This window comes from Diadema antillarum, unplaced genomic scaffold (genome assembly GCF_040938485.1).
Source record: "Diadema antillarum isolate AM-2024a unplaced genomic scaffold, OU_Dant_1.0 scf00000028, whole genome shotgun sequence".
NCBI classification, from domain to species: Eukaryota; Metazoa; Echinodermata; class Echinoidea; order Diadematoida; family Diadematidae; genus Diadema; species Diadema antillarum.
This window is the reverse complement of record NW_027270917.1, coordinates 3,263,520-3,330,000: the sequence shown is the minus strand read 5'-3', so window position 1 is coordinate 3,330,000 and position 66,481 is coordinate 3,263,520. Positions and strand designations below refer to the sequence as shown.

At 39.6% G+C, this 66,481-nt stretch overlaps 1 protein-coding gene across 1 annotated transcript; it reads left to right on the top strand.

Moving 5' to 3' along the window:
• The first annotated feature begins 6,019 nt into the window (after positions 1–6,019).
• LOC139736744 (GPI ethanolamine phosphate transferase 1-like) lies at positions 6,020–60,465 on the top strand. The gene is made up of 18 exons (XM_071647459.1): positions 6,020–6,243; positions 7,356–7,477; positions 8,328–8,426; positions 9,442–9,548; positions 10,447–10,702; positions 11,605–11,721; positions 12,608–12,801; positions 13,929–14,063; positions 16,270–16,349; positions 16,885–17,136; positions 23,469–23,664; positions 48,451–48,542; positions 51,674–51,991; positions 53,049–53,139; positions 54,520–54,668; positions 55,513–55,588; positions 58,278–58,447; positions 60,219–60,465. Exons 1-18 carry the CDS (start codon positions 6,020–6,022, stop codon positions 60,334–60,336), a joined length of 2,796 nt encoding a protein of 931 aa, XP_071503560.1. The 3' UTR covers positions 60,337–60,465.
• Positions 60,466–66,481: the final 6,016 nt, after the last annotated feature.

The following is a 66,481-nucleotide window of genomic DNA, read 5'->3' as shown; positions in this document are numbered from 1 at the left end:
CTGTGTATTGGTGTGGTGTAGATCTAGATTCTAGCTGTACCGTAGTTATGCCCGCCTAAGTTAAGGCAATGAATGGGTAAACTCGGCCTAGAGGGTAAAAGTCGGCACCCAGCGCGTACAGTACAACTACTTAATGACCGCTTAATGCGGTTAGTGCTAGGCCGAGTTCACCCATAACTACGATAAGTTCAGTTCGGGAAACCCACTCACAAGGGGGGCCCCTCCTTATAAGTAACCCGTCCCCCTTATAAGTAACCCCGTCCCCCTTATAAGTAACCCCCGGGGCACCCCTTATAAGGAGTCTCCACGCTTTTTTGCAATGCAACGTGAAAATGAAAGGACTGCGGCAATTCGCTTGATTATGTCCATAAAGCTTCACAAGTTTCCTAGTTACTCACGAAATTTGAGCAAAATCGGTTTGAGGCATCATATCTAAAATCATGGATTTAAATGCGATGTCAAACGACCCATGCGAATGCTGAAATGCGAGCGATTACTGGCGTGAGTGTCGCCAGGGGCGCCGGCGCGGCAATGCTTGGAGTGCAGACGTGGCGACTGAGTACATGTACTCAGTCGCCACGTCTGCACTCAAGCATTGCCGCCCCGCCGCGCCTGGCGACACTCACGCCAGTAATCGCTCGCATTTCAGCATTCGCATGGGTCGTTTGACATCGCATTTAAATCCATGATTTTAGATATGATGCCTCAAACCGATTTTGCTCAAATTTCGTGAGTAACTAGGAACTTGTGAAGCTTTATGGACATAATCAAGCGAATTGCCGCAGTCCTTTCATTTTCGCGTTGCATTGCAAAAAAGCGTGGAGACTCCTTATAAGGGGTGCCCCGGGGGTTACTTATAAGGGGGACGGGGTTACTTATAAGGGGGACGGGTTACTTATAAGGAGGGGCCCCCCTTGTGAGTGGGTTTCCCGAACTGAGTTAAATTAGAGTAACTGCGTCAGTAAGCGGCCGTGCAGCCGTTCGCGGCAGGTACAACATACACGGTAATATACAGCTAAACACAGCATTGCACTGTTACATGCACACTACACATATACTAACACACTAGCAATCAACAAAAACCAACCGATAAAATGGGCACGATCTCTGACGAAAGTGAAATTTTCTCACCTAAATGACAACATATCGCATCCAAAATAAAATTTTCGGTACTTCTTAACATAACAATTAAGAAATAATGGTCCAAGAAACTTGATTTTTTGTCGTTTTCCCGATGCTCATGGATTTTGAAAACATATCCTCACATAAAATAGAACTTTCGCGAGCCGATGTGGGCCGCCATTTTTGTTCGGAAAGTGGATGTTACCATCGAAAAAATTCAGAAAAACACGAGAAAGACATCAACAACACCGCCAGAATTGCGATCTTGTTTGCGGCCAATGCATGTGCACCCGCTATTTTCACGTGCTTTCGCTATGGGAATTGGCGCTTACGCAATGTTCGCGAGACATGTGAAGGCGTTCAGCTGAAGATCGCGGAGCACGCGCGCATTGCATAGGGATTGTACATCGTGCCGCAAGCAGAAATACTGCGTCGCATATCGCCCTTATCGGCGAAAATTGTGCCGGGTTTTGCCCTGGTAAATCATGAAAACTGCGTCGGTCAATGGTAAATTTCTTTCATGAAAACAATTGCGTTAAATGAATAATCTTGTCTATGATATATGAAATGGTTGAAAATACACGTAATTTGCCTGATTTGTTTACAAGTTGGAAAAACCCTTAACAATGCTTAAACTGCTGCAAACGGGATATTTTACTCTAGATCTAACAATATCATTAGTCTAGTAGTACACTAGTAGTAGTAACATTCCATATCAAAACCGGTTTAGTAATAATGGCATTGACCGAAAGATCGTTCTGTATCTGGTCGATCATCGCGGATATGTTCCGTGGAGACTGCATCTGGCTTCACTGATCCCTCCCATACAGACCGAAGGCTATCATACTGGCTCCTGTGTGGTGCTGTAGGGATGCTCTGCCAGCGGTCATGCACAGACCAAACGTTATGACGAACCCAATTTAATACAGCTTTTTTACATTCAAACAAGTTTGATATGACATGACACATTATGCATCAATATTTGGGGTAACTTTCTCACATTGTGCAATCGAAATACCCACAATAACTAGGTTACATCGCAGAAATTTGTATCCATATCACAACATTGCCGTTCGCTAGCTGTAAGTCGCCATTTTGAATCCGTTAGCCAATCACATGCGAGGAACGTGTTTTAATAAAACACATAGAAATCTACCTTGCATGTGATTGGCTAACGGATTCATATGTTGAAGAGCTGTTTCGGCCGTACCAATGGGCTGGTAGTTGCATCTTTTTTCATGAAAATTCTACCAAAATGTTGGATAATTCATTAATCTGGTGAGTGCAATGCATTCTTGAAATGTTGATATTGCTATATGAGTTTAAATTTGCTGATCTAGGTCTGTGAATTAGAAGCAATCGAGAAGGGTGAGGTACGTTGTACCTCACCCAATTCTCCATTGAGACAGTGCGTGGTTAAGAGCTTCCCTACAGCGAGGTACAGGACAACCTTTTGTCTGCCTACAGAGGAGAGCGATAACTTCAAAGAAATAAAAGACTCCTTCAGACAGAAGATCTTTCTGTCTAATAATGGTATTGCCCACAATGGCCTAATTCCGCTTCAGAACTCGCATTTCTGCATGCATGCTAGCTCCAAACTGTACACTGGAGGTAGTTTTGACTTGCACCATGTGAATATTTGCATAGCTGTGAGCCATCCACCAGCTTCACATAGACCCCTATGCAAGTTTCACCCTTGATCCTTGTCATCATACAGTGAAACCCCGTTATAACGAGGTCTGTGGGACCGGCTATATTACCTCGTTATAACCGTACGCCTCAAAAACAAAGAAAAACATAAGCACGACATCATATACCCATAAATGAAACTTAAGGACATCCTTTGCGTTGTTATTAAACAATTATGGATCATTATTATTGAGAGAATAAAGGGAAATTATTTGTGAATTAGATGAAAAAGTAGGGGCTGAAATGAGTTAAATCTTTATTGTAATAATTCTTGTTTGTGAAGTTTTTCTAAACACCAGCACAAATAGAGTAACTTACAGGCCTTGTTTACCGTAACTTGCAAGGTATTTTTACGCTGTTTGTGCCCAGCGGGAATGCGACGATTTAATGAATCATTTTGGCTGTAATCTTGTACAATGTATGATCGTTGCGCCCGAAGGGATTAAAAATGCGTTCTTTATTTTCTTCCCAAAAATCTCTTCGCGTTTTGTACATCCGTTCTTGAAAAATATGCAACAGGATTGAATGTGGAAGGTTGTGATCCTTTTTACGCAAATCTGTACCTGGTTGACCATTCTGAAAGAAAGAAAAATCTTCATTGTGAAATGCAGTGCTAAATTGTAATAATGAACAAACCCAGATCTATTCAAACTAATAAATGTGTTGGTTTCTTTTTCTGATTTAGGTTAACATGCATCATTCAACTTTTTTACGCTACTGTCACCTGGCGAGATCGCGATGATTTCAGGGTAACATACATGCGTTGTTTACCGTTAACTTGCGAGGTATTTTGCGCTGTTAGTGCCCAGCGGGAATACGATAATTTCATGAATCATTTCGGCTGTAATCTTATACAATGCATGATCGTTGCGCCCGAAGGGATTAAAAATGCGTTCTTTATTTTCTTCCGAAAATCTCTTCGCGTTTTGTACATCGATTCCGTCTTGAACTGTTAAATGCATTTGTTTGTATTTCCGAACACTGATTAAGTAGGTTAACATGCGTTATTCAACTATCTTTTATGCTACGGTTACCCTGCGAGATCGCGATGATTTCATTAATCATTTCGGCTTCAATCATACACACTCATATTTAAATTATCATTTGTTAAATGATAATGAACAAATCCAGATCTATTCAAACTAATAAATGCGTTTGTTTCTTTTTCTAAACACCGATTCGAAGGTTAACATGCGTTATTCAACTATTTTTATGCTACCGTCACCCGGCGGGATCGCGATGATTTCATTAATTATTTCGGCTTTAATCATATTCACTCATATTCAAATTATCATTTGTTAAATGATAATGAACAAATCCATATCTATTCAAACTAAATAAATGCGTTTGTTTCTTTTTCTGAACAGCGATTAAATAGGTTAACATGCGTTATTCAACAACTTTTACGCTTCTGTCACTCGGTGGGAGCGCGATGATTTAATCATCCACACTCATATTTGCTAACCAGCAAAAGAACTGGAATTCGGAACTAAAAATGGAAAGGATATTAAATGATAATTGACACGCATTCCAATTGTCCATTTTTGGCCACAAATGTCGCTACATGAAAGTTTTTGAATGCGTTATCCTTTTTTTTTCCTCGTTGCGCTGTGGTCTGACCTATCACGCACGCGTATCTCGCGAAAAAGAAAATCGAATGATTATGTTTAATAATTCAGTAGGAACATCGGAAGGCATTCCTGTGTCTTATTGCGTGGTTTAGAACAAAAAATGGAAGGAACGGCTCTCTGCAAAACGGGAAAAAGACGTGGATAGCGTCATTTCAGTTTTCAATGTTTCGTTTGTCGCGTGTTTGAAAGTGACAATTTGGTCCAGAAATGGAACCTCGTTATATCCGATCAAATTGCTTATGTTTTTCTTTATAATGATGCACCGAAATTGTCCTCGTTATAACCGGAATCTCGTTATAACTGAACTCGTTATAACCGATTCGTTCTGCCATAGGTTTACATGCAAAGGAAAACGGGACCGACGCGATCACCTCGTTATAAGCGGTTCCTCGTTATAACCGAACTCGTTATAACGGGGTTTCACTGTATCAAGAATTGCACTTTGCTGAGTACTGACGTAGATGCTCTTCCTTGTGGAATTTTTTAACCTGGCTTGCCAACCCCTGAACAAATATTCATATAAATTATAAGCTTCAGAACTTCTTTAGCTCATTTTTATGTATGAAATATATAAACAACAAAGAATCACAAATGTATACTGTATGAGTACAGAAATAAGTTGGCACATGTCTCTTAATCCAGTAAAATTTTTGCTGTGCAACACAGGAACATACTGCATTTAGTAGTGATGAGTCCAGCAATTGTGGATCATGTAACCTGTTGGTTAAGGGTATCGTATGACCATTGACTGGCAAAAATTGGGAATATACTATGATCTTAGTAATGACAGTTCACAAAGCCAAATAAAGGTATTAAGACAGCAAACCCTATCTGATTCTGATGATTTTCTGTTTGGACAACTGCAAGGTTCCACATTTCGAACTTTGTGTGCAGCTGAAAATGCCACAGAATAAACATACATTGTATGAAAAGTTAGATAGTGTTCTACCCTGTGATAGACTGACAATTGTGGATGACCCAACTAGCAATCTGAAGATTAATGTTTCTAAACATGGTATATGAAAGTTTAGGTATGTGTATCAACATTCACCTGAATTTTAGATATTCAAGAAGAACAGGAAGGGGGCGGGTGGTTCGCATGGTTGAATAGATCATGAAACTTTTTCTCTTTCTGTAAACTGCTTCAGTTCGAATTTTTTTGGTCAAATATTAACAGTGTTGATTTAGTGTTATATGCCACTCTTTTTGTATGTGTGTCATATGAATATCTGTTTTCTTGTTGGGCTACAAAGTATGCCTCTAGCAAAGAGCTATATCCTAGTACAGTATAGTGCCTTCTGCAAATCAAGAGTTTCATCTCAAAACAAGTTAAATCCTTTCTTGTCAATTTGAGATATTTGCAATTAAACCTGCAAAAAAAAAAGAGAAAAACACTAAGAAAATATGGGATATTTTTAATCATCACTTTCAGAATATTCCTTGTTATGCAACTAGTGAAATATCATTGGAAAGGTTCTATTTTGCTCTACCCCATGGTGGACTTAACTTAAAATATTTAAAAATGCTACCCATTTTGCGATCATACTCTTCATATGTTTCTGGCAGAATGTACCACCATGAATCTGGTGCTCGTGGTTGTCGGTTTCATTGTCCATCTCATCCTGTTCGCCTCCATCTTCGACATCTACTTCACGTCCCCTCTGGTCCACGGCATGACCCCGTATGCCACGCCCCACGAGCCGCCAGCCAAGAGACTCGTCCTGTTCGTGGCTGATGGCCTTCGAGCCGATAAGCTGTTTGAACTCAATGAAGAGGGGAGGACAAGGGCTCCCTATTTGAGGTATGGTACGACTAATTTGTACACTGTAAAAGTGGAAATGTTTGTGTGAGTAATTTTTGTGTTTAGCTGGGTAAAAGATGCGATTCATGATTCAGCAGAATAGAGACATTAAATAGTGTTACGTATAACAAGCAAAAGTACATGCATGCTTTTATTTTTACGTTAGCTTCTGGTCACACAAAATGCGCAAAAATGTCACTTCATTTGGGAATGGCCTTTCAACTAAAAATCCATGTCTGGCAACTTTATGATGATTTTGTGATGCAGAGTCACATATTGTTTTGACCAGCTTGAGATTCTGCCCCCATTGCTAGGGTGTACACAGGTCTGTATGTGTCATTATATGAATGATGCACAGGTCTGAGTGTGTCAGAAGGAATTGTACCCCTGTGATAACTATAGAATTGATAACCTGCGAGGTGCAGCCTTGAGGGTTAGACTAGATTCTATAGTTCCTGCATACACACTATTCGTAATGATGCAAGGAAAGCATCATCCGTTTTATAGAATAGCGAACAAATTTTTGCCACATAACATGCATAATCACTGTATACGCTGTTATTTTCGCGTACAGATATTTTCACGAATGAGGGGATCACAGACATTTCCGCGAGATGTTGTTTTCGCGAAGTGATGCAGAGATCTTCATAAGTGCACTATTACCTTAGCACACAGTGACATTTTTGCGTGTTGTTAAATTTGCGGCCCATGTGTGATTCACGAAATTTGCAAAAATTAAACCCTCGTGAAAATAACAGCTTATACAGAAGCTATCTCTTGCTAAGTGTGCAAACTCTTGCTCAAGTACATGATGGCATGTTTACAGTGGCCATCCTGCATGATCACAATCATTATGAGACAGTTGTCTAAGATAAAAACAGGTTAGGATCTTGAACAGGGCGCATGAACATTGAGACAGTTTTTCTCATTTTTTTAAAGCTGTTTTTAATATCCGACACTGGGCCATATCATACATCATCTTAAAGCCACTTTAAGCCTCTTAAAATCCATTTCTTGACAAATCAAAATCAGAGGATGCGATGAAATACTTCATCAACACCTCAACTACCTCTAGAATTATTTGCATTCTCTTTGCTGGGTATTCTCTTTAGGAACATCATGGAGAAACAGGGATCTTGGGGCGTTTCCCACACAAGGGTCCCGACCGAATCCAGGCCTGGCCATGTTGCTGTTATCGCAGGATTCTATGAAGATGTCAGTGCTGTAGCCAAAGGTAAGCCAGGAGGAGCATATGTACTTCCAAAAGGGAGATTTGCTTTCAAGTGTGTTTTGCAAATTTCTGCTTTAATACAAAAGCTGCAGATAGCTGAAAAAAAAAACCCAGAAGACATTGAAATGGAACACATGAGATAGATATTCATCAAACTTACTTCTCTTGTATGTGATATACAGCCAAATATGACTTCTTAACGGAAAGTTGATATCTGAATCAGAATTCACTCAGCACCTTGGTCAAGTGAAGTGACCACGGTTGCTTTTGGACTGAACTCTGCATGTTTGTTTGTTTTTTTCATTTGACAGCAAAAATGAATATTTTGAAATGCCCTATTAAACTGAACTTTTGATTGTGTGTGGCATCATCGCATGACTTTGTCTGAAAGTCTTTGTAGAATACAGCTCTACACATTGGACAAGAGAAGAGAAAATTCTCAAATGTACATTGTACGTTTCCCTTCTGAGATTTCTAAATTAACACTTTCTCCTTGGCTTTATGAGAGGACGTTTGTCTATTTGCAATGATGCACGTCTTACTGTTTGACAAATACAGTGTAAATGCGTGTAGTCATGGCAACATTTTGGTGTTGCCAATTTGACAGCTTTCAATAAATTTGTGTGGACCATCTTCAAAATAAGTTAGCATTTCATTTGTCAATTTGATTCCTGTAAAGTAAGTTGCTGCAGAATTGTTTCTTCTGCTGTCATACATCCAGACACAAGGTGTTTACTATCAGACCTGAGCACAGAGCAAAAAAAAAAAAAAATTGATTCTAAAGGCTACATTCTAAAGGTTTTACTCCCTGTGAAACTGACATTCTGACCATATGCAAATCATCTTTCTGCAGGTTGGAAGGAGAACCCAGTGGAATTTGACTCTGTTTTCAACGAAAGCAGGTACACATGGTCGTGGGGAAGCCCCGACATCCTTCCCATGTTTGCAAAGGGTACGTTTTCATATTGTGGTAAATAGTAAGTAATCTCTCCTCTTCTCTTCTTTCGAGTAAGTGTAGTCCACCATCTGGTGTATTTTCACTTCTGTATAGGAAGTGCTGTGATAAAGTACTTGACCAATTTTCTTCATGGCAGGCTAATCTCGAAGTTCTACCAGCTAGATTCATAAATGGTGTTTGGATGAATAATCGGAGCTCCCTTTTTAGCTCACCTGAGCCGAAAGCTCAAGTGAGCTATTGCGATCGCCCTTCGTCCGGCGTCCGTCGTGCGTTGTGCGTCGTGCGTCGTGCGTCGTGCGTAAACTTTTTACATTTTCATCTTCTTCTCAAAAACCGCGAGACCGATTTTCACCAAACTTGGCAGGTAGCATCCCTAGGGGGTTAGGAACTCAATTTTTTAAAATGGGCATCATGCCCCACCCAGGGGGCCCCCCAAAATGAAGGAATCTTTAAAAATCTTCTTCTCTAGAACCAGAAGTGATAGAGCTAAATTAATACTATGAGCTAGTACATTGATGACTGTAGTTTCAAGTTTGTTCATGGGGGTTGGCGGAATCAGGGATGCCCCCCCGGGACCCAGGAGAAGGGATGGGGAGAAGTCCTAGTTGTAATGGAGCCTGAATTGTACATGTTCATCTTCTTCTTGAAAACCTCATGATGAATTTTGGCCAAACTTAGCAGGTAGCATCCCTAGGGGGATAGAATCTCAATTCCTTCAAATGGGCACCATGTCCCTCTTGGGGGCCCCTAGGGCCCCCCCACATGAAGGAATATTTAAAATCTTCTACTCTAGAACCAGAAATGATAAAGCAAAGTTAATACCATGAGTTTGTACATTGCGATACTCAGGTGAGCGCGTGACCCATGGGTCTCTTGTCTTTTTGTTGCATGGGAGACTGCCCTCTTTCACACGGAATGGGAAATAAGTCTGGAAACTATGACAAAAATTTACAGAAAATTGCGTTACCTGCGTCTATGTCATTGGGATGTTATGTAATGTGCATTCCAGGTGCATCTGGGGATCACGTCTTCATTCATATGTATCCGGCGGAGAGTGAGGACTTTGCAGGCGCCGATTCATCTGCGCTGGACACTTGGGTCTTTGACAGGGTCAAGGTATACAAGATGTTTGAAATTCCACTGATTTAGTTGTCTCTGTGTCATTCAGACAGAGAAATAAATTGCTTTCCCATCACACTGCTTTGATGAAAGCATGAGCAAATTCTGTATAAGCAATTGGGACTTGTGAGGCAAGTTTGTAAGTGGTTGAATTTTTGATTAATTTGTGATTCATGAGAATGAAATATTGTCACTTCTCGAGAGAAAAAAATTGCAATTTCCCACCTTGGAATCGATACATACAACATTTATGCAACATGTTGCAATATACAAATAAGTGCATGCTGCACAACATTGTGAATCACCGAGACTGCATCTCCACTAACGACCCAAACTTAAAAATGTGCATTATTTGCCTTAGGAATGGTAGTATGAACTATTTTTTCATTTACCTTCGCAGATGAATACCAGTCAGCTACATGTAGAACTTGCTTTAAATTTGAAAAAGCCAAGATGTCCGAAGAAATGCCCAAAACATACCGGTACTGAATGCAAACTTGTTGACGGTAAATAGGTGATTGAGTGCGCGCTGGTAACTAATTAAGTGCGCATTGCTAAAGTATGCAATTATGATATCATTGAGCGTGATTACAGCAAGTCGCAGTCATGTGCTTATCTCTGAGCAGTAATTAGTACTGGTCATTAGTACACGGTCAGTGGTAAAAACTTATGCCTGCTGGGCATGTTGGGCAAAATAAAAAACTGGTCATGTGATTGCTCTCAGCCAATCATTTGATTAGGATACATATTAACCAAATTCACAAAATGTCATGAATGTTGGTTTATTCAAGAAATCTGTGAAAATAAAAACACCTTGAAATATACCACGTTTACCGCATATAGAGCAACTGGAGCTCCTCCAACGTTTTCAATGTGCAAAAATTTTAAATGACAGGAGTTCCTAGACAGAGCCAGAGATGATGCGACGCTGAACGCCAAACTTCGGAGAGATCGCATCGTCCTCTTCCTGCACCTCCTTGGTCTGGACACCAACGGTCACTCGCACAAGCCATACTCTCGGGAGTATCTGGACAACATCCGCCTGGTGGACAGAGGGGTACAGGACGTGGTGAAGACCCTGGAGGACACCTTCGGGCACGACGGGAAGACTGCCTATGTGCTGACCGCTGACCACGGCATGACAGATTGGGGTGAAACAAACAATGTCTCTTCTTCAAATTCATGAAATTCTTCTGTCGAGATGTTTTCATTGCAACTTACTGACAAATTGCCCTACATCGACGTAAATAAGCACTGAATTGATCAGTGTTTTTAGTAGTGGCCATGATAAAAGAAATTATGGGCGTATGTACATTTGTACTCAAGCAGGATTCGAACCTATGACCTCCTGATCTCCAGACAGGCGTCATCTCCACTAGACCCCCGAGCTTCCGCCCGATGAGAACCACCACTTGCTGTCAGGTGAAAGCTCGGTGGTCTAGTGGAGGTGACGCCTGTCCAGAGAACAGGAGGTCGTAAGTTCGAATCCTGCTTGAGTACATATGCCCATGATTTCTTTTATTATGACTACTACTAAAAACACTGATCAATTCAATGCTTATTTTTGTCGATGTAGGGCAATTTGTCAATCAGTTGCAATGTCTCTTCTGCCACACTCACGCTCGTAGTCTATTCAAGGAGTCTATGATATTTTTGTCTTTTGCTCAATTGACTGATTGACACTGCACATGTTGAACTAGCAGTACAGATAAAAAGCTGAGGATATACACTGAAATATTCCTGTAAACAATGATGGAGTAAAGAAAGAGAAGGAATTATTTCAAATTTTCCTTGTTTCTGCCTGCTGCGCATTAATGGTGCTCACAAAAGTGTTCAGGAGGTTGGGTTGCAGCACAAAGGCAATGAGTTTAAAAACTTATCATGATGTGTTCACCATTTTTTTTTGGAAACAAACGATTTGATCATATACCAGTATCTGAATGGTGTGATGAAATAAAAGTATATAGTAATATGACAATTGTGTAAGTATTCATTTGTGCCTATGAATCAAATTTTGTGATATTTTCCATCCCCCCTGTGTCTCTGCCTGCAGGATCCCATGGGGCTAGCCATCCCTCAGAGACTCTGACCCCCCTGGTAGCCTGGGGGGCTGGCATCAGAGCAGCCAGGGCAGGAGGGGATCAGAGGTTCAGTGACAACTTCTTGAAAGGTAAGACCTCTATTATTAAAGGGGAATGATACCCAAATCTATATATCTGATATGGGGATTGAGTGAATGCTGCAATATTAGTAGACAACATCAGTGTAATTTAAGGAAAATTTGATAATCTGTTTTGTTTTGTTTTGTTTTTTTGTTTTTTTCAGCTCACCTGAACCAAAAGCTCAGAATAGCCATTGTGATCATTCAACATCTGTGTCACAAGTCATGCATAAACTTTCTACATTTTAAGCTTCTTGAAAACCCCTTGACTATTTTCACCAAATCTGCCATGTAGCATCCCTAGGGTGGTAGGATCTCAATTTATTCAAATAGACACCATGCCCCCAAAGCCCAGTTGCATAGTGAAAGAGCACTTGACTTACCTCTTTTCAGAAAGCCGTGGGAATAATATTACCCATATCATAGATGTATATCAGTAACAAACTGAGGGAATGTGTACTTTTTTTGCAGAAAATAACATTTTGTAAAATTCTCTTTGTATTTTCATTGTCCTGCGCTGACCTCACAATCAGTCGTAGTCTTCTTGTCCAGCGATGAGTTTACCAAAACTTGAATACTTTATAACTTGTGAACAGATTGTCTGATTTTCCTCAAGTGTCACTGATGCGTTCTACTAATATTGCTGCACTTACTCAATCCGCATATATATTCGGATATCATTCCCCTCTAAAGTCCCTTTATTGAGAATTTTTTGAAAGCTCAACTGACATTGTGTTGAAAACACACACTGCCCTTTTTTTTTGGGGGGGGGGGGGGATGGGGAGAGGGATGTTTGATTGGGGGGGGGGGGGGGAGGGATTTATCACCAGATCCAGATGGGTAGATGGTTCAAATTCTGAACTGAACGTTCTTTCTCTCGTTCACTCTTGAACAGAGTGGCATCTGGACCACGTGGAGCGCATCGACGTGAACCAGGCGGACATCGCCCCACTGATGGCCTCTCTGATAGGCGTGCCTTACCCCCTCAACTCGGTGGGCGTCCTCCCTGTCGAATACCTGGACGGCGGTGAGGAATACAAGGCACGCTGCTTGCTGACCAATGCCAAGCAGATTTTGGCCCAGTTCGATGTGAGTCCAATGTGTCTGTTCTCAATATTTGGTGTTCCTCAGAGTCATCAGTATGTACATTTTGTTGTCGAACTTGCACCAACTCTTGCTGTTGTACCTCTCATCATCTCTACAGTGGTGTCGGTCCATTCAGAAAGAGATGAAAAGAAATGCCAGGCAGAGTTTTGCCTAGTTGGACATGAAATGGCAAAACAACATATATGTCTAAAATTCATGAAAATTGGCTTAGTCACATATCTCAACTTATTTTAGTATAATCTAACTCTTGACCTAATCTTGAAATCAGAACCCATTCCGTTACTGAGATATGATGACCCCTCCCAGTATGAATTGTTCAAATTTTGTTGGCAAAACAATGTAAGCGATGATACGCTTGCTCCTGCTCAACACACGTCGGGCATGGACTTGGAAAAACAACGTATCTGCATGCAATATGTTGTTTTGCCATCTACATGTTTACGCAGGAGTAGGCTGCGTGCGGCTGCAGAAGCGCGTGCATATTGACGTTGTTGGACATTATAGGCGCGCCAGGGATGGAGACTTACATTGTTTTGCCGTAGCAATGGCAATAGAATGGTTATGTTGAGATGGCAAAACAACGTATGTTTTGATTGAATTCAAATTATTCTAAAAATAAAGGGTCTAGTGAAATCAATTTGCATTCACTGTATTACTGATACTGTTGGTCCTTCTAGGGTAAGATATGAAGTGTTTCACAAAAACAGAAAAAAGGGCTGTAGGTTTGCGAAACTTCAAACTCGATTTCCTGGCAATGATGTTGGATATAGATGCATTGTTTTGCCATCTCACGGCCGTAGTTTCATGTGAGTTCAATTGTTGTTTCAATATTTGTGATTTCTTTCGATGTAATCTAAAGACACATTCAAGCAACCTTCAAGCAAGACACAAAGACACATTTTGTCTGCTGAACTAAGAATCATTTTTTTTTTCAATGATATTGATTAGTTCAGACAAAGAAAAAAGAGAAAATGAAATGGAAAAGGAAAAGGAGAAGGAATAAGGAGAGAGGAGAGAGGAGAAGTGGGAGGAACATTTCATGCTCCGAGACACTCATGTTGAGAGGTATCTAGCTCACAATTTTGCTCTGTGTAAATTCATGGCCATAGGTGAAAGAGACGCAGAAGGAAGCCACAACACTGAGGGCGCTCTTCGTTCCCTTCAGGAGACTGAGTGGAGGTGAGAAGGAGGCGCTTCTCAAGCGAATCAACACCCACATGATGAACCGAGTCTTTGCTGACGCAGTGAGTGCAGGAAATTACTTTAAATACAGAAACTTTTGCAAATTGGAGCCGATTGCCTTTTTTGTGCCATGAAACTTTCACAAAATGCCACTGGCATTCAATGCATTGAAGACAAAACTTTCGCATGCATTTTACTTATAGAAAATGTGAATCTTTGCTCTTCAAGAAATTCGTTTAAATTTTTATGCACATGATGGTTTCTGGTTTTTCAGTATATGATTTGCTTGCAGTGCTTGGAATGAAGCTATAACTTTCATACCGGGAAATTATCGTGACCTCCAGTTTTGTCCCAGCGTCCTATGAGAGCCACAAATTCTGTGCACACTCTCTCACATTTTATCCAGTTTGTTTAAACCACGCTTTCAAAGCATTTGCATAATGAGATTGGTTTGAAAGGACATTCTGAAAATCATTGGAATCTTTCACTCATTGGAGCAGTTTCCTGTATTAACAATATTATACAGTAGAGAATGTGCCAAGATGACAAATGCAGAAGACAAAAAAATCCCACAGAAAACAAGAAAGAAAAATGTTTCACTCCAAAATATGCCATGATCATTTGTGTTTTAAATGGTTTCCAGAATAGTGCAGGAACAAATAGCTAAGTAGTGTTTGATGTAAGAAATATAAGTGAGGTGAAACCCCCTTGATTCTTGGATTGTGATAGCAGTCACTTTTCATTTTTTTCATCATTCTCATCTTTGTATTTCATTGTTGTTAGCCACTAATCTTTCTCTTGATTACAAGTCTCAATCCAGATGAAAGTTCAAGATAGAATGTTTCAGAAGTTTGAACTCCATATTGTCCCTGGGGTAACAAGACCGTGCATCTCAAAACAGTGAATTTTCATGAGAGCTAAAGAAGGATTTTTATATTCACAACATGAAAAAAAAAGACATCAATGTTGATGCCAATAATGTAGGAACATTGTTTTGCTTTTTTTAATACATGTTAATTTGAAATAATATGTCTTGTCATCCCAGGGACATATGCGTGTCTTTGTGAATCTATTTAGAAAAAAAAAAAATAACCAACGGAAAAATAGAATAAGTTACTCAATGAATGAATATCTTGAAGAATGTGTGGATGACTTAATGAAGAAATACGTGAAAGAATTCGGAAAGGATTAGATAAGTGAGAACAAAGTTAATGAGAGCACCTGGATTTTGATTTCAAGCGCATGTGTGACATCTACACTACACTTTTTGTTTTGTAGTCCTCATTCCCAGACCAATTATTGCACTTGAGCCTTGACAGAATCGATAACTGTAAAGTTTGTGTTTTGCAAAGAAAGTCAATGACTGCTTTCATTGAAACATATGATTTGAATTGATATGTTGAATAGTTTTAGATATAGATGGTAGAAGGCTTAACGGTGCACCACATGTTCTTTCTAGGGTATGTGTTTGGCCCTGAAAAGGGCCTACCCAGTCCCGATGTTTTGGCAAGCATGTTCTCGCCATTCTCGGCGAGAACATGCTTGAACGGCAGAACATGCTTGCCGAAACATTGGACTAGGTAGGCCCTTTTCAGGGCCAAACACATACCCTAGAAAGAATACGTGGTGCACGGTTAAGCCTTCTACCACCCAACGTTCTACCGCCGCGGAAGCTTTCAAAGATTTCAGTATTAGATATAGTCATAAGGCATTCATAGATTTCATTGTTATCATAATCATAAAACTTTTCTGTATGTATCCTTTCCTATCATCAACCTATGCCGTAACACGGGACTTAAACCTACGGCATAATTCAAGGGGTGTCATGTTATACAGATATGGACTGCTTTTCAGGGTATTGTTGATATCATTGCACCAAGTGATCTGTTGATGTCATGCTATACTTGGCTGATTGCGCTAGCTAGTTCACACATTAAGTGCTGCCATCATATGTTCACTTTGTGATCAAATCGGACAAGGGTAACCTTATATGCAATGGAGGCCTAGTGTTTATAGTAAATGTACATACATACTACATATGTACAAAAAAAAAAAAAAAAAAAAAAATTGGCAGTTTAGTAATATGGGGCAGTTTAGTGCTGTGGAGCAGTCTGGGAACTATGAGGGTTTTAGAGTTTTAGTTTCATCTATTGCCACATTTTTAAGGTACTGTAAACACTCTCTTGGCCCTTTCAGTATGTGTGTTAAATGCTAACACAAGCAGCATTTGTTCACAGTGTACTACCATGTCTAATATCTTTTCAACAGATCATTGAAACAAAGAAGCTAATAGATGTGGCCTTGGATGGGCTAAATTATTATCAGACTTATGACCGCTTTTTTCTTGGGTAAGTACAAGACAGATGGAGCTTTGTTTGTTGTTTCATTGAGTATGAAGCCTCGAGTAATTGAGGCATAGATTGGTATCACATGAACTTTAGGGCAAGAAGTTATTATGTCACAATTTTATGCAAATTTATTCATCAGCTGAGAGCGCCAGAAGAACAGCATGTGAATTGACAGAAAATTAGAAATTTTAGATTTTTGCACACTCCACAAGAGCACCTGAAACATCAGCTCAAGGAGTACTTTTTCCAACAATCCCCATTAGTACGTATGACATGTTAATAGATAAAGACTGTATCAAATTAATGTGCATTTGACTGTTTTTAATGTGATTTCTTCCTCAAAACTTCATACCAATATTTTATATGTTTGCCCCTGTGAGTGTGTTGATACCTGGAGTGTTCTTCCACATGCTTGCTTTAAAAAATCAGTCACTCTCCAGTAGGGTTGCACCACCTTGTGCGGCAAAATTTTGACCTGCATGGTGGAAAGTGATATCAGTGATGTAGCGGATGTGCTTTTTGTTGTGGCATACAGCTCCAGCGTCACAATGAGCTACCTTGGTTGGATGGGCTACATACTTTACCTTCTCCTGAAGCACCACACCAACCTGGCCACACCATCCACCGCATCCGTTGCCAGGGGCGACAGAGAACCGCGTTGGCTGCTACCGGGGTTCTCTGCCCTGGCCGGTCTGATCAGCATTCTCCTGGCAGTTCAGTCTTCTCCTGTGAAGCACTACATCTACACTCTCCTCCCGATTCCACTGTGGTATGCCGTGGCTAGGAGGTAACTTATCTGAGAGACAACCGAAATATTAACTCCTCAGACGTTGCTGAGATATCAAGTCTTTTTGTATTAGAGCTAAAATGGCAGTGTCAAGAGGATTTTCTTTTTTTTTTTCATTTTGCTGATATTGGTCGCATTCATCCAATCTTGTAAACCTTTTTCACTTGTGAGAGATATCTCATGCTCAATTCAGCTATTTTTCTTATTTCATGCATCAGCCATTTATCATATCACTTCAGTGCTGATGACTTTTGTATGGAAGAGAGGTTTTTGGGTAACATCATGTTTATGTAGTCCTTGAAAGGACCGCTGGCTGCCGAAAGAAGAAGAATCGAGAGAGAGGAGAGTAGAGGAGGGAAGCGGCATGGAGGGAGTCAAATGGTGGCAGTCGAAGGGCAGCAGTGAACTGAAGTTGAGGTTGCACTAATTTAGATGGGAGGATAAGAGACAGGGATAGGTATATGTGAGAGTGAAAATCAGCTGAAGGGTTCGGAAGTCAGTGGGATGAGAAGGATGAAGCAGAAAGGAGGCAGGAGAGGGGAAAGGAGAAGGTTGGAAAATCATGAAGATAGGTGAGAGAAATGAAAAAAAAGGTGAAATTAGAAACTTTGCATCACAAAGTGAAGTGAGAAAAGACAAAGTCAGTGAGCGATTGAGAATGCATACTGTATATGCCAAATATTTCGCAAGGTTTTTATTTTTGCAGATTTCTCGAGTCATATGCTATAAGGGAATTTAAAGACACAAAAATATTGACTCTGATCCCCGACTTGAATGCCACGTGCACACCTACATTTCTCCATTCAGCCCTGTACTCCACGATCGCAAATTTAACCACTTGCGAAATCGTCGAGAAGTCCCAGTTCGCGACAATTTAGACTTGCTAAATATATGGTGTATTCAGTACTTGAATGGATCCTGGGATGGACTCCTGTGGTAGAGAAAGAAGAATGATTAATAGTATAGTCCTGAAAAAAGGACTTCATTAAAAGGATGAATGTGGAAGAGAAGACAAAGTGAAAATGTAATCCCAAAAGGGGGCCAAAGAACTGAGATATTGGTCCCTGTAAATAACTGTAAAGTGGTGAAGTGGTCCTGAAAAGAACCACTGGGTCATTAGGAAAGTAGGAAATAGAAAGAGGAAAGAAAAAGATGAAATTGAGGAGAAGTTAAACTACAGACTGTATATGATAGGAGAAAGAAGTGGAGAATTGTAAAAATAAATGAGCAAGAGCTCTAGAGATCTAGTATGAGAATAAGTAAGATACTCTAAGTGCGTGACATTTTGGTCAAATCGGCTGTCCCTCATCAAAGGTGAGGTGTAACCTAAGTGGAGGCGACCTATGTGTGGAGAGTGCGGACCTACAAGGAGATTGTCGGCCACATCAGGCTGGGTGGCGGGTGTTGGTGTGGGTGGCGGCGCAATGTGGTCGTCGATGAGATCAAGGCGTTCCATTGTTGTTGGGGTGCATCAATTTTAGAATAGATCCAGGAGGATTAACTTGGGCGTTGGTAGGTGATGGGTGGAGTAAGGTACGAGGTGGAATGGATGGGATGGATGTTGGTACAGCAGATGATTGGCATTGATGGGGGTGTTTTGGTGCATGCGTGCACTTCTTGCATTGAAGTCTGTGAGTCGACTCTCCAGATACCTGGTAAGGAGTTACAGTGAGAATGGTCAGAGGATTGTGTCAAGGGAGCAGAAAAAAAAAAAAAAAACGAGCCAGTAATCCCCTAGTTTTCAACAAGTATGTCATTGATTGGCCATTTATGGGCTGTGTATAAATGGAGAGGTGTGTGACTGATGTATGTTTGAAGAAGAACATTCACAAAATTGACATAAAGGCATTCTTTTTTTTTTTAATGGAAACCAGATGTGTCACATCTTAGCCCTATGGGGAATTACGTCATATTGGAGGCACCTTTAAAAGGGAATTTGTGACCAGTTAAAGGTTATCTGTAGAGAAAGAGTCCAATTTTATAACAACAGTGAAAATTTGGTCATATCCAGATCAGAATTGGGGAAGTAATCATGAAATTGTGAAGTTTCACTAATTTTTGCAAAACAGTTCTGGACAGTGAAATGAATGTGCAAATTATTACGTGAGCTGGTGATGTCATCATCTCGCAATTTTCCATTGATCATAAAAAAGAAATATATGAAAATTCCATTCTTCTGCTGTAAAATTGTTCAAAATAATGTTATTCCTGGCTTAATAACTTCAAAATAATGATCAGTCAGATATATTAAGATTTGAGACTAGGGCATAATTGCATTTGAACAAAACAGAGGAAATTTCAAGATTTTGTGTACAAGCAATATGGCAGGTTTTGAAGCGATGATGTCAGTTCACTCATATGCACATTCATATTGACTGTTCAAGATGTGTTTGCCGAAAATTAGCGAAACTTTACATTTTCATCGCTTCCTCAAGTTTTATCCAATTTCGATCAGATTTTCACTGTTGTGCTTGTAAAATCTAAATAAAATCTTTCTAATGAGACTAACTTTGAACTGTTCTGGAATTCTCCTTCAAAGAGCCACAGTCTGCAACAGGCTGTCCATAAAGCAGCCATGAAGCACTCCCTCTATAGTTTTCACTCGCTGAGGCAAGACATGTTGATTAAATACCCACATGTCTCATCAAAGGAAAAATGGATCCATGGCATTTTTGGCAGAAAGACGAGATTAGAAAGGAAATCAGAAAGGTGTTATAAAGTCTCGAAAATGACATCCGATGAGCATCATTCGGTCTGCTTTTCCTGATTTTGCAGAGTTTCCCCACTTCCTTTGCCTCTTGTGTGTCTGTGAGTATATGTGTGTATGTTAGTTTGGCATGTCCAAAAGTGTACAAGTCTTGAGGGTGCACTTTTGGACACTATCAGTGATCAGTGCTGTGAAAAAAAATATGCCAGCATACAGGATGTGAATTCTGTCAAGCTTTTCTGCGTTACTTCACATCTGTTCACTACCTGAAAAACAAACATTGACTGGTTAACAAACACTTCTCTCTTTTTGTTGTTTTTGGGGAAGAGGATAGGCCCCATGTGCAGGAAGTGCATATCTTGTACAGAGAAACTATACACAGTCTTTTCACACATGCCATGTCTGACTCACCTATGGTAGTGTGTGCCAAAAAAAAAGTTTTGGTATTGGTTTTTTTTCTTCTTATTATTATTATTATTTCTGTGGGTTTGTTTACAAGCTCATACAGCCATTTTCTGACAGGTGTGGTAGACTATCATGATTCGTGGGTGTGAAACAGCCTCAATCAAGTCAGGCGCATTCAAGAGTAGACAATTCCCCTCCCCCCCCCCCCCCTTTTTTTAGTTGCACAACTAACCAGTGGTGATCAGACATTTCTTATTGATGTGTAATTACGCGAAATGTGGTCAGTAGAATGCTAGTGGATTTTGGAAGGTTTTCAAGTGTGAATTACCATCTGTTTATTATTCAGTGAGGAGAAATCTTTTTACAAAACATATTGACTCTGCATGAGACAGATAATGAATAGATGATGAATAGGTTGTTGGAGCTCAATGGGGTGTTTCTCTAAAAGGAAGCACCCTTACAGCATCTAAGTTATGGTCATGTGTTTACATGAATCACAAAGTTAGATCTCGTGGGTGTTGGAAGATTTTTCTTTCTTTTTCATGTAATTTCAGAGTTGATTTTTAATAAGATAGACATGCACAAGAAAAGAACTGTTATAGAATGTGATATGGTAAAACAACAAATTGCTCAAATGCTCAGCAGCGTCATACCTGTCTTAATCACAACACTCTAAAAACTCCATTTGCTCTGTAACTCAGTGTTTCTCAAGTTTTCCACACCTAAACATTGATAAATAAACAAAAGGAAAATAATAGTTGTATCAAATAAATTGCAATATCCTTAATACCTTTGTTTTAGAGACAGAGTTATGTGAAACACAGCGATGTCATTTCCAAAATGACCGTGGGGCAAATCGCACCATGGCGTACTTTCAGCGGGTTAAAGTAGTTAGCTGTAACCCAGATCTGTAATTGGAAGACCGGTGTTGGTTGTCAATCTTTATTTCAAATATTGGCCGAGCTTCACTTCGCACGTCATTCTATTACAAGGATAGGCGGAAGAAATCCCAAATGTAGCTGGCACTGACATTGTAGATGTCATTTTTGCCACCATGACAAAGCTATTTACTTTTTTTTCCCCCTTTTTTTTTTGACATGGAGGTTATGCAAAATTGATATGAGGGAAAATTGCATAATCATGACAATTTTTACCGTCAAGCTATGGAAACTGGTACAGGACAGGAAATGATTTTATTGCAACTCAAAGGACAAGTTGTCATGCATATTGTTGGATTAAATGCAGCCTTTATGTCATACCTGCTGGAGATGGTATGACACCATTTACTCATGAATATTTGTGAGTGACTATGTATCTCCATTTAATTTTAACTGTTCTGAAAAGAAAAACAAATCCACCCACAGTTCAGTAGGCATTCACCATGCCATACATTAGTCACATATATTTGCATCCTCGCGAATTGTAATGCTGAGATGTGGTTTGACCATTTTGCATGCACACAAGCAGAGGAATGATTAGGATGAAGATGAATGAATGGATAGGAAGAAGGAGGAGGAGGATGAGTAGGAAGAGGAGGAGGAGGAAGAGGAGGGGGGAGGAGGAGAAGGAGCAGGGAAAGTTGAAAAAGGAAAGAGATGAAAAAGTAGGACCAGGAGCAGAAGAGGAGAACAACTAAAGATGAAGAGGACAAGGGGTAAGAGGTAGAGGAGATTGAGGAGAGAGAGGGGAAGAGGAGAAGGATAGGATGGGAGGAGTTAGAGGAGGATGAGGAAGAGGTGGAACAGTAGGAGGAGAAAATGAGGAGGAAGATGGGGAGGAAGAGGAGAGGAAAAGGAGGAAGAGTTTGAGGAGGAGAAAGAGCAGTCGGAGGAGAAAACAATTGGAGAGGGAGGAAGAAGATTAGGAGGAAAGAGTATCAAGAAGGAGGTGGAGGAGACCAGAAGGAGGAGAAAACTTCAGGAGAAAAAAAAAAAATGAGGAGGAAGAGGCAGAGCATGAGCAGGAGAAGAGGATGTCAAAGAATAAGAGAAGGGAAGATACTGAAGATTTTATTTTGGGAAGAATAGTGAAGGAGAACAGTCAAAACAGTGAAGCCATAGCAGGTTACATTTCTCTGCTCTTTTTATGTCAGATCTTTGTTCATCAAACACAGTATACATTACATAAATTATCTTTGTCCCGCAAAATATAATTTGTTTGGCCCTGTTGGGAAAAAAAATACCGGTTTCAATCATGTAATAGTTTGTGTGAACTATCATTATATGACAAGTGAGTTTTCACTTGTTCCATTAGTTCTTTCTTTCTTTTTGATGCAAATTAGCTACTTGCCTTATGTGCTGTACGGTGTTATGTATGTGTTACTGCCCTTTGTACCTAGCCAACACCATTAGAACCTAACTGAGATGATAATGCAGGGCATGTAGAATTTATCACATTTTGCTGGGTCTTAATGTATGCCATTGTTTTGATTAGCCCGAGTAGTGATGATATTGGCATAATATTTCTCTTTTGGACTTCATTTATTAAGATTCAATGACGGTTATAATTTATTCGTGGAACTGTGTGTATAAAGGATGAAGGTAATATGGGGAAAAAATACAGATACACATTTCCTGCATTGCTCTGTAAATTGGTTCTCTGAACAAGCCACTAGACTTTGTTAAAAGATGGTTGTTTACGATCACGCGACCAGTCGGGAAATCACAAAATCTCATTGAGCCACATCCGCACGTTTACGTGTGCGTGACGTGGGCAGCGAGAAAATCAAACTGTCACACATATGTTGATGCAAGAATATTGGCAGACGTCCACTCTTGTTGCACATGGGTCCAACGATAAAAAGTATCCCATGTTATGTTAACAGGGCTGGTGCTTTGGTTTCTGCGGTTTTAAGTGGAGCGCGCTGTTTCGCACCATATATGGTGATAACCTTGCTGCTTTCAGTGTGATGACCAGGAAAGAAAAGAACAAAGAAAATAGGATAGAGAAAGAAATCAAGAAAGCTTATGGGTGTCGGTGTTTAGGTGAACAAAGCTAACTGGATTTGGGGTATTAATTCTCACTAGGTTATTAGCTATGACACTGCATTTGATGTTCAATAATGTATACTTGGAGAAAGGGGGAAAAAATGGAGTGTCAGTAAACAGGGCTACAATGCATGAGTCATGCGGTCTGACATTTTCGCCAGAGGCAGGATCCAAGCGTTCGTGCCAAGGACGATGCCCTCTACCAGGAATGATTTTTATCTCTCGATTGATAGGTGGGACGTGTTCCGCCGATCATTACGGGCCATTGCTGCGAGGTACAGCTGGCAGAGGGTGGTGGCCGCTGCAGTGCTGGGCCTGGTTGCCATAGAAACACTCGTGTTGAGCCTCTTCCACCGGGAGGTGATCTCGCTCGGACTTCTGGGAGTGGCGGTGTGGCCGTTATGCAGTGAGCAGAGGGGCAGAAACAAGGTATGTCCCATAATCGATTCATTTTTGGTGTGACCAAACAAAAAGAGGCTTCTCACTCCCTTGGAAAATTCTCCCCCCGATGAGAAAATGCAGGGAATTGAGATGGTTGGTGAACCAACTAGATGTCAGTCTTCGTTCATATTGACAATGAAAAAGAGGTAAAGATAAGAGATGAAGAGCCTGGAATTGTGCTCCTGTTACTATAAAGTTGGTACATGAGATGAGTCCATGGAGCATCTGGATAGATGAGTTTATCTCGCCTGCTATTGTCTCTGCCTTTTCCACTCCACATTTCTGTGGCAGACAACACAATTTGGATGGGAGTGGACATTTGACACTGTCTGTGCCAGGGACCCTTGACAGTGTGTGCAACTCTGTGGAGTTTTTATGAGTCAATCAGCATTCAAATCACACAAAGGGTTCAGGTGGTGTCAAAGAGAACAAAAGGGGGTAAATGAGCAATGTTCACTCCCCGTTTACAGCTAAGGAATGGTAGAAAAAAAGGGGTGTTTATTGTAACAAATTCCCTGTTTTTTATCTTTGTTTCCATTTTTGAAAAGCCTATTTTCATTCATACACGCTTGTTGTCGCATTTTAGATGCAGGGGTAATCCTGTTGAGATGTTTATATAGGCAGTCAAGCTAATTTCCTTAACTATATCAAGGTTAAAGGTCAAAAGCAGAGGAAAAGGCAGTGGTAATATTCATGGGCGACTGATCTTGAATAAAATCATTTTCCCCTCCTCGGATGACTCGACTCTTTGCCCCCCAGTTTGAGTTGGGCTAGTGAAGTGATTGTGTACAATTTCATTCTGGTCAGTTTCATGTTTGTGGAGTCAAGAGGCCAAAACGTCCCGAATGAAGCCTAAAGACAGTTTGCACATTAAAAATAAAAGCTATATCGTACGCACCAGTGAGCACACACAAGTCATTGGAAGTTTGTGTCCATAAATATTCTGTAAGAGTACAGTACCATGTTGTGTGAGGGGATTGCGAAGCATACTGTAGATTTTATTACCAACCTGCCTATTTTGGGTCGCTCTTGTCCATATTCATATCAAAGGCATGGGTGAACGCAACAGCCAACAAAGATGCTCTTGGAATTTGATATGTTGTGAGGGGGTGATTTCACTGAACAGACCTTGAAAAATGAGGACATTCATGTGAAGCATGGGCTTCCAAAAAAAATCCCCACTTGTAAATTTCCATGTGATGTGAAGCTACTATCAGCTTGGGGGGGGGGGGGGGGGGGTGTAAAGTCAGTGCCCCCCAAAAAGATGAAATTCAGCGACAAGGTGAATTAAGAAGAATATTTGTCTGTGAGGGACTCGGAGGAACTGGATTTCCAGAATGTATTTCTTTTTTCCTTTTTTTTTTTTTTTGGTGAGACACTTAAAAGCTTGATGCCTTTTAAGCCACGGTGTCTGGCTGTACTGCCAACCATTGCCAAGGGCTATCAGTCCCATGCAGTGGTAATTGATGATGGCAATCAGTTGGCTGTAGTGTTGGGTAATAAATTTGCCCAATTGTGCTAGGGTCAGTGGACTCTTATCAGCACCAAATCATTTTGTTCCCCCCTCCTTTTTTATTTTTTCTTGATGCCCTTGCTAGTCTGCAAATGGATTACGGTTATCTGGAAAATTAGTTTGGGAAGTGTTGTGCTTGGACATGTGATATCAAGGTGCTTGTGCGAACTCATCTGACTTATGTGAGAGGTTTTTTTTTGATAACCAAACCTTAGAGTGTTAAACAGAGAGCTATAAACTATGTTCCTTGAATGTGCATACTTGTTGCTATTTTTTGTGTCTTATCATACCTTCAAACCAGTTTAATAGATGGGGAAAGTCAAAGATGATGTGGTTTGCCAGGCTGTTCATTTTCTTTATTACTTGTCTAAAAGCATAGCAACAAGTACCACAACTATTATGTTTTCTATTACCGGTATGTTTTTGTTAGTACTTAAAGACCTGGAGAATAAAGCAGGGAGTATGACATTATATTGTAATGGCACATATCAACTGAAAATGCTGCTCCATACAATTTTATCTATTTTGTTTCGTTTTCAAAGATCAACTGTTTTTCATACATACAGTGTACATACAAGTCAATGCATAGATTCAGTTTGTGGAGATTCTAGATAAATGCTTTGATCTTTCAGTGCATGTCACAAAAAACACAGGTCTTGCATCTGAAAAAAAGAATAGGGAAAAAACAAACAGACCTAAAAGCAATCTTCCCATAATTGATGAATTTACATTACTCACACTTGCAAATATGGTATTTTAAAATGGTACAAATGCACACTGGTTTTGATGCAGAATACTGTAAAACGAGGAATGTTCGCATGCATTTTAATTTCGCGAATTTCGCGAGCACCAAGATTCGCGAAATTAAAATGCCCGCGAAAGTTCTTGTCAACACTATATGCATTGAAGGCCAGTGGCAATTAGCGAAAATTTCATGCCACGAAAAAGGCCGTTGGCTCCAATTCGCGAAAATTTCATGCTGCGAATATATCATGTTTTACAGTACATCAGACTCGATATACTTCAGGCAGTGGCGGATCCAGAGGGGGGCGCGCTAGGCGCACCGGACGTGCGCCCCCTCTTTGTTTTTGGTTAAAACAAAAGAAATTTTTAAAAATGGGGGGATGCGTGCACCCCCCTTTAATTTTGCTAAGGTGCCTCCCCTTTACGGAATTCCTGGATCCGCCCCTGCTTCAGGGGTGAACAAAACGTCTCATCTAGAGTTACAATTGACTACATACTCTGTGATCAGGATCCTTACTAACAACCCCATCCCCTGAAAAGTTTACGAGGTGTTTTTTGGCAAATACCAGCTTTGGATTTTGGCACAAATACAACTGCACACACAAAGAGAGCACCAACTCTACTATATAGACATTACATGTGCAATACCATTGTCAGTGTGGCATGTTATACACACAAACACACTCACATACCCATAGGGCTATGGTTGCTACCATGCCCTTTTTTGTGTGTGTGTCACTCCTATAGAGTACCAAAGTGATGATGTCACAGTCTTGCTTTTGTTATTTGCAGCGTGGGTTGGAACCAGGTCCGAGCATAAACACTCGAGCCAAGTGAGGTTGTTTAGAGCCAGTTTCCATGGCAATGAATGGCAATGGCATCACACTTTGTTGCTGTATTTCATACATAAGAGATAAATCTTTTAGCCCCATTTCATGTAAGCTGAAATTATATATGTCACATAAGTTCTGTTGTTTTTCTTGAATTTATGAATGAGTTTACTAAATTATCTTGGACTGATATTATTTCACCTCCCCCTTCCATGTCAAAGGCAATCAAAAAATTGATGAACTGTAAAAGTGGAAATTTTCACGGTGTTGAAAAATTTCGCGCATTTTGCGCAACCAGAAACTAGAGCGAAAATAAAAGCACACAAATATTTTTGCATGCCATATATTCCAATAGTTGATGTCTTGATTCCGCAGAATTAAAAACACGCGAAACTCTTCTGACCCCGCCGAGCACGAAAAATTAGTTGCGCAAAAATATCCACTTTTACAGTAATGTGCATTGTTTGCACTGAATGTGGGTTGCCAGTACAAGGTGCACTATGGTATATGCGTATAAAAATCAATTCACTCTGCCACCGATAGTCGCGAATATTTGCATCATGATTTGAATCATGACGAAAGTGACCAGGTTTTTTTTTTATGTGTGAGACAGTATGGGCCTATTAGCAAGTTTCAAGTCGCAACAACTTGCGCACCACTATTATTGTGACGTTTCTGAAATGGTCACAATTCTTTTTGGACAGTCACAATTACTTGCTGATTATCAACGGTGTGCAAAATAATACCGTTTTCCAAATATCCCATAATGTAAGGCACATGTTGGACACTTCAAGACAGTCGGGTCAAGGTCAGGTCAAACTCTGAGGCTCACACATGCACACATTGGCCTCGCTCAAACAGTCGCAATGTGGGTGTGGATTTTTCTTCACGGACTAGTGCGATTTGGATCGCAATTGTTTGTTCTGTTTTGTTTTGTTTTTTTGCTTACACACGTATGAAAGGGAGCAAAAAAAACTCCCCAAAACAACGAATTGCGATTCCAATCATGTTTTTTCAGTGTATGTGAATGGGCTTGTTGTGATAGGGGTGCAAGAAGTCGTGCTTCAAGGTGTTATAGCATATCCCAGACAAACCTGAACTACCCAGTCTTGTGCCAAGGTGAATGAAATAAAAATAGGGCATGAAGAATAGATCTGGACAGAACTGGAGGCTAGAGTACGATGCCAGAACTAATGTGCCCTGACTAAGAATGGGCCCTTAGAACCATCCTGGGATTTCCTAGAAACCCCTTTGTGTGTGTGTATGTAGCATCTTTGTGGCTCATCAACTAAACCAATCTGTTATCTTGCACAACATCCTCCTGAAACTTAAAACTTTTGCCAACGTTTTTAAATAGAAGAAGCTGAACATTTTTGGAAACCTGATTTCCAAATGTGAAATGAAACAAAAGTATCAAAGAATGATCTACAGTGCATGAATAAATATTTGTGAAAGGAATGGCACTTGAAAGTTAGTCTCAAGCAAAGCATCTTTTCGTGGAACGATTCTGGCCGAACTTTACTCCAAACTTAGCTTTGAATATCATGCAGCGCTCATATTCTGGTGTTCTCAGAATCAAGCCAGCAGTTTTGGGTTCCAGTGCAAGGGAAGGAAGCAAGACTTTGATCGAGCATTTGTTTGACTGGGTGTGTTTGTTTATTTCCTTTTGACAACCTTTCTCCCTAGATATTCCCTTTTTATGGTTAATTGAGGTTGATCTATCTTTTTTTTCCCCCCTTCATCTTTGGGCTGGAGGTGAGCACTTTACTTATCCACCCTTTACACAGTCTGGTATGCTTTGAGATTTTAGGTGAAAATGTATTGTTGCCAGTAGTGGGTGTAACACATAAAACTACATATGTTGCATAAAACTCTTCTTGTTATTACCAATGTTATTGTTTTAGCATTGTTTGTTTAATCTTATCTCTTTAGCATATATTCAAACACGGAAAGGAAGGAAATGCAACAACAAAAACTTTTGAAATAGTGTTTCAGCATTACATTTCTAGGGTGGTTACACAAATCTGAAACTGAGCATTAAATGGCAGAAAACTATGGGTTGTTGTTGTGTTTTGTTTGTTATGTGTGTGTGTGTGTTTTTTTGTGGTTTTTTTTTTTGGGGGGGGAGGAGTGGGACAAGTGACAGGACCATTCAGGAAGAAAAGGAGGAAGCTTGGGAGGTGGATCCACAGACCCTCCCCTGAGGCATTGGGAATACAGCGAAGACATAAAGTCATGTTTGTTTTTTATTAGTTTGTCGTAGCCCAGGTTCGTTATCCAACGCGTTCCTTTGAAATGTAGTGCCGCATGATGAAACGTCTCCTCGGATTCCGCAAAGATGTCCTGTTTGGACGGGATCCAGGTACATCATGGTGTCTCTGACATAGGAAACTTGTCAAACAGGACGTCTTCTGTTACCATAGCGATTGTTGCCATGGTTCAATGTGCAGAACTGGTTTATGCATGCTCTATTAAGAGCCATGTTGATTCTCATCCAAAACAAGATACAATGTCCACTGACTTTAAAAAAACTTTCTTCAAATATTTGCTGATAGCTTGTTGGACTGAGTAGATTTTTTTTTTCATCTTTTTATTTTTAAATTCTAGTATAAATATAAGTCTGCGTGGTTGTGGTTTTGAAACTACCCTGGATTGAATGGCGTTGAGGGATACTAACTTATAATTACTCTAGCAAATGAAAATTGTAAGTAAGTAATTTGGGTGCTGTTGGTTATTTCCAAGGTTTGTAATTTTAAAAATTAAATGAGGCTCAGCATTCTGAAGGTTTGTTCATCTGAAAATGAAAAAGAGGTGCGTGCTCATGAACCTTTAGAATTAAGAACCTTATTTTGTTTTTGGATAAATGGACGTGTATTCAGAATGAAGAACTTTTTTTTTTTCAGATAAAAGAACCTTCAGAACAACAAATGTTACTTCATTTTTGGAATTGTAAACTTTCAGATTAATGAACTGTGACTAGTAACTGAATAGAAACATCTTTTTTTTCACTTGCAAATACACACTTTAATCATTGAAGGAGTATGAGCCTGTCATTTTGTTTCTGATATGCCTAATAAATAGTACTTCTTTTGACATGATGACCAGAAAAAAAGACAACAACCAAGTGGATTTATTTCAGATTTCTTAAAGAGGTACATCATGAAAAAAATCTTATACTGCCCGTAACTTTTGGTGATAGTGCCCTCATTGATCTGCCTTTATATACTCAAAAAGGTTGATTTATTGATTGTCTCCTTGTGTGTGCTCTACTAGCCACATTTCTTGACAGATTTATTCAAGTTTTGTGTGGAAGTTTATTATAGTCTAATCTGAACTAGAATTATTTTCTGATGCTGCCCCAATGTTATCAGATTATCATTTGGAAAACCCTAAACTCATTAAAGCTCAAAATTCCATAAGACATCATGGTCCAGATGTATGGAACTCATTGAATGATGACCTTAAACGCAGTTCTTCTCTACAATGTTTTAAATCATCTTATAAAGACGTTCTTCTCGCAATGTACCACTCAAATTAGAAATTACACTTTTGTTTTATAGTTCCCAACTCCTGAACACTGTATCTCATCACTTTTCTTCTCTTCTCTCTTTCCTCTACTCTTCATATTCGGGTACCTTATTCTCGGGTTTTGTTTTGTTTTGTTCTTCTTTCATCTTTATACATTCCACCTTGTGTTGTCCTTTTTGGTCAAATGACGTTTAAAATACTTTAAAGATTTACATTATTTGTTCTACGTGTGTATAATTGTTCCGTTCCTTCCTTTAGTTAAATAAAAATATTGTTACAAGGCATATTATGTTTTTAATAGAGGTCGATGTCCAAGTCAAGCATTTTGCTTATTGATAACGGTCTCCTCCACCTGTACACTTAAAGATCTGTAATGATATCTATGTATTATTTCACATGACTATATATTTGTAATGCGACATTTTGTTTATATTTTCATGACTTGTGAATAATATGTTTGATATTGTTATACTTATTTTCTGTTATGTACAAGTGGAGAAATAAAACTTACTGAAACTGAAACTGAAATGTTCTACCTTTCATAGGGTCTAGGACAGCAATCTTGTTTTACAGTTTCCTTGTTTGCTCAATACTGGCCACATTTTTGGACAGATTTCATTCAAGTTTTGTACAAAAGTGTATCATTGTCAAATCTTGGCCTGGACTAGTTTTGGTTGTGCAACCCCCAGTTTTCTACTTTTTATTGGGTCCAAGGCAGCCACTATGCATTATTTCTTGTTTGTGCTCTGTATATACACTGTAGATATTCTTCATTAATTTTTTTGATTTTCCAAAGTTGTATGGACATGCATCATGCCGCAATTTAGACCCATGGTTTCTGGTAGTGGTTCCCCTAGCATTCTGCCTTTTATGGGGTCAAAGGTCATATTTGGTTGGCTTCACTCAGGTATATGATGGTCAAATCTATGCTCCTGCTGTTTTTGGCAATGCTATAGATTTCAGAGATCATGTACAGGATCCCCCAGGTCATTACAGACAATGGGTTTAGAATACCTTTAATATGTGCTAAGCATCAAATCAGGTAGTATAACGTCATCAAGTTTAAAGCTGATGGCAGGAGTCCTTAGTGAGAAATGAGACCCCCTTCTGCGAGTTTTTCCAGCATCTTCCAAATTTTGGTAGAACATGGCATTCGGTGTCAGAATGGCGTATGTCACATTTCAGCGAAAAAAAAAAGTCACGCATTTGGCAGGCAGGAATAGCATACTATAGATGCTGGTTATTTTGTGAGGGTTTTGTGTGCTTGAATTTCATGAGTTGAAAACATTTTGAAATTAACAACCTGCAAAAGTATCCAGTTACATAAGTTCTACCAGTAAAGCTAGTATCTCACCAACAGAGATGTCTCTGTGACGTCTCTAACTTATCAGTCGCAGCAGTCGCGGAGACGTCTCCCCCATAAATATGTCTTGCGGTCTCACCAAGGAGACGTCTCTGAGACGAGATTTGGCAGGTGCCAAAAAAATTTCAAATGTGAGGGAGCCGTTGCAGGATCACCTGACTTGATCTAGGCAGGATGTCAGCAAGCAGATACATGTAGGTCACATGGTTTTAAGTAGGTCAAACAGCGTCAAATAGAGTCGCGGACGCGACCTCTCATCAGTTTTTCTGGTCTCCAGCAGGTCTGGGCGACGTCTCTGAGACATCTCTGAGGCATCGTAGAGACGTCGCGGAGACGTTTCAGCAGTCGCTGATATGATTAGTCTCTGCGACGTCTCCGAGACGTCGCGGAGACTTCGCGAAAAATCGAACATGTTCAAATTTCTTGCGACTGACTGGCGACTAATCGGAGACTCTGTAATTTTCAGGAGATGTCTCGGGTCTCTGCAACTAGCAAAATCTGGAGTCGCGAACTAGTCGTGAACTGGTTTCAAGCCCGATGAGATACCCCCTTAAGTATGAGAATGATGTGCTGTATGTACAAGCAACATGGGCAAGCAACAGCTACACACAGATGTCTAGCCTTCCATTTGCACATTTATGCCAATATGCTGAGCATGTGCAAGCACTAGAATATTCGCGTTCCCAATCACGGATTCAACCACCTGCGAAAATTGTCTTTCTACTCCTGATTTCGCCAAATGTGACGCCCGCGAAATTCTTGGCATCTACCAGTATACCTCTCACGTCGCTTCAATTGTCTGTGAATGTCTGTAACTTCTTCCTCTAGACAAACAAAAGGATCTCCTCTATCAGGTGACATTTCACACTGGTCACATGATTTGGCTTTCATTCGCCCATCAAGATACAATGAGGGCAAGGCTTTTGAAGCCTCCAGACAGTGTGAGTACCTATGAGTACCAGGTACTGCTGCACTTCCTCGCCGAGCGCAGCGGCAGGATGCTGGGAATCCCACATGGCATAATTGCAATGCCGTGCTTAATCTCCAATCTAAAGTTCCTCTTCAGTGGTTTCCATTTTCGATAGACAAACGGATTAAGACCCTGAACAAACAAAAAAAGAGCCAAAAAAAAGTAATAAAGAGGAACGTTCAGGATGAAATGGGAGGGGCAGAGATTAACGGGGCGTCTTGTGATTCTTCAAACGTACTTCAGTCGTTAAACGCCAAAGGAGAGAATAAACTGGAACAGCCAACAAACTGGGTTGCCAGTGGGCTGTGTGTGCCCTAGATCTTGATGGAGTGGGAAGGTCATCCAACTTTTGTTGTAGGACAGAGGATTCCATGCCATCAGTATTACTCATGCTCTCAAAGAATTTGAACCAGCCATCCCAGATCTGGGGATATCTTCTCTCCCCCTCCCCCCATAAAAGGCAATAACAACAACCACAGCAGCCCGACAGTGTGCATTTTTTTACCAGCACAGTGTCAGCTGAGCTTCAAAAAAGGCATTTTATTTTATGAAGCATTTACCCTGTATATATACCAGGGACGTTAGATACTGTATGCACCATATATATAGCGATCTAATTTTCCTGAATCGGGACTTCCCGACCAATTCGCGAGTGGTTAAATTTGCAATCGTGGAGCACAGTACTGAACAGAGAAAATGTATGCATGCACCTCACATTTATGTCGGAATCAGTCAATATTTTCACGTGTCTTTAAATTCGCGAATAGCACGTGACTTACGAAATGCACAAAAATTAAAACCTTGCAAAATATTTGGCGTGCACAGTAGTCTGTACAAGTGTATAGGGTTTTCTGTGCCAGTAGGCACACAAAGGCCCGAATTCACAAAGGTGGTACAAATGAAACCATAGTTTAAACCATGGACAAAAACCATGGAGCGCCAAGTGTCGCATGGAATATTTCGTTATGAAATCAGTTATTTCGTCGATGAAATTATCATTTTGTAACGAAATGACAACATTTTGTAAGTAAATGAACATTTCGTCCACGATATGATAATTTCGTTAACGAAACGGTCATTTTGTCGACGAAATAACCAATTTCGTAACGAAATATTCCGTGCAACACCTGGCGCTCCATGGTATTTGTTCATGGTTTAAACCATGGTTTCATTTGTACCACCTTCGTGAATTCGGGCCAAAGGGTTATTGCTCTACAAGATGATTGGTGATACAAAGATCCTTTCATCTCACTGGAAATATTCTACATGAAGTATCACAACAAAATGATGTTATGTACCTGCTAAATAGCATTTGCCAGTCAAATTTTGAAATTGTTTTGTGTGCATTTTTTTCTGCTTATAAGTGAATTTACAGACATGAGCTGTGCTTTGTCAAATACAGAAAAGAATGCAAATGTCAATATTATCCTCCATCAAAATCATGGGCAATTATGCCTTCATTTTGCTACCTACATGTATCATATTTTTACTATCATAAGGAGCTTTCAGTCAACAAACAAATGACATCAGTATGAATGTCTGTTGCATTCAAAATCATTGGATGAGTTAGATCATTATCAGTTCACCTACTTCAGAGCTTGGAATGACAGTGTGCTCACTCAGTGTTGCAACAGTTAGAATGCTGGGGTAATGCCAGATTAGATATTATATTGCTTAACGTTTTGGCGGTGTTTTTATTTTCACAAATTTCTCGATTGGGCTCTCGACCTCGAAGAATATTGAGAAAAATGCAAACAGAAGTTTGCCCTGCACGCACTGTCCCAGGCCAGCACACTAGTGTTGCATTTCAAGTGACTACTATTACTAGTTTGCTGTCTGGCCTCTTGCTCAATTCCTTGGAATACTACAAATAGTATTCTTTTTTTTTTCCCTGAGAGATTTGAACTCATTTATATATATATATATTTGTATGCAAAAAAAATATAGCGTTAACAGTAGTGTCTATTTGTCAGGTGCCTTTAACACTTATCAGACGTGTCTGCTTCGTGGAGTCATAAATTTTAAATGCGGAAAGTATGTTTATGAGGTCGTTGGACTACTAAGTGAAGACTTGCACAGTGTGACTATAACTTTGAGTAGGAATGACTTTTCACCTATATAATATCCACAGTGGGAAAAAAAAACCCTCAAACAAACTGAAAGTTGTAGCGGCACTTTCATTTCTCCAACCAAGACAGGGAGGTGATGTGATCATGCATACTACATTTACAGAAGAAAGTCAGGCTGCATTTATCAACTCATTTCTGGCACAGAGTCAGTGTTTCCAGACAACTTTCAGGGAGTTTTGGGCAATTGATAAATGCAAAGCTGTTTTGATTTAAGCATATGGGGTTATAAATGTGTTTCTGAAACGCTGAAAAAAGTGTGATCACAAACACATTTGAGCCAGAAACTTGTTTCTGTACAGTTGGTAAACGCAAAGTCGTTTTGAAATGTGTTTATAGCTAGGATCTGCCCACGCCAACCACTGCCAACTACACATCTCTGCTCCTTGGGTCAAACTGCGCAATGACAAGGCCTCGCAATCAACTTACGACAGATTTGGTAAATGCAACAACTTAGGAAATGCGATCCGAAAGGTGTTTGCAAACACGTTTTGATAGTGGATAGTGAAACGCACTTCAAACATGGAAATAGCCGCATTTACACCTACTAATAGCGCGATTTTTAAAATCGCGATATTTTGGTTCCACCGTTTACACTTGCGCAAAAGCATGCGAAGTTTGAGCTTCACGAAACATCACGATTTTTTGGTCGGTAGTGCGCATGTGTAATTTACCTCTCTTCAACATGGTAGACGAGTGGAAGAGCGCGCTATTCGTATTCACTGCAGTGCAGTTAACTCCCGGTGCAATCCAATACCGCAACTTGCAAGTCACGTGATGAAAAATCGCGATATTTCAGCAGCTTGGGTTTTCACTCGCTAAACTTCGCGTCAAACATCGCGATGTTTCAAAAAATCGCACTCAGGCTGGCAATTTTTCAGGCGATGTTTCGAGGGTGTTTGGGTGTAGTTGCTTAGCAACTTGCACCCAAATGTCACGATTTTTCCAAGCAAGTGTAAATCCCCCTAATGATGATGAATGCATCCATAGTCTCATGATGAGAGCGTCTGGAACAAGGCACAACTAGTTATTTGAGGAAGCAGCCTACTAGAATATTTCCTCTAAGGTTTTGCTTGCATAGAGTTTTACAGAAGTCCCCCATTTGTATGCACCCGAAATTAACTGTTTTTATGCCTCCGCAACGAAGCAGTGCCGGAGGCATTATGTTTTTGGGTTGTCCGTCCGTCCGTCCTTCCATCCGTAATCGATTTTGTGGGCAGTGTAACTAAAAAACTGATTGAGGTATCGTAATGAAACTTGGCATGTATATGTACACGTGTATGAGTGAACAAAGTTGTGCCTATCGACTTTTAGGTACACATGCTCAAGATCAAATGCTCAAAATTTCACAATTTCCCCCATATCCATGCAATGCCTGAAGGTATTTTCTTGAAACTTAGTGTATACATGTATTAACAAATCAACATTCTCCAGAGAGAGTTTTGGGTCATGAGGTCAAAGGTCAAAGTTCAAATCAAAATGTGGAAATTTCACTTTTTTCTCCACATTTCACAAATGGTTCAAGGTATCTTCACGGAACTTAGTACATGTATAATGCATGTACTGAGTGGCAGTGATTACCTAGGGAATTTGGGGGGTCAGGGGTCAAAGGTCAGGGGGTCAAAGGTCAAGGGTCAAGGTCAACTCCTCAAAATGTCACTACTTCCCTCATATTTATGCAATGCCTGCAGGATTATTCTTGAAACTTGATATATACTGGTGCTATAGTGGTGCTTACTGGTGCTATAGTGGTGCTTAGTGCTATACTGGCTGGTAATTCTAATTAATTCCAAATTTTCTTTGAATGTTAGTACTTGTATGTTCACTCTTTAGGTTTCCCGTATCTCCTCCGAGGACTCGCATGTCGAGTTGTTCTCTTTTCACCGTTATTCAAATCATACTACTACACTATTGTCAACATTGTTAAATCAACTGTCCTTACATCTGCAGAATGTGGTTGTCTGTATATCACTATTAATGTATTGAGAAGATTCTGTTAGTGCACCAGATATTTTTGCCTTTCATTTTTGTTTCTCTTTATTTTGGTCCTACGTTGCATCCGTGCTCCTCATCTTTACACTCTGTTCAGAATTTGGGACCTACGCTCAACAAGCTCGCTTTTAAGTAGGTTCCGTCATATTTCTTTAGCGTTATACATAGAACCAAACGTACGATGATTGACCACTATATGTTTTATATTCTTACATTAATTTACTGTACATCCAAGCCGGATATTATGATTCACTATGTTTTTATTATATTTGCTGTACATTCCTTCATTGAGAAGTATGAAAATAAATTGAAATTTAAATTGAAATTGAAATATACAGGTATTACCCAATAGAGATTCTATGGGAAGTTTCTTGGCAAAAGGTCAAATGTCAAGTTAAAGTGCTAAATTTCACTTCTTCCTCTATAGCTCAAAAGTGACTCAAGGTATAATCATGAAACTTCATACATGTTTATGCATGTTCTACCTGACAGTGATTCTCTTGAGAACTTTAGGGTCAAGACATTGTCAAGAAATTGTACTTTAGACCTAGTAGGAGAACCGTGCATTATGAAGGAGGCATACCAGTTGCCATAGCGACATTTCTAGTTGAAAATTGATATACATGTATTGCGATCCGAAAAAATTTTAATTCTTACGCAAAATGATTCTTTCGACTCCCTTGATCCACGTAGCAATGCCAAGATCAGTCCATCTTTATTTATTTTTATTTTTTTTTCAAACCATTGCAAATAATTTGCCCCATGCGGTGTGTTAACAACACACCCACACAAATTAGAGAACATAATGTATTTTTAATCCCGTTCCGCGGGTGTATGCAGCTTGCCACACCAGGTATCTGCACACAGTGATGCTGGGAGTCACATTCCGGCAATTGCTTCATAGGCATGCACAGTTGAGAGATTTAAAGGGCTACACTTGCGGCTGAATTGATTTTTGTATCGCCGTGTGTGAACAGTTACAATTGATTTTTGCGATGCGATTAAAAACGTGATTATTCTTTTGTGTGAATGGGCCCACAGGTACATCATCTAGAATGGCTATATTTTGAGTCTGAGTCCATTGGCAGAATACTACAACCTGTAGTATATGAAATGCTATAACCATTTTATTGTTCTAATTATGCCTTGATGCAATGTGTGAATGTGGGCGTGTGTGTGTGTGTGTGTGGGGGGGGGGGGTCTTCCTGAAAGTCATTTATTGATCAATGAATGGGGTTTTCCCCATTTCAGTAGCTTCGTGGCACTTTGTGGTTTTCCCCAATGGGATGTGTTTAGTCATCTGAGGCACTGGCCTCACGTCTGTCATGGAGTGAGATAGGATGACAGAGTTAGCTTTTCTTGGTTACTGAAATCAAGACGCTCACTCTTAGTGAGGAGGTAGTAGATGCTTGATTAAAGAAACGAATGTAAATGATGTTCTGCAGTATCGTTGTAGTAATGAATTTGTTAAGACTTAAAGGGGAACAAAGATTAGAACGAGGGGAGCATTAGTTTTAATTTTGACTTGAATTACTCTATATCTGAAACTCATAAAACGCCATTAGTGCAAGTCACAGCCACGACTATGGGCTGGCAAACTGTGAGTTTTGTGGCATTCTGTAGGCTTATCGCAAGAGGAGTTGTCTCTCTCGCCCGCTCCAATAATTGTGCTTTCAAGGATACCCCTTGTGGTTCTTGTAGATATGGATTGCTAGGAATGTCACATGTTTCTCAAAGAAGCATACCTCCCCCCCCCACCCCTTCCTGATAAATTTGCTGCTGGAGACACATGATCTACAAAGGTGTATACTGACCCTTTCTGTAAAGGCCGTGTCACACCTTTCCGGGCAAGCCTTGCGTGCGACTTGCAAAGAACAATTTTGACTACCCGGAGGTCCCCGTAGATGATCCGCACATGACAGTACCTAGCATGTATATCAACCGTAGTCGTTCCGGATTTTCCAGCATACCTGACATTCCTGAGGGCGGAAAAGGATTTGAGCGAGTCAGCGCATGTGTCTTACTTGCTGGACGCGTTCTACTTAAATTATACTTGCGAGTATACTGTGTGACCTTTGTACCAGTCGCGTGGGGGCTGACAACTCAGTGAAGGAATTCCTCTAATGGAATGGCTGAAATCCCACAGAATTTTATCATCTTGGCTGCATACGAGATTGCCAAGTACCTGCGTGGGAGCTGCCTGGGAAGTGCTGCCGCTAAGGGCCTCCTACTGGCGTTCTGCGTGGACCTCTACGGGCATTCCCGCGACTCACCCGGAAAAAGTTTTGGTCATGCTCAAAACTTGGCTGAGGTTAAATCGGACTTGCGTGAGCACCTCCGGGCAACTACGCGCTAAATACTGTCAGGTGCGGACCAACTGCGGAGAGCTCCGGGGAGTAAATTTGTTTCCCCGCTAGTCAAGCCGCAAAACTTCCCCCGTGCAGTATGACAAGGCATGAATGAAAATTGCAAACATTCTTGTTCGCCCGCTGAAAATCTTCTACGTGCTGGAAACTACCTCCTCGCTACAAGCCCGCGTAGCTTGCCCGGAACGGTGTGACATGGCCTTAAGATAAAGAAGTCAGAAGTACCTTCGTTCAAATTGCGTTTGCAGTGTAATGGTATTTGTATTGATGAAAATATGCCTATATGCTGAGGGGTACAATTAGCTTATTGTTGCACTTCAGATTGTTCGAGATGAAAGTATGACAATTCAGTGTTCAGGATTATTTTTGTGTAAATGCATCAAGCAATTTGATATAGAGAGGGAGAGGGATTGAGAAAAAAAAATGGAATGTTTTCTTCCCTTGCCAGTGCAGAAATTGGAAGTGTCCACATCAGGCTGTGAGTGAAATGTCGCCCTCTACAGGGATTTTTGGAAAAGCCTCTACTTCAGGATTGCTACTTTACTATGTGAATCAGGGGTACAGGTTGTCCCTTGTGTATAAAGCCTTTGCTTGGTTGTAGCACAAGCCATATTCTGTCTTTTTAGAAATGAGTAATGAAGAATTGGGCAATTCTTGAATGTTATGTTAAGAGCAAGTGCATAATTATCCACAATTACATATATATCTGTCTTGCTATTTTGTCAATGCATTAAATACAAAATTTGACCATGAGATGTATGAAATAGATTCTATTCTACCAGCATGATCTTCCTTTCTCCTCATAAACGCATTTCTTGTAGAGACAGGGTGTCCATCATGCATTGAATTTATCAGGAGTCACATTCAATTACAAATGAGGTACTGACATTGTGCTAATATCATTCAATTTTGTGCACAGTATGTGGTTGCCGGGGGTGCTGGATTATTGTGAGAGTGCATACGTACATGTATGCCACTTGAGTGGGGATTAATGGTGCCTGGATGGTTTGCATAAACCAGTCTGCGCTGGGATTAACCAATTAAGACAGACAGTGATGAATGTCCCCCGCCCAGACAATGACTTTGTTTAAACCGGAGAGATGCTGACTTTGACCCCCCCTGCTTCTGTAACAGTTTAGGGTTGAAGGTGATGGGTTTCAACACCTGCCCCTCCACCTCCAGCCTGTGATTATCCAAAGTGCCTTTGTCATTTTGCGACACTGAAGACCGCATGCAGGGTTTTTCTCCCCTGCCCCCACCCCCACCGCCCCTTCCAGTGACGCCCCTTCGCGGGTGATCATCAAAGATGCCACCGTGACTCAAAGGCAAACGTATGGGCACTCCCGGGGTGCAATTTCATACTGATGACAAATTTTGCAAACAATTCGTGTGAAAAACCTTGCTCTTCGGTCACACCTTACCAATCACGCTCATTACTAGTGAAGTTTTTTTTTTTTGCATGCGTGCGTGCGTGCGTGTTACGAGCAGAATTCCTGGCACAGGCATCCTGCGCAACTGCGACACGGCCTGGGTGCCATCGGGATGGGGCAAGAGTTGCTCTCCTATAGCTGTGCGTAATTCATCAGGGTGTTGTTTGTTCATTGTGTCATGCATGGGGGGTACCCATCAACTCAGTGTCAAAATATTTTCACGACTCTTGTGTTACTTGTTACAGTTTTTAGGCTTGGTTGCATCTGAATTGAATAGACGCAAAATATGATTAGTGATGGCACAGTATCAACTCCACCCTTATCAAGTTTAAAACACATTGTAAACATAGGGGCTACCTCGTAGATTTCCAACTAGATACTTGAGAAGTTAGTATTTTTTTTGTTGCATCACGAAACAAAAGTACTGACCAAGATCTGTCATGATTATTTTGCTAAGAGAACTCACTAAGGTGTCTTTGTAGTCATACGAAACCCTGTATTTTGAGAAGCTGTAATTATTGATCTTGCTGTGTATTCAAGGTAATAATTCTTGCATCAAGTTGTTTTTATTTGTCAATCAAATGCATTAAAAACAACTTGGTGCAAGAATCATTGGGTAAATATGCAGTACCCTCTGCTATTTATAAGCGAGTAGAACCATCACTGACTATCAGGCGAAAGCTCAGTAGTCTAGTGGATAAAACGCCTGCCTAGCAACATATCATGAGGTCTTGGGTTCAAATCCCACCCGAGTATGTATTCTCCCATGGATTTTTATCCCGGCTTCTCCTCAAAACATACAGTGTTCATTTACATCGACAAAGGGCAAATTGTCAATTAGTTGATTATAAGTTTGGTGGACACTACGTTAAGCACTGAGTTGATATTGAGCTCTGGTTCACAGTGTATTCCAGCACTTTGTTGTAAACCCATTCCATACTGAATTCTCAATTTCCAGAGACTTAATATGCAGGCCACCAGGTTCCAGTACGCAACGGGTTAAAGACCAAAGTGTAATGTCCTGTTGACAAGTACTGTCCTCTATGCCACTGGGGAGATAAAGAAGTGATTAAGTTTGGAACCAAAATTTTGATCTGCTATTAAATGCATAAAACACAGCAGGTTCATGACAAAACCAAAGCTGCTCTTAAAAGATCGAGTGTGAAAAATGAAAATAGAATGTTATATTTTATTTTAGTGACAAAGCCATTTTTTGCCTACTTAAGAGATGTTCAGTGGTAATTTAGTCTTGATTTGATGTGTATTGTGTGATTGCGTGAAAAAAGAGAAAAATCTGTCATGAAAAATCATCACCATTCTTGGTGTAATGGTGGTTGTGCACTGTAAGAGCCCTAGCTTCACTGCCAAACACAGAGCATGGTTGTAAAGTGGGATGGTTGGTGTAAAAGTACTCCACCGCATAAAGTTGTATTTTTATGCAGGAAACCCTTTGCTGAGAGAAATTGTCTTTTTTGACATCTTGTCATTAGTCATGCTCTTACTTTCCTCATCTTGTAATTTTGCAAAATTTAGGGGACAATACCCACTGAAACATTGGGCCAAATTATTTATGATGGATACTGACAATTTTTCTTTCAATTTTTTTTTTCACTTTCTTTGTTTTGTTTTGTTTTTTCAGTTTTGCTTTCACACCTCATTTCTAAAACCTGCCACGGGAAGAAAATGATTGGGAAATTGGCCTCTAGATATCGAGTATCCCATTTCCGAACGAAACATAACATGTTGTTATAGTTCAGTCAAATTCCCATACAGTGCTGTTTTGCCAGTTTTGATGTCTACAATTTTTCTCAGGGTATCCTGGTGACGGGTCATAATAGACCACTTGACTCGCCAGTCCAGCTATATTTAGCCCATTCATGCTGACAGAATCCTCCACAAAACATAATAAGATGGCTACTTATTCTGAAACTCAAGTTTCAAGCAAGGAGAGAGAGAGAGAGAAATGGTCATAAACCCCAACTGGACCTGCCCCACAAAAATTAATTTTTCACGAAAATTGCACCTTCCATCGCCTGGATACTGACATATGTTAGGGGCAGCAATTATTCCCCCTGCTTTCTGAAAGCGGTTTGTTAAGTGCTCTTTCATTATGCTAGAAAAGTGAATTTTTGTGGAATTCCCTTTATATTTTCTTGATATTGCTGTCCACACATGACGTCATAACCTCTAGTAGTCTCCTTATCCAGCGGTTCCAACACCAAAACTTTAAAAATTCATAACGTTTGCATCGATTGTCCCATTTCCTCAAGCTTTCTATGATGTGTTCTACTAATGTTGCTGCTTTCACTCAATCTACATTTGTCTTTGGTTTTGGGTGGATTTTTTTAAGTGACAGTTTGCATGCCTTCAGAATCCTCACTTGGATGTATCATTATGTTTTATACTATGAGCAATTTAAAGAAACAAAACTACTAGGAGCAGGATACACCACATACTCATCCTCAGAAATTTCCCCCTAAGATAAACAAGAAAGAAGTAATGATTGTGGAAACTGCTTTCAAGAGGATCTGTGCATGAGCTTCACACATATTGAGCTATTATATTTTCTGGGACATTAAAGGTGCTATTTCACAGTGCGTCAGTCCGAAAAAGAAAAAGAAAAAGAAAAATTGAAGCTCTTTATTCAGGGCTGCACACAAACCCATTTTTTTTCTACTGGTCCAAACTGCCTCTTTGACCAGTAGGTATCCAGTTTTTCCACTTTTTACTGGTCTATTCCTGAAAGAGTTACTGTTCCAACAGTGAGTTTTGCTGGCCAGGGATCGTTGGACCAGTGCCAGTGTGCAGTGTTACTTTATACATGTATATCCCTACATACATCCTGTGACTCCAATATTGTGCAAAATATAAATCTGTGAAACTGATGTACAGTAAAAAATGTAGGCCGTTCTGTTTTGAAATACTTTTACAGCATGATGTTTGTTGGTATACTGCCTGATAGTGACAACATATACTTTTCAGAATTCTACTTAGGAAAGTGCTCCTTCATATATTCAAACATCATTGTATACCTGAGTGAGGAAAGTTTGATTTTTGTCAAAATTTGAGTCACTAGGTATATGCTAAGCAGTGTCTTTAATGCAGGAGAACATGAAATTTGCTCTCACAAAGTCAAGAACTGCCAAAAAAAAAAAAATGAACAAGAGATGCATTCAGATTGACTTGATTGAATGATCTCGAGGGACTTCCTACTCCCAAGATCTGGGGAAAATGTCAGAAAAGAGAGAAAGAGACAGACAGAAAAGTGAGTTCCCATCAGAGCTCATTTCCAGAGACTGCTGTGCCCATGTGGTAGATCGCTAGCAAACGAGGTCAGTGCTTTTGCGAGTTTGAGACCCTCAGTGCTGGTAGCTCCATGCTCAGTGGTAATGTTCCCCACCCCCCCCCCCCCCCCCCCCACGAGATCCACGTGTGATCATTCGGACAGCCGCTGCATCGAGCCGATCTCATGACAGGTACGAGCGTAGCTAGCGCCAGACTGGATGCTGCAGAAGGGAGACAGAAAAATTTAAAAAAAAAAGCTTGGGAGTGAAAAGGACAAAGACAATGACCGAGTGGGGAAAAAGGGAGACTGGGGTCATCAGAGATGATCCACTATCAAAAGTTCCCACGCCATCGACCCATGATCAGGCTTGGATCTTTTTTTTTTTTTTTTTTTGGTCTCCCCCTCACTGGAAGACGTTAAAGGGAAACTGACCCAGGACTCAAGAGGGCGCTGTTGCATGGACCCGTGTTTAATGTACTGTCAAAGTGGATATTTTTGCGTGAGTAATTTTTCGGGCTCGACCAGTTAAGATGAGTTTTGTATGTTTTCAATTCCGTGGAATCAAGACATGAACTACTGGAACACATAGCAAGTCAAAATATTCTTGTGTTTAAATTTTCGCACTGGTTTCTGCTTGCGATAAATGCACAAAAATTTCAGCACCGCAAAAATGTCCGCTTTTACAGCGTCTGCCACAATTATATGTTCCTAATGTGTGAATATAAAATGATTTGTATCGTGAGTATGTTGAAACTATTTGAAATGATTTCAATCTCAGATTGTCTAGATCTATTCTGCAGTTGTTTCTGGCTTGTTCCGCCTAGTACATACCAATCCTTGACAAAGTTTGCTTACTAGCTAGTGTAAAAACTTACGCATAGATAGGTGATCTACTCTTATTAACAGTTAACTTGTTAACTAGAACTAACAGGGTTAATCGTAATGGAGATGGCGCCGATCATCACGCCATCCAGCAGCACTCTCTCGAATTCCATGTCTGTTTTGTACCTTTAAGTGTGTGTGCAAAAGTGTGACTGTAGCATAATTTTAAGAAAGTGGTTTAGGTGTTATAAGATGCATAGCTCACCAATTCAGGATGACTTCTTGCGCTCCTGTCACACATTATAAATTATGCCATTACCAAGACATCTTTAGAGCAGCCATTATCAACTGGTTTTACAGTCTGATGCAGGGCAATTTCATGTTCCAAAATCTGAATCTCTTCATCAGTGTGATGGAACTATCAATCCCTGGATGAACACTATGGCCGAATTCATGAAGGTGGTACAAATGAAACCATGGTTTAAACTATGGACAAAAACCATGGAGCGCCAAGTGTCGCATGGAATATTTCGTTACGTAATCAGTCATTTCGTCGATGAAATAATTTTTTTTGTAACTAAATGACAACATTTTGTAACTACATGAACATTTCGCCCCCGAAATGATAATTTCGTTAACGAAACGGTCACTTTGTCGACGAAATGAACAATTTCGTAACGAAATATTCCTTGCGACACTTGGCGCTCCGTGGTTTTTGTCCATGGTTTAAACCATGGTTTCATTTGTACCACCTTCGTGAATTCGGGCCTATGTTTCTCCCTTTCAAATTTGCCGTAAGTTGTGATAATTATATACCTTGACAACAGTAATAAAGGATGACGATGATGATGGTGATGATAATTTGATGATGACAGTGATGATGATAATAATAGTGGTGATACTTGCACAAAAAATGATGATGATAAAGAGTCACTATAATGCCAATCACAGCGCTGATAATGATGATTACCGTATACACCGAATATTTTGCGAGGTTTTTATTTTTTTGCAAATTTCGCGAGTCGGTTGCTATTCGCGAAATTAAAAACACGTGAAAGTATTGACTCTAATGCCGATATGAATGTGACGTACGCATATACATTTCTCCGTTCCGTACAGGACTCCACGATCGCGAATTTAACCACTCGCGAAATTGTCGGGAAGTCCTGATTCGCGAAAATTTAGACTCGCAAAATATATGGCGTATACAGTATTTTGTAATTAAGTGCTGTTATCATAGAAATTTTTCTGCAGTTTTGGCTGCTGTTGAAGTGCTTACTATAAAGTGTTGGTAAATCTGTCACATCGTTTAATTATGAGTGAGACCATTACCCACACTGCCTTACCCTCAATCACTGAGATACATTTCTGTCCAGGCTACCACTCTCTTGGGCATGCCACGCTTGTCGATTTTAGCCGCAATAGTCTTGTGTTTGCCCTTCGCTTCTACATTGAATCCACCAAGGGTTTCTTACCTGAGTAGAGTGTCAACTCAAAGAGAGGACATCATGCTGCAAACAAACAGGGATGCCAAGTTCAAAAAAAAATTATGAGTGAGATTTTCATGACTCGGCATCTCGGCGTGCGAGGGTGTGGGAGGGGTTTTCCCCCTTCCCACGGCCCGGTATAGGGAGCTTTTTCAATTGTTAGCTCTTAATGGTGCGATCAAGTGCATACCGGTACTTCAGTGAGTTGATATTTTTCTCTTATTTTGAAAGACAAAAGGGAAATATATACCTTCAATTGCAACTATCACTTAAATCCTTTGAGCTATGCTCATTATTATAGGCCCAAGTTGCAGACATCGCCCGATGCGTGAGAATAATGGGCACCATACGTGAGATCGTGAGATGGACCCTAAATGCTTGAGTCTCATGCAGAATGTGTGAGACTTGGTAGCTCTGAACAAAGGAAAGAGTGACAACTAATTAAAAAGAAGAATAAAATAAGGTTGTTTATTTTGTGGGGTTTTTTTCTTTTTAGAGTAGAGAGAGACATTTTGAATTTTTACAAAAATGAAAATTGGTAGAATGTTATAGCTCTTTGCAGACACTGTAGTACTCGCTGAATTTGCAGCAAATGTTTGTCTGTTGTGAAGAGTTTTTGTTGTTTTTTTGTGTTTGGCTTACATGAAGCCGACGTGATCTTTGACTTTACTTGCCACTGCTAGGGCAGGTTTCCTGGAAAACGGGTAAGTGATCATGTGTTATACTGCAGAAGCAGGAAATTAACCACTTATAGTATTACCAGGATCTTCAATTTCACCTGCTGAATAGCAGTGTGTGTGTTGTATGGCAGCTCTTGTAAGATCTATACTAAATGTTCTCATTTAGTACCGGCATTTTGTACCATGGATGCCACATCAAATGTGGCGACGCCTTCTTTCGTGTAGTAGTTGATACCTTCTTGCAGGATCTTCGATTTCACCTGGTGAAAAGATTAATGAAATTAAATACATGTATGTGGTGACTAGGAAAGAACTGATATATATGCACAACAGGGTCATTCACACTGCCAGTGCAAAAAAAAAAAAAAAAAAAAAATCAGAACATCAGAAAGTTGCAATATTCCATGAAAGTTACCCAGCAGTTGTGCCTAAGGCCGGCCGGAAACATTGCCAGAAAAGTCGCTAATGAGAGTGTGAGTTTCCCAACTTTTTGTGAGTTTCCCAACTTTGTTTGAAGTTTGCAATGAAAATGCTCGGCGTGGATTGAAAAATTACAATATTTTATCATGTGTGATTCATGTTGTGACTTCTCAATCCTATAACCTGTGGCGTGGTGGCATGCAAAATGTCCAGCCTTCTGATAATCAGCCAGGCTAATATTATTTACGCCATAATTAGAGCCGCTTGCTGTCAAGCCAATAATGTACGCATGCTAAAACTCACAGCTTTTCTCAAGTACCACAACTTTGTGCCCCCCCCCCACCACCTCCCCTCATCCACACAGCTGATAAATGAATCAATTTTAGTCAGGAGGGTGGTTGATCTATGTTAAACACAGACTTGCTACCCTCATAATACATGACAAATCATATTTGCTGTCCAAGAGTGGACTTTTATGACATTTTACTGGTAGCTCTCAATTGCTGTCTGCATTGCATGTTCGCAGTCACCTGTTGGACACTCGCTATGAGTGGACAGTGAGGGGTCCATTACTTACACTACAAACTAGATCTGTGTTATCTGAAGTTCATATGCAACTTTCTCATCATTTCTCCACTTTTAAACAAGTTTTCAGTCATGTGTTCCTTACCTTTAACTCATACAAGCATCCCTTTTTCAGTTTGTTTTGTTTGTTTGTTTGTTTGTATGTGTGGTGTTTTTTTTTTTTGTGGGGGTAAATTCTACCCTCATGCCAACATCTTGTGGATTGTGCTATCTATAAAGAGTAGTGAAGAGTCTAGTATTTTGTTTGATTTTCACTTTATTTCACCTTTTTGCAATGTTACGGCACTTCAAATTAAAGAAGTAGTTCACTCACTTATCAAATGTACACTCCAGCAAAGGTTGCACATACAATAAATGTGCTCTCCCTCTCTGAAAATCACATTTGATGTCATTGAACCAACCTTTACTGGCACTGTAGTGTGGAACTCCTGTTCGAAAGTTACTCTTAAAGTTAATATAAATGCTATTGTATTATGCAATAATTGTATACAAAATTGCATTGCATGGTCCCGTGCATATGAAACTAAACGATTAGAAAAAAATAAACATACATAGCATAGAAAAGCTAGAGGTTACTGGATGTCTGTGTAACTTCTTCTGTCTTGTGTTTTGAATTTAAATCTTGATAATAGGTGTACGCCATTGGTTGGTTGGTCTCCTGTCTGGTGCTGGCTGTATTTCCTCTGCTCCCGGTCGTTGGCAGAGATGCCAACATCCCCCTCGTGTGAGTATCACCTTCGCCCTTCATCTTCTTTTCCAGGATTTGCTTTAAATTCCTGAAAGTCTTCGGTTGAAATCAGCCATCCTAGCCAACACAAATACAGAAAAAAAAAGAAGAAAAACAATGATTACTCATTTGCACCATGCTCAGACTCAGAGGGCAAATGTTGACATGAAGCTGTAACGTGTTGGTGACGGCAATACTGGTGTGTTTGTTTTCGTTCTGGTTGGCCTGCTTTCCAAACACAACGAATATTCATTGATGAATCTAAACGTTCAAGTTAAAGTACCAATCTTAATGCAGTAACATGCATTTGTCATATTGTGGTTTTTCTTTTATTCAAATAACAGAATAGATTTATCTCTTCCTTCTTCCTACCTTCAAAAATTTTTTCTTCAAAAAAAAAAGTGTCGTTACTTTGAGTAGAATGGAACCCAAACATATGTAAATTGAGGGAATACAGCAATATCTGTACCGTATGTCCCCCAAGAAAATTACAACTGGACCCTCCGCAATGATTAAAAAAACAGTAAATCAACCCAAATACAAATTCAGGGTATGAAACTACAACTCATTGCCCACATCTTACAGAAAACCCCATTCGATTTGCTTCAGTGGTCAAAGAGAAATGAGGAATTTTGTAGAGCAAGTCAGGAATCTCTTCCCTCCAAGTTCTGTCTATTGTGTTCACACATAAGAGCATCCAAGTGCTAAACTTGGAAGAATCAGACTCATGACATGCTTCACAACAATCCACATTTCTCTTTGACCGCTTAACCAAATTGAATGGGTTTTCTGCAAAATAGAGCTAAGATGTTGCATTTCAAGACCCTGAAGTAGCATTTATACGTATATATCAGTACGAAAATCTGATTGTGATTTTTTTTTTTTGACATACTGTAGAGCACAACAGCAAAGTTTAAGGAAAATCGGACAATCCATTTAAAAGTTATAGATTGTGAAAGTTGTAGTGCAGTCACCGCCGGATGGGAAGACTCCAACACTTAGTGACGTCATGTATCGACAATGATATAAAGAAAATATGCAGAAAATTGTACATGTTTTCTCTCTTCCAACGTAATGAAAGAGCACTGGACTTATATCTTTCGGAGAACATAAAGAGTGTTACCCTTAACATATGTCAGTAACAATGGAACGTGTACTTTTCGTGGAAAATTAAATTTTGTTGAATTCTCTGTATGTTTTCTCTATATTGCTCATTATATCCAGCGAAGGCAGTTCCACTTTGACTATTCGTAACTTTTCAACGGATTGTCCAATTTTTCCTCAAATTTCACTGATGTATTCTACTGATATTTCTTCATTCACTCAGTCCACATGCGTATCCATTGGCCCAAATTCACAAAGGTGCTGTAAGCTTAGATCAAGGTATAAATTTAGACCATGGTCTAAAATAAGCGTGAAATAGGCGTGCCTTTGACATGCGTGCATCAACGCGCATTTGTTACTGGACGTCTGTTGCCGTACGCAATCTGTCAATCGTATTTACGCATAAGAAATTTACATAAACCATGGTTTGAATTTAAACCACCTCCATGAAGTTGGTCCATCGAGTTTCATTCCCCAATTCTGTTGTTGTGTTCATAACATACCTTATAAATTTTGATTGACAGCAAGCAAAAGTTAATTATGGCACATGACATGATCACCCAAAACTTTATTTGTGACCCTGCACCTCAAAACAAACAAAAAGTCGCCAGATACGAATTTTCAGTGAAGACCGTATTCTGAAAGAGCAGACTTTAAGCTTTAAAATGATGTATAACTCAAATCAAATGGACTCTCCTAACCTATCTAAATATTGGAAAGAAAGCACAAACTCAGGAAAAGTGTGAACTGAGAAAAGAGACTCTGAAGTACAGTGTCTATTCAAGCGCTTAATACCAAACCGTGCTGGCTGTGCGATGAATGGGACAAAAAACAGGAAGTAAACCACCAGAGTAACAACAATGAAGGAATTATCAGATTAAACTGAAATTAAACATGCCTCATTAACACATTCTGTCCATAATTAATGTCAACTTTCAAAGCATACTAGCACTATCCTTTCAAAAGTTAGTAGAAAGTGAAGAGTGTGGACAAGGTTTTTCAGAAATGAAAAAGGGATTCTAAAGACACACCTAATCACACTATTCTACCAAAAATGTTCGAGATAAACTGCTAAAAAAACACACTTTCCTGTCCGTTTTATGATACCAAATTTTAGCATAATGTAAAAGAAGACCAGCTCTTTCAGAAAATATGAAAAAGTCAAGTTCGGCTAGGTTGACCCATTTCACTTATTTTCAGTCCTCACGCAAAATCAGTGTGTGCGACTTTATGTTCGTTTTGAGGTGCACGGTCACATTTTATCTGCATAGTGAGAAGATGTGGGTATCATGGCTGTTGTCGTTGTAGTTGAATATCTGTCATCGCTTTCTGACATGGAAATAAATGAATCTTTATTGTTTATAGTCGTAAGATAAAATATCATCTGTCCACCTATGCTTCCTTCATATGTCCTAGACAATGCTGATTTTCCTTCGTACTTTCAATTATTGTGTCTTTCTTGCAGCTTCCACGTTCTCACGACATAGATTGTTGCTTGTCTGCCGCTTAGCTGTCTCCCTGCTGTGGTTATAGTGCTCATTTACAAGTCATTAAGCTAATGGGCGGTCGTATGGAAAAGAGATAGGGCCATTGTAGCTGGAAATAATAAGTTCTTTTGCAAAATTAAGCATTCCATAAATGGGTGCAATGTCATATTTTTGCTAGATTGGTGAATATAATCTGATGATAGGAAAGATGTCCTGGATGTTCAAAGAAGCTGAAGGAAAGTGAAAGGAATACTTCCCTTTCTCGCTGCTAAATACATCAAAAACTTGAACTGACATTTGACGTAACTGTGGAACCAGGTGGTCCGCTCCCAATTTCATTGACCAGAATAGCCCGAGGCGTGTGAAGAGCTTTGGATGCCTGTGTGGGAGTGAGGGGAGAGGTCTCCGTAATTAGGAGACCTGTAGATGGTATGAATATCAAGTTTGACTGGCTTTTCTCATCAACACCTGTCAATTATGAATATGGATTTATTGTATGCTTGTCTGCATCGTCGTTTCTCTGTTTCGTCATCACAGAGGTCTGGCAGGGGCGTTGTCCGCCCTAAGCGCCGTGGCGTTGACGAGGCACCTCTCCAGACGCTCGTCCGCGGTCGGGATGAACGTTCCCCTCTTCGCCATCCAGACGGGCCTGCTCCTCGCCTCAGTCCTTGTCATGCACCTCACCTGGCGGCAGATAGCCAGCAAAGAGGGCGTCCCACTCCCGAACAAAATATTCAGCTGGGCCATGCTGCTGGGTGTGTTCGTCCTGCCGCGGTTCTCCAGCGAGCTCATCAGTCACCGCCTCCTCTCGTTAGCCATCAGCCTTTCTTCAGTCTTCCTGCTCATGAGCACATCGTATCCTTGTTGTGCAGTGAGAACACAGACACCAGTCTCCTCTACATTGTATACCTCCACGATATAGAACATTAACTCTTAATGTGTCATGTTCATATGCCCGACTCAGTCGATGGTGTGCCAAGTTCGCATATTTTGCTCAAATACGTAACCAAGCACAAACCGATCAATAAATCGCAATATGCCGCACGACACTGAAAGCATCATAGCCATAGCTTTGTTGTAAAATTCACATCACAGCAGACCTTGCCGTTTTCTGTACAACTTTGATCTACTCCATTTCTAGCATTAACGCTTCGATAGTAAGTGACACGGCTTTGACGAAGACAACGCTTTCTGGAAGTGCTCATGCATTGCGTTCTGAGAATAGTGTGGTACACAAAGAGTTCATTGGTCTCTATGTGTTGTTTGTGGGACAAATTATTCCAATGACCAGCGGTTAAAAGTAAAGAGCACTCCATGGTCAAGTTGACTTAATGGAGTAACATAAAGCAAGCACAATGGTGAAAATGTCACTAGGACTAGATTGAAAAGTGAGGAATTAATGGAATTGTAATGTTTCATTCATTCCTTTTTTCCAAGGATTACCTGGATGTCAGGCTAAGTTCTATGCAAATCAGATGAGGTCATCATATTTTGCTCTCAAAAGTCTTCCACTTCTTCAGATTGAGATCATGGATATTTCTGTTTTCAGAAAATAATGTGATGTATTTAAAAAGTTCACAACTTCTTTATTTTTTGTCAGATTTTAATGAAACTTTTCCTGTTAAAGTATACTCAGTATTAGCAAGTAACAAAGCATTCGCAGGATTTCTACTAGCTATTGTACAAGTGTAGTTGCTGTCATTGTTAGAGGGTGCTATCAAAGTATCAAGTTTAAGTCATTTTATTTTCTTTCTTTTTTCTAGTTGTTGTAGAGTTAGGTCCTGATTTCCCCCTTTTCCCCAGCCCCTCCCCAAATGTGTGTGATGCATGCATAGTAAGGCCAACCAGGCCTATCAAGCTGCGATTGATGCGGTTGTCATAGCAACCTTGACTCCTCACTCTCGACCTGCAGTCATGAGGGCCTGTTCTGCCTCTGTCTGTGTTACGTCATGTTCTTCTGGATCCTCTGCGAGTTCAGCCTCAACGAGCAAGACAAAGTCAAGGTGAGCGGTTTGCTCCTATCAGTCGACCGTTTTTTGTTATTTCTTACAATTGATGGATGTTTCCTTTCCAAACAGCCTAGTAACAAAGCTCCCTTCCATTAAGTTTCATAGGCAGGACTTCACCTAGTTGTTGCTATGTCAGGCAAGCCTCCAGCTAGCTTTGTGGTTGCTAAGGGCAACTTTTGTGAACAAAGACCTCATACATAGAGTCTTAAAACATTACAGAACCGGTCTATTCCATACTCCACAGACTCTGTCAGTTGATCTTTTGTGTCCCTCAAGTTGGACTCATTCTATTAGAATCAAACCATCATTGATAGGGTGCCTTGTTAGATTAGATGGTCCCAAGATTGTTGGGAAATTGTGTCCAGTAATCACAAAGTGACCAGCAGAGAGTTGATGACCGTTTGCTGAAGTACCCCCAGGCTGTGAACACAATGGTGGAAATCTAAACTAAAATCTAAAATTACAACAACAAGAACAATAACCACAATCATGATCTTTGTCACATGTATGTTCTGTCGCTTCAGAGCTCCTTCAGTCTCACACCTTTTAGCACAGAATAATGACCAAACTTCATTGTCGCTAAGGTTAAATGAAAGGACACATACCTATGAATGAAAGGACACATACCTATTAAAATTTAAGAGATGTATAAAGTGTGACTTTTTATTTTACATGTGTATGTGTTTTCTGCACTGTGGTGATGAGTGACAAATGTTCAAACATTTTGTTAAACTTTTCTTCAAAATTCACCTTTTTTTTTTTTTTTTTTGCTAAAAGACCACAACTTATTTTCTTTCTGCCAATAGACCACAACTTATCTTTTACACCTCTTTCACTTCATATTGGTAGAAACGAAACGTGAGAGTGCCTAAATATAACCATTCTTAACAAAGCCATATCACTCAGCTTTCACAGCATAAAGCCGCCAATCTCTGATGTTAAACATTTGGACAGATTACAACCATTATGGGTGTGTCATTGTATTCTGAAAGGACACACCGCTGGATGGTGGTTAGCCATACACTGATTGAAATGAACTAGTTGTGGTTCTCCATGTATGTAGCTTTCCCACGACCCCAATACCTCTGTGTGACTGGAATAGTGAACCGACGCTGACACCCAAATGTGGTCTGGCATGTAGAATACTAGACTATGTGGTTTGTGCAAAATGAAATTTGATGTTCCTCCTTTTGATCAAGTGTGAGGGAAAAATCCCTAATAATGTTCTCACAATATGACTGTGTAATATCAGCCATGAATGTAAAACTTGCATATTATTATGCAGACTTTCAAGTGATGATGATGTTTCTTGTGATAGACTTTTGACTTCATTGGCTATAAAAGAATTGTTTTGCCTCCTCTGATTTCTCGTAGCTGCATCATATCTCGTTTGAGGAGGAGTCTGATCTGGAACGGGCTCCGCCCCGCACTCTGGTCCTGTCCGACCTTCGCTGCGCGTGGAGCTTCGTCTTCTTCATCCTCGCAGCTTTCTTCGGGACGGGCAACATCGCAAGTATCAATAGGTGAGGGAAGGAGGGAAGAGTGTCGTCTTTGTCGTCATTAAAGATTCACTCTCTTCATCATCATCATCACCATCGTCACCATCATCACTATCATCACCATCATCACCATCACCAACATCACCACCATCATCACCATCATCACCATCATCATCTTCCCCTTCAACACAATAGCCATATTCAATACCATCAGTGTTATTGTCATCATCACTACTACCACAATCATCGCCATCATCGTTATCATCACTACCAGCACCATCGTCATCATAATCATCAATGCAATCATCTTGACAGCATCCGCCATAATTGACCATGATTGTCATTATCACTATGACGAGAATTTCATCATCTCCACGGTCACCATCATCACCAGTTTCATCACTTGGAATTGATTCATGGCTACTGTCAAGAAGTCAAACTCTGAGATCTATTAGAGTGTGCACCGGCAGCTTCAGGTCATTGACCTCATGCCACTTGGTGACCTTGCCTAAATGTTCAATTCATAATGAATTAATCCCTTTGATGAATCTGATGGACAGCCCATCTTTTACAGGATTCTGTAGGCCAACTTCATGTCAGTTTTTAAGTACTGGTTTGGCATCATCGTGCTCATAAAGACCTTTCAATCACCTTTTAAAACTTTGATTTTTACTTCTGAAGGCATGTTTGTGCTGTTAACATACTTTGAACTGTCCAGGTGAGGAAATTGCAATCTCGACAGTCAGCAAACATGCTTCGTCAGCTCTTACTGTTTGAAAATGAGGAGACCCGTACATGTTAGATCAAAACGTGATTGATTACATTTTGGTTTTGATGCTGGTCTCTGTTTTCTCTGAATCCTGCACAGCTTTGACCCCTCGGCTGTATACTGCTTCCTGACCGTCTTCAACCCGTTTGTCATGGGGGCGCTACTCCTGTGGAAGGTCAGACATTACTTGATTAACCTCTTCTACCCCCTCCCCCAACTTTAAGAAACAGATTCTCCTTTCTGTGAAGTACTGTAAAAGTAGAAATTTAGTGCACATAAATGTTCGCGCTTGGCCGGGTGAGATAAAAGATGTTACATAGAACAAGCGAAATTTTTTGTCTGCTTTTATTTTTGCACCAGTGTCTGGTTGCCTTAAATGCACACAAATTTCCACTTTTACAGTACTTTCTATGCCTTGTGCTGACTTAAGTTGTGTTAAGAAGAGGCATACACCAGTTTTATTTCTACATGTAAATCCTTCCAGACTTGCAAGTTTGTTCCAGGTAAACTGTTTCAAAGACTGAGCTAGAATACTGAAAAATATGCCCAAAGAATACAAATGTACAGACAAGGAGCTCCTGTATATAAGTGCCAAGTATTAAAGAAATGGTTATTTTGTTCAGGTAGATATTACTTTCTTGTTAGCAATGAATATCTCCTGAATGATTGCCTTGTAATTTTATCAAGTGTGCATCTTTATACGGCGGAAAGAAATTCAAAATCCATTACGAGATCAAACAGAATTGATAAGACATTATTATAAAGCATAAAGACCAGGATTAATCTCCTTGTTGTTTTTGAATAGTGAGACCATTTATCAACATCAGTGGATAAACATCAATTAATCCACTTGTGGTTCATTCACGATCATGATTCGCAGTTCTCAAATGCTTAAAGGTCCAGTTTACCTTTGGGAGCAGTGATTTCAAAAATGTTCGAGATATCACATTTGATGCATATGTGTAGGTCTGTTGTATTATAAAACATCCTACCATATAAAAGTTTTGCAATAAAGCCTAAATATAGGGAGATATCAGTGTTTTTCTCAATAAACCGTAACTGTACACGGTTTAGTCTTGAAACATTTTTATTATAAGTATTGTTCACATTTTGTGTATCTAACGACACTTATATAGATTATTCGGATTCAAATTTTTACAGTGGTTGTTTCTATCCCTAACTCACATTTTAGAACTATTTTGAAGCACTAATGCTGGATTTTTGTTTCAACTGCAAATGGTAAATTATGCCTTTAATAGTCAACATTAAGTACGACAAAACAATTAACATCTTATATGGCACATGAAAGATTTTAGAGTTGAGGAACTACGACTGTGACATGAAACTGAATGGACCTTAATAGTTCTTGTATTTCAAAATCCGGTTTCAATACCTATGTGTTAGAATCAGAGTACATTGGATTGGTTTTAATGTGTCTGCGTGTGTATGTATGTTTGTATTAATGTTATACAAGGGAGTAGGAAAGTAAGCGGGGGGAGGGGTAGGTGGAAGGGAAGGCGGGGCAGGGAGGAGGAGCTATGTACAGGGTAGAGAGAGGAATTACTAATACATGAGGAAGAGACAGATGCTCGTTTGTGTTGTGATACTGATTCCTTAAAGGACAAGTTCACCTTCATAAACATAAGGATTGAGAGAATGCAACAATAATAGTAGAACACATCAGTGAAAGTTTGAGGAAAATTGGACAATCGGCAAAAGTTATGAATTTTTGAAATTTTTGTGTTGGAACCGCTGGATGAGGAGACTACTACAGCTTGTGAGTCATATGCGTACAACAGTATAAAGAAAATGTAAAAGAAAATTCAACATATTTTCACTTTTTTCGCATAATAAAAGAGCACTTGACTTGCCTCTTTCTAAAGGCGGGGGGAATAATATTACCCATAACATTTGTCGGTAACAAGTCAGGGCAATGTGTACTTTTTTCAAAAGATGGAATTTTGTGAAATTCTCTTTATATTTTCCTTATATTGTTGTACGCATGTGACATCTAAGTTATACATACGCTGCAGTAGTCTTCTCATCCAGCGGTTACTGCACAAAAACTTCAAAACTTCATAACTTTTGAACGGATTGTCTGATTTTCCTCAAACTTTCACTGATGTGTTCTATTAATATTGCTACATTCTCTCAATCCTTATGTTTATGAAGGTGAACTTGTCCTTTAAGTGTGCCATTTTGTTTACTGCTTAGAATTGTTTGAGAAGAAATATTTCATTCATGTGCTTATTAGAATGAATGAAATCATACAGCAATCCTTTTGATTGCACAATGATAAAAAATAGAGTTTGAATAGTATCTGCACATTTGGGCTGGGGAGGGGAGTCATGGTTTCATAGGAGATTCCATTTTCGTTTTGTTGAGTGTTTTCTTTGATGTGGAATGTCATGTTTTGTGTATTTGTTTTGTGCATATATTGTATAAGCTGTTATTTTTGCGGACAGATATTTTTGTGAAGGAGGAGGTTGTGGACATTTTTTTGCGAGATATTGTTTTTGTGAATTGACACCGAGGCTATCCTAAATGCATTACTACCCTTGGACATGGCGACATTTTCAGGTGTTGTTAAATTCGCGGTCCAACAGTGATTTGTGAAATTCGCAAAAATTAAACCCCTGCAAAAATAATAGCTTATGCAGTATACATTCTAATGGAATGTGTGTATTAATGAATAAGATGGATTTTTTTAATCACTGGAAGAAATGTGATATCTTGTACTCTTTTTGAAAATAGAGAATGTTTAATGATACTGAGCCTGATTAAGAAAGGGTGCAAATTGGCAACTTCTTGCATAATGTCACATCCTTCTTCTGAATGGCCTGTATTTTGTGATCCGCTTCCAGAACGTGATACTGTTCCTCCTGGTGGCCTGCACCTTCCAAGCTGTACATATACTGCTACGTCTTCCCACGGCCAGCCTCTACTTGGTGGTGGTGCTTCTCTCCGACGCCATGGCACTTCATTTCTTCTTCCTGGTCAAGGATTCAGGCAGCTGGCTGGAGATTGGCACAAGGTCAGTGCAGTTATCATCACCATTATCATCTTTTTTTTTAATATTCTTTTTCTTCCTCCTTTTCTTCTTCTCCTTCGTCTTTTCCTTCTCCTTCTTTCTTCTCCTCCTCTACCCAGGGTTCCTGCACTTATGGAAAATTTGGAAAAATCATGGAATTTCGAAATGTTTTTTCCAGGCCGGGAAAAGTGATGGAAAATGCAGAATTATAAAATGTGTCATGGAAAAGTCATTGAAATTTATGGATTTTTCTTTTGCCCTTTTAGTGATCATTTTTTTTTCTTTTTTTCTTTTTTTGAAGTGTTATTTGGTTTTTAAAGGGGAAGGCTAGTAACTGATCAGTGGGAATCAGTGGAAATGCTGGGGGATGATTTTTCCAATCCTTATGGGATTCATACAAGAGTTCATTGTATATCTATTGTTGTGTGAAAATGATTTGCTTCAGAATGGTGTCATATTCAAGTAATGTGCAGTTTAATGCTTCCAGGTTAGCGTCCCTGGTCAGTGACGGAGCATTAATCTGCACATTACTTGAATATGAGACCGTTCTGAAGCAAATCATTTTCACACAACAATAGATATACAATGAACTCTTGAATGAATCCCATAAGGATTGGAACAGTCATCTCCCAGCATTTCCACTGATTCCCACTGATCAGTTACTAGCCTTCCCCTTTAATGAAAACATTTCACCAAATGAAATCAGACCATCTTGTCAGCCACAGACAGTGTTGGTGTAGTAAACACACTGACATTTTACATGAACACTATTTATGTAATAGTAATTTCTATTCATTTAACACTAACCACATAAGTTTTCTTGATATTACTGTCCAAAAAAAGGGGTCCTGGATTTTGTACAATTTTGCATGGAGACGTCATAGGTAAGAAAAGTCTTGTAGTTTAATTTTGTAAACGGTGCAGAAACCTGTCTTTCCCTTCATCGTGTTGTACTTCCTCCTTTTTTACTTTCTCCTCATCCTCCTCCTCTTCTTCTCCTTTTCTTCTCTCACATTGCAAATTGATATATTATCAAGTAATAATTGAGAAAGAAGTCATCAAAAAGCAGTCTGACGTGGTGTATAGATATTGTGTTTGTCTCAATATAAACTGTCAGATTTATAAAGAAAAAGAAATCTAAATAAGATACCCCATGGTTATCAATTTTCATCAGTGGGATAGATGTCATGGAGTAGTTCTGGGGTAAGAATCTTTCTTACAGAAACAAATGACAGTCATTAATGTTGTCACAAAGTGGACATAAGAGCCACATTGTGTGACAATGTAGAGTAATTATGACTTCAAAGCCATTTTGCTGTAGTGTGTGTATAGCCATATGGAATTCCTTCATGCACTCCAAACTAAGACTTTCCTTTCACTTTTGTAGAGTCTAAAGTCCAGTCTTAACCTTTGATGTTATGCAGTATGCTGAAGAAGCTTTCCTCCCTTCATCCACGTTTTCTTTTAGGATGGATAATGACCTGAAAATAGATGATTTAAATCAGTTAGTGAGAGAAAATTAATGACAAAGCTATTACTGTAAAGCACGATATTTTCACGGTATGAAATTTTCGCAAATTGGAGCCGATGGCCTTCTTCGCAGCGTGAAATTTTTGCGAGTTGCCTCTAACATTTAATGCGTATAGTGTAGGCAAGAACTTTTATGTGCATTTTAATTTTGCGAATCTAGGCTCTTGCGAAATTCACGAAATTAAAATGCAGGCGAACATTCCTCGTTTTACAGTACTTCAAAAATTGTTCCCCCACCCTGCAGCATCAGTCACTACGTGATTGTCATGTCCATGATCCTCTTCATCATGCTGCTCCTGGTCCTGGCAAGATTCTTCACCTCCTCGTCATGGCGACGGTCGTCATGGAAGAAGATGCGGTGATGATGGCCGCTGCCTACAACTTTACTCCGATAGCTGCAACGCTCTAAAGAGGCGTTCTTCACACGGGGCCCATGTAGAGTTCCATGGTGCTGCATACTGACTACACCAAGCTTGCGCCGCTCTATGCTGTGCCTAGGGTGCCCTGTGTTACATGTTATATGATGAGTGACGCAAAGGGGTACACAAGATGTACTTAACAATTAGACACGTTCAATTATTTTGCATACTTTGGATGTAGAGCACAGGATGCAGGAGAGGGGCAGGTTGTGTGCAAGTTTACACAATACTACTCTTCTGTACGTAATTGCTATGCAATAGTATGCTACACTACACCTGTCTGATGAAAAATCCTTTGGATCCAAGATTCTACATATCTTATAATGAGTATGCAGCCTGATCTTGGCATATTCGGCACACCGTACTACGTAACTCTTCACTGGTCAGATGTGAAAGCCCCTTAAAGGACAAGTTCACCTTCGTCGACATATGGGTTGAGTGAATGCAGCAATGTTAGTAGAAAATATCAGTGAGAGTTTGAGGAAAATTACTTTAAAAATACTTTAAAAATTCATAACTTTTGAATGGATTGTCCGATTTTCCCCAAACTTTCACTGATGTTTTCTACTAATATTGTTGCATTCACTCAATCCACGTGACTATGAAGGTGGACTTGTCCTTTAAGCTCCCAGGGCAGATCACCAGTCTTTCTGTGCTTGTGATTGTCAAACTCTCCTTGAAGAGGAGCCTCATAGCTACACTGTTGCTGCTGCAGTTCTGAAATCGATCGTTAATGTGAGCCGAGGTCATGCTGCCTATGAATTCAGTCGTTACAGGCTGTGTAGGGCTGGTCTATGCTGTGTGTACGAGTATGATGCAGTGGGGCATCCAAGTCATGATTTTGCTGTTATGAAGTTACAGGGGAAGCCATGCCTAAGCAGCTGATAGTTTTAATATTTTGTCCTCATCAAAGCATGTATTAGTATAGTGTTTCGAAACTGAAATGACACAAAAACTGTGAGCAGGAAGGTAACTTATTTTTGCAATATTTGGGTAGTTAAAACTCAGAACTTCAAATAAAAGCTGGATTGGCAGGAACCGCATATTGTGTATTAGATATAGAATTAATCTGAAGATCCGGTATTTCTAATTCTCTTATTTCTCAGAAGCAGGATCAAATGACCTTGCAATGAAATGCTTAAGACTTTGTTCCTTTCTTTTTTCATGTTGTAGAATCAGGAAGTTTTACAGAATGCCAGGAAGTGATCAAAATGTCCAGGAAATAAGCCAAAAATTGAAGGAAAGGTATCAGGAACTTAACTTAAATCAAAGTGAGACATGTACATGCATACCCATTTTTCCTTAACCTTTTCAAAGTAATATGTAATAGAAGTAGGTCAGGTATGCTCGGGAGTAACTCTGAACATCGCTGGTAATTTGAGAGTTATCAAACATGACTTCATTGAATCTCATTACAACCCACTTCCTACTGGATTGTGTAAATGTCTCATAGACTTTGTACAGGACTTACCAGTTTCTCCATAGGCATTGAGTTAAATTGCAAGAAATTGTTGAAGCATTGAGCATTGCACATGCGCAGAATGGGGGGCACCAACAAAATTTGGAGCAAGGACACTACATGCATACAGACAGACAGATCCAAAGCCCTGCGTTTTATTTTTCCTGTAATCCTTCTTTCTGATCACATTAAACACAAATGAAATGTGCAAAATGTGCAAAATGCAAGATTTGATGTTCAATACAAAAGTTATAAAGCTATGTGGCGGCAAAGGATTTACAAACATGGTGCATGCTGGGGTATACATTTATGTCAAAGTGGGCCTAGAATGGGTAGAAGTTATTATAGCCTTAGATTGGAACTCTGGTCGTGAATGGGATGGAAGATAGGGATGTTTTATTTTAAACAGCAAGATGAACTTAAACAGTTAGTACTTATGAAAAAGTGAAAATAGAAATAAAGGCATGTATCAATAAATCACAAGTAGCTGCCCAGCTACCATAACATTCCTTTTCGTAGATCATGATATTTTGTCACTGTAATCCCTAAAGTCACTACGTTGATTTCTCTTCTTTTTTTTTGTGGGGGGGGGGGGGGGAAGGAGGTTGGAGTTTCAAGGTTTGTTTTGGAGAGTAATAGAAAATGAAAATAAAGGCACTTTCCAATCGATCACAAGAAGTTCCCCAGCTACCATAATATTTCTTCTTGTAGTTCTTGATATTTTGTTGCTGTACTCTGTAAAGTCACAAATGTTGATTTTTTTTTTCCTGTGGGGGGGGGGGGGGGGGGGGGGAGTGGGGTTTCTTGGTTTCTTAGGGAGAGTTTATCTAATGAGGTTGGCTGCTGGCAAGGGTGGAGGATCCCAGATGTGTAGTCTCTGGTAGCTTGTGAAGAGGAGATCTTGAAATAACAGTCTTCCATGCTGAGCTGGATGCAAAAAAACCCAATCAAACAAGATAAGAACAAAACGTAATGATGATGCGGAAATATACAAATTTCGGCTCACTTGCGCGTATTTATTTAGAGCATTTTTTTCCAAGTCCTCAGTTTGTTGGTATAAATCATTATCTATAAGGCCGTCACTATATCTTGATTAGAACTGTGAGATTTAATAAGCAAAAAATTACAAGAATTCCATGTTTTGTAAGCTGAAATACAGAAATTTTCAGCTCGCCTGCTGCGCTCACTCGCCAAAATTTATCAAAAAAAAGAAGATAAGAACAAAACGTGATGATGATGCAGAAATATACAAATTTTTGCTCACTCGTGCGGACTAATTTGGAGTATTTTTTCAAATCCTCAGTTTGTTGGTATAAATCGTTATCCATAAAGCCGTCACTATATCTTGATTAGAATTATAAGATTTAATAAGCAAAAAATGACAAGAATTCGATGTCTTGTAAGCTGAAATACAAAAATTTTCAGCTCGCTTGCCAAAATTTATTTTAAAAAAAAGAAGATATTAACAAAATGATGATGACTCGGAAATATACAAAAATTTTTGGCTCGCTCGCTTCGCTCGCTTACCAAAATTTATCTAAATTTATTACATTTAGATTACCGTCAAAAGACCCCTTTTAAGTGCTTGAAAAAGCATATCATGTGGACTTTTTTTTAAAGTCCCTACCGGGATGGGGTTTGGGTTGAACACTTTTTCAGAAATTAGGGGCGCAATTTTCGCGCTTGCCCCGGGCGCCGTTTTCCCTAGATACGCCACTGCATGGTCTGGCCTGTTAAGAGCTAGTGAATGCTTCAAAAAATTGAACTCGGTGAATTTGTTCACATATTAAACAGCTTGAGGGTGATTGTTTAGTATCAATACTTTGGTGAGCTTAAATGTTTCTTCATCTATTTGAGACTTGTGATATGTAACTGTCAGCCAAAATTGGACAATTCTTTTTTTTAAAATTCCCACCCACTACAAATGTCATTACACAGTGTGTCCTACAGGTCAATCTCTCGTGCCAAACTGACCAAAAATTTCTCAAACTGGACCTGAGATGTGGAATGTTTGGTACTCTTAAGCTTAGTGTGATCACCAGGTGGGCCTTATTTGGTACATGTAGTAACGCCTTGGCTTTCATCATCTACGACACTCAATGTCTGAAGATGATTATAGTATTGATAACAATACTACCGTATATTTGTATAACGCATTTATCATAAAGATGATGCCAGATAGTGGTAATACAGAGTATGTGCCTAGAATGGATCACTGTTTGTGTTTGAACCTATGACAGTTTTCATATAGGCAAGGAATATTTACTCTATTTCATTATTTCATTTATTGGTTTCTGCAACCTTCTCATGGACAAAATTTTACAAAGGAAAATACATTTGTGAAATATGATGGAAGTAAAGGTACATTTGTTATATAAATCAGTATGATTTAAAGCAGACTTATCGTAATTAATCAGTAAGCAATATGAATTGTGCAGATGTATGAAAATAATGACAATTACCAATTTTATATTGAAAAATTAAATGTTAATTTGATTCATTACATATCGATTTTAATAACATTTCTTTTATATCTCTTTCAAAAGGTGTCAGAAGGTCTATATACTGAGGGATTTTGGTATGAATTTCATAGGTCAGGTCTGTGATATCTGAGAGTCTTTTGTGCTAATAATATCCTAAGATGTGTGGATATGTTACATGTGTGTTAACGTGCAGGTGAATGAGGATTATGAGATGATCAAGTTTTCAACAGTGAGCGAGGACCAAATAGCATGAGTTCGAATGATTATTGAAACTTCTGACCACATGTTACATGTGTGTTAACGTGCAGGTGAATGAGGATTATAAGATGATCAAGTTTTCAACAGTGAGCGAGGACCAAATAGCATGAGTTCGAATAATTATTGAAACTTCTGACCACATTATTTCTGTGATTGTGTTGACATAATGTTGATACTATTTTGATTTATGTGAAGCGAGTAGATGATCAGTGAATATTGGGGAGGGGGGAGAAAAAATTCAGACACACAAAAAGAGATGTGAGCAGCAAAAGTTTAGAGAGTAAAACAAATTGACAACTCCATGTGATGTAGATGTTTAGCAGCCCTCCTTTTGATTTGTACATAAAATTTCACTGATTTTCATCTTCCTGAAGTATTTGGGTACAGACAGAATCGAACTGCTGAGGCGGACTCTCAAAATGTATTACTCTTATTATTTTACAACTTATCTGTTTCACAAACTTGTCGATTCTTTTCAGGGAAGTAAATGCTGGTGATACGAATGGCAATAATTTTGAGTTTATATATGTTTGTTTTCTTGTTTGTTCCTTAAGCAAGTGGTTGTGCAGACAGTTCTGTTTTACACTTGATTAAAGCAAAGATGCTCTATGTATACCTTTCTCCTTTCCATGAATGACAATTGTATCCAAGTCATGTAGGCTCGCTTGATTTCATGTGAAGTGCAATGCTATCAACCCTTGCCGACAGAATTATATAAAGTGAGGTAATCATTGCCAGAATGTACTTTATGCAATGTTTTCTGATGAGTACTGCGATTATGATTGTGATTGTGATCGGATAAAAATCTGAGCTTTCAGCCGTTCCTACATTGTACCTTGAAGGTTGTGCAATGTTTTTGAGGACTAATGGCAACACTATTCCGCTGATACAGTGCATTCCCTTTATAATGAACACAGATATAACAAAATTCTGGTTACAACGAAATGAAAATTCTGGCCGCAACATTATCGGTTTTATGTTGTTGTTGTTTTTTTATTGTTTATTTGTTCACTTAAAACGAAATTTTGCTAATAAGAAAGAAAACTGCCGGTCCCAAGGTCTCCCTTATAACGGGAGTCCACTGCAGCAGGTAAATGTTTTTTTGGTATTGCCAGGCAGTTATGAGTACTATGGAGAAATTATTGTATGTGCTCTTAACACAATGTTAAGATGACTGTCACCAACACAACTGCATTACCTTATGCTCACGTTCAAAGAGACAAAATTCACCATTGTCTCAACAGGAGTAGGTCTGCAGTAGAATTAATTGTGTTAATGTGTAATGTAGATGGAGGGAATCTATGAACTACTCTAAGGATGATATATTTTTGTGGTGTGGAGTTTTTCCTTCATATTTAGTACTGTGCAATACTGACGAGAAAATAGAAACAATTTTACAAATGTTTGAAATATCATTACACTGTTCTAACTTAAAGTCCATTTGTGTTAATGCTATTATCATTGACTCTATAGGGTCCATACTATTATGAATAACCTAGTCAAATAATGTTTGCAGTCAAAGGAATCATCATGTTAAACTAAGACTCAAAACTTTGTACACAAAAGTTTTCACTTTTGCGATAACCTGGTAGAGATAGATTGACTGTGGTACTAAGAAGTGTGAGGCAGTCCCTAGGACATTGGATTATGAAAGGGAAGCTTTATGGTGCAGTGATACAGTAAGGATATCTCTCCTAGAAATATGATTTTATTGCTCTGGTGCTCTGTGTATTGCCCTGAATTTAGGAGAAATAATTCCATCAGAAGTGGTGCAGTATGATATACAAGTGTTTGGCCTTGAAGGAGATCTTGAGGGATTTTTTTCCCACTCTTGAATCATTCAGAGACGAAGATACTCCCATTCCAGAAGTGGTACTACCCAGATCAC

Bases quoted from the DNA above. Each gene is read 5' to 3' on its own strand.
- LOC139736744 (XM_071647459.1), top strand. From the start codon at position 6,020: ATGAATCTGGTGCTCGTGGTTGTCGGTTTCATTGTCCATCTCATCCTG. The intron at 9,549-10,446 runs GTATACAAGATG...TTTAAATGACAG, and splicing joins GGGTCTTTGACAGGGTCAAG to GAGTTCCTAGACAGAGCCAG. The intron at 10,703-11,604 runs GTGAAACAAACA...CTCTGCCTGCAG, and splicing joins CCACGGCATGACAGATTGGG to GATCCCATGGGGCTAGCCAT.